The 72,089-nt window shown below is 30.4% G+C and overlaps 1 protein-coding gene and 1 long non-coding RNA gene across 3 annotated transcripts in view; one reads left to right on the top strand and one right to left on the bottom strand.

The window, feature by feature from the left end:
• Positions 1-23,638: 23,638 nt before the first annotated feature.
• LOC147811057 (uncharacterized) lies at positions 23,639-60,828 on the top strand. The gene is made up of 3 exons (XR_015433138.1): positions 23,639-24,108; positions 48,819-48,894; positions 60,680-60,828. It is a non-coding gene; the product is annotated as an uncharacterized LOC147811057 (long non-coding RNA).
• Positions 60,829-71,236: 10,408 nt separating this feature from the next.
• LOC107452912 (uncharacterized) overlaps positions 71,237-72,089 on the bottom strand; it is a 9,500-nt gene continuing 8,647 nt past the window's right edge. For both annotated transcript variants that reach the window (XM_016069543.3, XM_016069551.3), the window contains exon 3: positions 71,237-72,089. This exon is cut by the window's right edge and continues 107 nt beyond it. In XM_016069543.3, coding sequence (XP_015925029.1) covers positions 71,334-72,089 — 756 coding nt within the window. In that variant the 3' untranslated portion in view covers positions 71,237-71,333.

Below are 72,089 nucleotides of genomic sequence, written 5' to 3'. Positions count from 1 at the left end.
CAGTACTGTTTATCAATAATGTAAAAATGCAGAACAAATCAACAACAATAAGAAAAACTAAAAAAAAAAAAAACTATTCTTCTTTACCCCAACGTTTGCCTAATCTTAGTATTGGTTAGGAGGGGAGGAGAGGAGAGTGCAAACCAGTTTCAAGAACTTCTGCTGCTGTGCGCCTAAATGTTTTTTTCTCCTTTATAAGCAGGGATCGCACCTAACTTTGGAAAACTGGCTTGGGTTCCCATTATGGTTACCCTTACCGATTTATATTATGGATACCCTTTCGACCCGAATGAGATATATACGTCTCAAAGATTAAACTTTATTCTCTAATGGATCCCAATTTTGGATGGGTTTTTATGTTTTCAGGATTCTTTAGGTATTGGAGAAGAAAAATATGACTATAAGAATTCGGCAACACTATCATATTCAAAATGGCGGACAGGCCAGTCAATCTCGTTTTAATTTACGTATTTTCTAGTATTATCTGGTATTTTTGAGGTAAGTACAACTATATTTTGCTATATTTTGTATAAAATAGTTATCTCTGTTCTTATTAAGTAATAATTGTATATATTTAGTATCAGATTCAGAAATTTTATCACATTTTGTTTTATAATGGTTGCGGCTTCGAATCCCGCTCAGGGCATGGATGTTTCTCTCTGTGTGTGTTCTCAATTGTGTGAATGTGGCCCACTCTATAAATGGGTATGTGGCAGTGTGGCGTGGGTAATGTTGCTCGCCTCCGGGACTTAGGTTCACAGGTGCCCACTGGGTAACGTTAAATGAGTAACACCTCCTGCATCTTCCTAGGCGAAGAACGAAAGTTCAGTGCCTGCCACTAAAAAACATTTTGTTTCATGGGATATATTGTACCAATCTTACTTACCATTAGGAGAATATATCCCTAGTCGTTCTTACTTATGGTACTAAATATCCCATTAGTGAAAAAATTTTATAAGACAAAATTTTAGTTTTTGCTTTGATTATTTCATAGCTTCAACTTTCATTTTCTGGGCAATTCCATATGTGACGGAATGACATTTTGACTTGCATGATGACAATTAATTGAAGTTTCTATGCATCTAATTCCAAATAAACATGATTTTTTCTCATGCATATCATTATTATTGGTATAATGTGATTCATAAACTAAAAAAAAAGAATTTTGTATTTTTTTTATTTTTAATTTTATGAACTTTTTACTTGTGTGACGGAATGACATTTTGGCAACCAAGCTTTCGGCATGCCGCTTAGAACTGGTAGTTTCTGTGAATTTTGCAGCCATTATTTTCCTGAACTATTTTTTACTTTTAGTATAATGTGTGAGCAATGTAAATTGTGAATTTGGAAAATTAACCTCAGGTTGGCTAGCAGTTATTAACATCTATTTGCTGTGACGGAATGACCGTGACGGAATGACAAAAAGTTTAGTGGAAGAAAGTCTTCATTTAAAATTTTTTTTATTAATATGTAAATGATAAACAGAATGTAACAGATAAATAGAATTAATATTTACGTAAGAATCAGTTAAAATTTCAACAATTTGAAAATTGGGTTGTTTTAGAAGAGGTTTTATATCTAACTTGCCAATGTCACATCTTATCTTCGTTCTCAGGAAATTTATGCATAAATCAATTTTTGTCCCATGTTCTTTAAATACTTTAACATCTAAATCGTCTTTGTTTATCAAAGTAATTTGCGCTGCATATAAATGTGCCTTCTTTTTTTTCGCAGTATGGGACAATGATTAAAGAGCCGACCGCATACTCCTCAATCATATTTTCCATTTCCTCTTCAAAACAGTGGCTTTTCAAATCATACACTTGGTTTTGGTTAAAATTAGAAAGCATTCCAATTTTGATGATTCGCTTCTCAACTACATGAGCATCTAGTGCAGGTCTCTTGTTCCTGGCAATGCTAATGTAGCAAGTGTCTAGCTGAAGTCATTCTCTTTTGCCCTCTCTTAAATAGAATAGCTGGACAAAAACCAAACTTCAACGATTTGTTGCTTCGACTTTATGAAATCATAAAATTCTTTTACATATTATGTGCCGTTTTACAGCAGCCAACATCTTGTTTGGCCTTTTAGAGCAACATCACAATTACATGGTATTTATAGGTGCATGTGTTGTGAGGTATTACTGAAATACACTTAACAAAAATGAGAATAAGAACAAAAATGAGATAAGACACACTTTACATCAATATATGCTTCTTTATGAAAAGCCTCTTTTAAGGCCATAAGTATATATTGCATCTGCACTCTTCGTTACTCTGTCAGAGTTTGTATTATGAATGAATCCTTCATACTTGGGGGCTTGTAACTAACATAATCTTTATAGTAAAATTTTTTTAACCAAATTAAACAGCTCATCAACATTACTTTTCTCACTTAGTTTCTTTTGAGTTCGATGTTAAATACTTCTCATATAAAGAACTGAATTAATTTTTTTACCTCTATTGGTGATTTTGGAAGTGAGTGTACAATTTTTTTTATGGTGAGTGTACAATTTTTTTTATGGCTTTACTAAGACTCTGCAGGAATTTGTATAGGGAATTTAAATTATTTGTATGTGAAAAGATTGGTAGAATTTGATTTTTTCTTTGTTTACACAATCTCTGCACAACAGCGTTTGCACTTCTGAGTTTTTTAAGTCCAATTTGTCGCGAAAGCTTTCTTCTCTGCCTTTCTTTCTCTGTTTTTTTTCTTCATCATATCATGGGGATCTTGGTCTTTTTCAACATTTTATCTGTCTTTCAACAGCTGTTTTAGCCATTAGGTTAATTGAAAGAAAAATAATTCCCTAGTTTTTGACTAAGCTTCTCAAGGACTCGTTTTGTCATTCCATCGCCGAAGATGTGTCATTCCGTCACGCTAATTATTGGAAGTTAATAATCAAATGCATAGAATTTTACAATTTCTCATTGATTCTTATGCCACATCTGCTTTATATTCCAAAATATACACATTTTCATTCAAAAACGCAGTTGCTATTTAAAAAAATATACTAAAACATGTGACGGAATGACACAAAAAAAAGTTACTTTTATTTAATATATTAAACTTAAAATGACTTAAAGGCTATGTTTTAAATGTTTAAATTTTGTACTATATGCATATTTTTATCAAAATATAGCAAAAGAAAGATACATTTCTTTTATTTTATAAGTATTTTTCAAGAAAACAATTTGAGCACAAATGTGAAGAATTCACTTGTCAGCCATGTGATTACTTTAGAATGCTCCCAGATTCAAAAAACTTAAAATTATCAAAAATTAAACAGTAATATGTAGATTTTGCCTATTTTTGAACATATTTTTAAAATTAAAATATGCAATTCATAAAAAAAAAATTTCACTTAAAAGTTGACACTTTCGTGGAATTGCCCTTCTATAACTTCTGGTAAGACAACTTCTGGTGAGACTAAATATTTTGAAGCATTTATATTATTTTCATTATTTATTCCCATGTAATATATAGGTATTTTTGCAATGTTCCAGATTACTGCGTTGTTCCAGGAGATTTCCAGGAAAACGATAAAAGTGGAAAACATTAAACTCATAATATACTGTTTTAGATTTTTTGAATTAAATTTAAGGGTTTTTGATTAAACTTCGCTAATTTTATATTCATTTTCAACTCTTTAATTTTTTGTTTGTCGAGTTTAAGTTCAATCCATAGTTCCAGTTTATTTTTATAAGGACTGCTTGTTAAAACTACAGCTCTTCGGAATTTTGAAGAAACTTCTTTCCTCTGAGATTTCAGTATCTTGGATATTGATTCTATTTAAACCTTCAGTGCAGAAGAAGACACTGCAGCAGTTTGGTCAGTTTAATCCCAGTAGACGTGTGATTAATTGTATCACGAGGAGGCTCGCCGCTTGGATCCCACTGATTCATCTTCGTAATTGTAATTTCAGCTATGAAAATTCAGTTTCATTAAGAACTGGTGGATCAATAGGCACCACACTGGAACCCTTAAATACTTGACCAGAATTTTCAATTGTTACTGCCTTATTGTATTCCTCGTGCGATAGATTTAAACCTTGGTATTGAGTGTAAATCTGGCCAGGATAACTTCGAAACTACTATTCAAATGCTTGAATAGTTTAAAGGTCTTGAAAAATGACTTGTCGAGTGTTTGGGGTAGATGAGTTTATGTGTAGTGTCCTGGCAGCTGTAATATAATTAATCCAGCATTCCTGGCCAACTCTCCAAAGCATCGGGTACGGCACTGGGACCATGTCCAAGAGGTCGATGGTTGGATCCCCGTCGGCCGAAGACTCTCCGTGTAGTAAATGGTGACTGATGCACGTTAAATCTGTCGAGTCTCAAAGTCCATATTCCCATAACAAATCATACCTCTGTCGGTACTGATCCAGGAGTTTCCTTGTCTTATGGATTGGTTCAAAATTACAAGACTACGGAGTTTATTTGAAACACTTAATAATTTGCACACAACAGTAGATATGCTATGTCCTTAAATAGTATGTTAAATTACGTTGAAAACTTGTAAAACCAGCAACTTAAATAAAATCTTAACAACGCGTGTAAGCAGCGATTTAATTCTTCTGCCTGGATCACCATGTGAGAATATCTCCCTAATTTATCCGCTCGGGCATTTCACCCTCTATACTTCTTTAGAAATCAAAGGTGGTTTAATAGGTTAAGCAATAGGTTTATGAATTTTTATTTATTTATTTACATTTAATTTTATGCACAAAGTGATTCGCTTTTATTTAAAAACTGCTTTTTTATCTATTTACCACACATTCATTGATTTCCTCGTGCTAATCATTCACTCTTTCATATGTTTATTTACTTGGCATATCTGGCCCTATTCTCTAACCACTGGGCAGTAAGATCAGTGGTTATAGAGCGGTCCAAAGAGTGGTTGAAGACTCCGGTCCAGAAGGGTTTCGGATCAATCCTCGACTCCGCTAAGACCTATCGAGTATACGCAATGCACTTGCTCGTAAAATCCGTGTGAGTCGAAAGTCCTGTCGTCGGTCGCCGAGCAGGGATCTGCAGAAAATTAATTTCCCTTTCAGATCTATGTCTAAATTGGAGAAGTGGCATCACGAATGAGTGGTGTTGCCATCTATCCGCGGGGTTCCGAGATAAGACGTACTTTTACCTTTGCGGTACTCTTTTGTCAAACGAAAGGCGTACCTATCCGACTTAATTCTCAAACAACCAATGACCGGCGAGCTTAGCTTGTCCAAGTGTCATTAGAAACAACAACAACTTGCTATCAAGAATAATAAGATCAAAAAGTGATTTAAATAAGAAAATATAAGATGACGCATGTTTATTGAAATACACTAATTTAAAAATCTCTATACTATATGCTTTAGTAAATGAAACAATAATAAAAACAATTGTCACTCTTAAAGAAATTTTGCACCAAACGCTTTCCTTAGACCAATAGAACTCCTCCACTATCTCGCAAAAAATAATGTATTATGATAATTATTTATAAAGTTCAAACAAATATTCCCTCCAATTGAACCACTGATTATTTTAAACTACCTGACAAATTTAAAGTAGAAATAAAAAATTCTATTGCAAACGCAGCCTGATTAAACTCAGTTAAAGATTTTTCATGTACTTTTTAATTTTTCGCGTTTTCACCTGCTTATGCAAAGACGAAATGTCCGCCCTATAGGTTTAAAAAAAGGGGGAAAACTCTATAATCCTTTTACATCATTAGTAGCAAATTCTAAGTAAGGACTCCACCCAAATAAATCCAGAGAACATTTTTGTTTACGGGGTGGATCTTAATTTAGCCTATTAATTCTTTTCTGTAGCGCAGGTGACACAGTTTGAGAACGATATCGCTCACAGAACTTTGAATGCATCTTTCTCTTTTAGATGTTAATCTATATTTGAAGTTGTTATCCCTGTTACAGATTCTGATGCTACGAGATAGATCAGGACTTGAAGGACTTTTGGCTTTTTAATCGAGAAAGCATCAATGTACAGCTTTTTTCGCTTGACCGCAACTTAGAATTTTGAATATATTTTTTTTTTTTTTTTTGCGGGAGTTAAATAATCAGTATAGATATTATTTAAATATAAACAATCTTGAAAAAGAATTATAAAAATTTTATTTAAAATGTAAAAAAAAAAAGAAAAAAAAAATACTATGATTTATGACACGTTCCATAATTATTCGAAAAATTTTCAATATTCCATGAGGCATGCCAGATATGCTTATATATATATATATATATTTATTACATGAACACGCACAAAGAAAACAAGAAAAAAAATATTTTTAAAAAGTAGAAGAAAAATTTGAACGTTTTTAAAAATATTAAAAAAAATCTAAATCTGGGAAATTATGTGGCTTTTTCTAAAAGGTGTATAGAAACAAACTAGTTTTAAGTAGACATTGGCCCTATCGCTTTGAAAACCATGATCCAGTTGTATAAACTCACAGTTACTCTCATTTTTGAGATATTTAGTCTAATAATATAGTAACTTATTCAGGGAACTGCTCGGTGTAGTATGCTTTACCAGAATAACAATTTAGAAAGTGAGCAACATATTCAGATTTAGCAGAGCATCATGTGTACTAAGACCCAGCACATGCGCATGAAAAGCAAAGTGACAGACAAGAAGTATGTCACCTGTGAATTGGTTATTGGACAACTCTTTATGGATAAAAATTCATATAAAGGTAGTTGAATTAAAACCCCTTCATAAAATTATGTTATCTCTAATGCTCCTATATTCCTAAATACATGTTATATAGCTAAAAATTCACTTTCTTATGCTGCATCTTTGTAACTGATAGATGAAAGAAATGTTTTATATTGTAAGCTTAAAATGCCTGTTGAAATTAGGTAAAATAAAGACTTTTTCTCCAGAAATATTTTTCGATAATATCTAAGTTAGAATTTTTTGATTTATTTATTTAATAAATTTTTTTTTACAAAATTTAGAAGGGATAATGAAATTTTTAGCTGATAGTGTAGAAGTATAACATTTTATATCGTGTAAGCAGTATTTAATTAAAATGAAAATTAAATTTTGCCAGTGGATTTAAAAACAAGAAAATACATATATTTTTTCTCATGCCATATCAAAATATGGCTGCCTTTCATTTAGGAAAGACTTGGGAATTGGGCAGAGTGGTATATTCGAAGTTAATTACAAAAGAAATGCGTTCTACGTTTTTTTTCATTTTTCTTATCTTCTTTTTTCAGCTTATTTCAAAAATTTAATTTTTTTAAAGATTTATTTTATTTTGTTTTATTCATTTATTTTATTTTATTATTTTGTTTTATTTTATTTTATTATTTTATTTTATTTTATTATTTTTCCTTTATTTTATTATTTTTTCTTTATTTTATTATTTTCCCTTTATTTTATTTCTATATTATTTATTGAAGAAAGTGTCGGCATTCTGATAGGCGATAGAAAGAGATAAATAACAACTTGAAATTTTATCTAGGAAACGCTTGTATTGTTACTAGGCACTGAGCGCTAGTTAAAATTTAAGCCCCTTAAATAGTCTGAAAAAATCTGAAAATTTAGGTTAAAATAGTAACTTGTATAGTCTCACAACATAGAGATCCAGTTAAAATTCGAGCCCTTTAGCCACTCGAAAAGTAATTAAAAATTCGCTTCACTAAAAAGTGTATTTAGAGATAAATTCTGTTTTCAGCGGTCCGAAAACAATTGCATTTAATAAAGTAACTCACATAATGATTCAATTACAATTTAAATGCCTTAACTATTCGGAAAATGGTCGTAAGTTCGATTGATGATATAGGTCGGATATTCGTAGCGGTTTGGAAGTTGTTGAAACTTGCATTGTTTTCAGAACCAGTGCTTTTATAAGAGATTGTCTGTTTCAGGTAATCGAGAAGAGGTCGTCATTTCGATTGCAAAAGTTTGTCGTCAAAAAGCGAAAGAGAGTTAATAAAATTATATTTTTTCTCAATAAAACGCTGTGCCACTTACTCTGATTTAATATTTATTTTGGCTTCTAATTAATGTGATTAATATGCTTATTTCAGAATTCTTCAAGCTGTTGCTATTAAACGAAATAATTAAAATTACCAGTAGAACTTCGTGAAAGTATATTAGTTTTCTCAAAAGCAAAGAATAATTTCGTGGTGTGATGGAGAAGATATTTCTCTGCAATTTTAATCAGCAGAGCGCGATCTCTTTTCCTAGTAATCTCTGTTTCTAGATTCCAAAACATATGTTCAAGAAGCGGCAAAATTCCCCTCATTACCATACGTCACGTGTTACTAAGCATGTTCTCACATTGGCTCACTGGTTACATTTTCTGTCAGTACGTGCCATATGATAGGCGCTTCTGTGGAATGGAATCCTGTCCACAACAGCAGCATCTGTGTGCTCTCAAGAAGTCTCGTGACTTTCTATCTTTCACCTTCTTAATTAAAGGTAAGTCAAACTGTCGAGGCCGACAAGTTACCAGGTAATTAAATTCTTTATCCGATGGCGATCACACGAAAATAATACCCGCGATCATATGCACTTTAATCATGCCCGTGTGCGTGTCTAAAACAAAGAAAATAGGAACAAAGGGAGAAAGGGTGTTTAGAATTTTTATTAGAGTGATTTATTATAGCTTCATTTATTAGTTTAAATAATTTCTTCTTTGTCCCATACTAATTTTTCGATGTGCATTTCTCTGTTAATCCAGAGTAATAAAATAAGGGAAAACTATTTCCGAGATGAAAGCAAAGATACAACTTTATTATAGCGGCGGAAGAGAAATGACAAGATAGTCCATTTTTATGCAAACTATTTTTTCGTTTTTTGAAAGTCAGTTTGAAAATAACTGAAGAAAATAGGGAGTAAAAAATTAGGTAAAAACGAGAGGAACTATGTTTAGAATACTTATTAAAGTAATTTATTATAACTTTATTCTTTTGTTGAAATTATAATTTCTTTTTCGTCCCAAATGAATTGTTTAATGTGCATTTCTCTGTTGTTATTAAACAAGACTGTAGCGTTGAAGTAGGAAACTATGTTTCTGAGGGAAAAAAAAACAATGATACAACATTGCAGATATGTTCGGAAGACAGACCGTTTTTATGAAAACAATTTTTGTTTTGTTTTTGAAAGCAAAGTTTGAAAACAAAATATTATTTTCTCCGTAGTTTAAGAGTAATTAAACGAGACTGTTGCGTTGAAGTAGAAAACTATGTTTTCGGAGAAAAAACAATGATACAACTTTACAGATATGTTTGAGAGAGAGACCGTTTATATGAAAACTATTTTTTTTTTCTGTTTTTGAAAGCAAGTTTGAAAACAAAATGTTATTTTCTCCGTAGTTTAAGAGTAATTAAACGAGATTGTAGCGTTGAAGTAGAAAACTATGTTTTCGGAGAAAAAAACAATGATACAACTTTACAGATATGTTTGAGAGAGAGAGACCGTTTTAATGAAAACTATTTTTGTTTTCTGTTTTGGAAAGCAAGTTTGAAAACAAAATGTTATTTTCTCCGTAGTTTAAGAGTTATTAAACGAGACTGTTGCGTTGAAGTAGAAAACTATGTTTTCGGAGAAATAACAATGATACAACTTTACAGATATGTTTGAGAGAGTGACCATTTATATTTTTTTCTTCTGTTTTTGAAAGCAAGTTTGAAAATAAAATGTTATTTTCTCCGTAGTTTAAGAGTAATTAAACGAGACTGTAGCGTTGAAGTAGGAGACTATGTGTTTCGGAGAAAAAACAATGATACAACTTTACAGATATGTTTAAGAGAGAGACCATTTATATTTTTTTCTTCTGTTTTTGAAAGCAAGTTTGGAAACAAAATGTTATTTTCTCCGTAGTTTAAGAGTAATTAAACGAGACTGTAGCGTTGAAGTAGGAGACTGTGTGTTTCGGAGAAAAAACAATGATACAACTTTACAAATATGTTTAAGAGAGAGACCGTTTATATTTTTTTCTTCTGTTTTTGAAAGCAAGTTTGAAAACAAAATGTTATTTTCTCCGTAGTTGAAAAGTAATTAAACGAGACTGTAGCGTTGAAGTAGAAAACTGTGTGTTTCGGAATCAAAAAACAATGACACAACTTTATAGCTATGAATAAGAGAGAGAGAGAGACAGTTTATACGGGAACTACTTTTTTCTGTTTTTAAAAGCATGTTAGAAAATAAAATGTAATTATTTCAATAGTAATTAAATAAGACTATAGCGTTGAAGTAGGAAGTCGTGTTTAAAAATTATGAATAGTATCAATCAAAGATTCAACAGTTAAAACGATTAACGTAAGCGATGAATATCTCAAAAAATCGAAAAGATTTGGAACGGACTCCAAACCTTGTAACAGATCCAATGATATAAATTTTATTACAGTAATAAAGGAGTTATAAGCAATCATTTTTAACAAAATTATTTCTTCTATTTTTAAAATAAAAAACATTTGCAAGAATTTTACAATTTTAAAAGCACAGACGCCGGGCTTTATTGTTAATATTATAATTTATAAAATATTTAATTTACTATCTTTTAAATTTTTTTAAAGCGTTGAAACCGTGTATTTAAGATCAAAATTGATATGAAAACCTGGATAGCTTTTTCTTAAGATAGTTTTCCCTACCATTTTGCATGTTTTTTGTAACTCAGGAAAAAAATAGTCAAATGAGAGAATGCAATGACGGCCAGGGGGACAGGACCCTTAACCTTCTTAGCTGTTAAGCAGCATAATATGCTAGCTGTTTTATGATGCGTCACGTCGTTGAAATACACTCGTAGAAATTAACAATGTGTTTTTAAATGCAAGAATGTTAACCTTTTACATCCCTTTTTTTTAAATAAACGTTTTTAAGTTTTGAACAATTTTTTGAATTTTACGATAACGAACATAACGATGTTGAAATTATTTCTAAAAGAATATTTTCGGCAATCAAAATTTGATATCAAAATTATTTTTATATTTCATTTATACAAGAACAATAATTTTATGTTTTTGTAGTGTGTCTATCACTACAAAATTCCAACTCACTAGTATATAAGATGTGTTAACTCGATTCTACGATGGGGTACCTTTTCATAGATGAAGGTTGACATGGTCGATAACTACTATCCCCACATTGGTCACCTTCGAACGTGATAGGAACACGCCTACCTAGACAGAAACTCCCACTTCGATTTGAGCACGCCTACTTCGATGGATTGTTCACATTGAACAGTTGACTTATTACTTCTGACTACGACATTATCCACCTCCTCACGCTGTTGCTACTCAGTCTCGATCACACACAACGTCGGCCTTCATACACTCGACTGCTAACGGCAACACAGGAGTAATCACGACCCTGCACTTAATACAGCTCTCACGATCAGCAAAAGCAAGGTGATCTTAATACAGCTCTCCCGGCTTCTCATAAACAGCAATGAATCAACTAGTGGTATCCGTTCATCGAATTCTATCACAGATATAATTCTGGTGGGGGAGTACTGCAGTTTGTCTACCATTACAAAATTTCATGCCATTTTATTTTAATTTCAGGTACATATTTCTAATTTATACCACAAATTAAAAACAAATAAAATATTTATGGACAGCAAGAGTAAATTAAACAAGAGAAGATTGCTCTAAATTATTTTTTTTTATATTTAAAAAGGATTATTATTATTCTTTCAAGGCACTATAGCCTGTCAGAGGCCAAAGCCATTCCAAGTTGTCTTTGCCACGTGGATCTATTAGCCTCTAGGCTTTTCCAGTTTTCCTCATGGGCGGATCATGAATTTGTGGGGCCCTGGGCTGAAACTACTTAGGGGCCCTAATAGCCATTTTGTCAAAAAACTGTTTTCTATAGTGATGTAGATAAGTATATAGAAAAAAATAGGATGATAAAATAATTTTATTTATTTTTACTTGTGTATACAAACACAACTGTACAACATTATTGTGAAAGAAATTGACAGGTTGTGTGTAGTTATGTCATATAAATTATAAAGCATATACTTTCTGCATTTTTGTGCTGCAAATTCCTTTATTTGCTCATCACATTGTATGTCCTTCGTTAAATCACAATTTATGGAAAGAACTGATAAATGATTTAATCGATGGTTCGACATTTTTGTTCTATATTTGTTTTCTATATATGACATCCTGGAGAAAGAGCGCTCCGCTTCACAGCTAGTGATTGGCAAAGTTAAAAAAAAATCTTTAAGATAGTATAGCAATTTGGGAAAACATCAACAAGTTTCTTTTCATAAATTAGCATATAAATATTTCACTGCAAGAGGTGTAAGACTCTGGCTTAGACTGAAGTAAATAAGATTTTATCTGAATGCACTCAGTCATTAAATGCTCGTCTATGTCATCTGGATAATAATAAACAATGTTACGTACACTTTCCAGATCTATGTTTTCCATATTTTTGTCTTGCAAATCCATTAAAAATTTGAATTTCTTGCTAAACATCTCACAGACTTGGCTCCTTTTATTTAAATCCATAATCAGCTTATCCAACGCAACGCTTAGCGTGTCTCTTTTAAATTTTTCGGCGCCGTATACTGAGAATTTATCTGTAGGCTTATCTGAAAATTTTGGAGTAATGCGTCTCCTGTTTATGTCATTGCAGTCTATTCCCACACTAGCACTTAATTTTTTAGCTTTCTCTTCGTATTCCTTTAGCTTCTGATCTGATTGGGGCCTTATGTTGTTCACAAAGTCTTTTAATGACACTATTAACTTGTTGCCGTCACAAATATCTAAACCAGGGCTCTGTATTTTTTTATTAACTAAATTAAATCTCTCCAAAATTTCTTCCCAAAAAATAATCAAAATTGCAGTATCGAGTTTCGCCATTTTATTGAATAAATTTCATACCTCTTTCCGGAAATCAACTATCTCATCCTCATTTCTGCTGAAACTTTCGAAAATTTTCAGAATGTCATCATAATTATTTTTCAAAGCTTTGACAGCATCATAGTGACAAGACCATCTGGTCTGGCTTAAACTTTTTAACGAAAATGTGAGTTTTTTTCCACGATTTAACAATTCCCACCTATGGGTCGAAGTAGAAAAGAAAACGTATATTCTTATTATTACGTCGAGCGCTAAGCGGCGTGAGGGTTAGTACCCCGTAATAGACGTGAAAAAATACACTGACCAAAAACAAGCGACTGGGAATTCCCCATTCCGTTCGATAGACGCGGACATTCATAGGTTGATTGATCTCAGGATTGCCAACCTTATAATAGTTTTTTTTAAATATTAGACATTTTTGTTAATTCAAAATATCACCTATTGTTTTCAGTGGGGACTGGGGCCCTTTGAATCCACGGGGCCCTGGGCTGCAGCCCAAAAAGCCCTTAAGTAGATCCGCCCCTGGTTTTCCTTATTAACTATATGAAAGTCCTTTTCCACCGAGTCAAGCTATACTATTGGTGGTCTTCCTCGTTTTATGATTTCTACTGGATTAGTAAAAGTGAGCATTTTTGCTGGGTTTGTAATGCCAGATCGCAATCGATGTTCGAGCTATCGTTGTCTATTGCATTTTACGAGATTCAGAATATTAGGTTGTATGAATTTTTCGTAAATTTCAAAGTTAAACAAGGACATGCAGCTATTATTCTCATGGAGTGCACCAAATACTTTTCTTTAGATTCTCTGTTCAAAAGTAGTTTATTTATTTATTAAAAAAAAAAATGCTAGTTACTACTCATAGGTATCTACAATATAATAGATAATCAAAACCATCTTTAAATTTCATCAGCCTACTGTAGAATGAAGAAGATTTTTTTAAATGTATATTATACAATTTTGAGACAGTACGATACAAATTGACCAAATTTTTTTCTCGATGGTTTATTCCACCTCACTAGTATGTTTTGCAAAATTCTAAGATTTAAAAAAAAAAAAGTTTATGCTCTAAGAAAATAATATTTTTTAATCCAGGATTGTGAAACTTTTAATAATTACGTACATCTTTTTCCTTTTATCAATCTGATAAGTTTTTCGTAGAGCCAAAAATTCCAAGCAGTTCTTAACATTTTACAAATTTGATATTGTTTCTAAAAATTGACTAGATTTGTCATAAATTTTCTTTTGCTTCTTTTCGATCTTAGCCAAACATATCCGAGTTGGAAAAATCCAATATTTCTAATGAGCAAAAACACAAAATTAAATTTGTTCAATATACCATTTCTTAAAACTGTTATTTTTTTAACACTTGTAACTTATCTGAGCAATATTGAATATAATATATAACCATCATGATCACATCCATAATCAATTTAATCAAGGTTCTCTTCTTAATTTTTATAATGAATATCTAAAAGAAAGTATTTCATGTGTGAAAATTATAATATTTTACAATTAATTGTTCTAGACATTTTTTGCGTGTTAAAATACCATCCACGTAAGCAGGTGTTTCTTAAAATTTTTTAAAAGAAATTTTCATTTCCATAAATTTAAATATAATCTTGAAACTCATTTAAGTAAATATTTTCGAAAGCAAGTTTTATTTTTCTCTTACAATTTTTCCAGCACTGAACATTTCCTAAACCAAAACTTCTTCCTAATTAATGAAGCCTCGCGCCGTTGCCAAACTTGAATTTCAAATTAGAAACAATATTTTAATAAAAAAAAAAGAAATATTAATTTTTGCTAGAAAGAACGAATTGAAAAACTTAATCCGATTAAGAATAGGTTTCTAGATCATGCAATTACAAAACTAAAAATTTTAATTGCAAAACCGCAATTAATAAGAAACAGTTGGAAGATTTCAGAACGTTCCACTTCTAAGTTATAATGAAAAGGGAGTTATTATTCTTCTGTCAATATTTACATATTCAACATCTTCTGAGGAAATCTGAATTTTCCCATCCGCATTTTTGTTATAATGAAGTGTTTCGTACAGAAAAGATCATGCAACTAATTATAAATTTTAAAACAACAAATAAAGTTAATTAAACCAACATTTACCTTCTGCGGGAGAATGCGTGAAAATTGCAAGAAACGTCTTAACAAAAAGAAAGAGAGAGAGAAAAAAAAAAGAATTCACTTTTCTTCTTTTGATTAATATTTGGAGAAGCGCAGACGATATATTAACGAAAAGATTGCGTTGAAATTCTGCGTCTGTGAAAATTCACACGTGGCTGACAATTTTACGATGGATTTTTGGCAACGGTGGGGTAAAAAAACCCGAGGAGAATTGGAAAATGGCGAAAATCATTTGAATCCAATTAAACTTCTCTTCATTTTTCTCTTCTTTCGTGATGACAAGTTTCTTATTAATGAGATTTTATTGTATTTATCTAGTTGTTGATTTTTGTAAAGAATTTTAAATGACAAAAACGTCAATAGAATTTTAAAAAAAATCTTCTTTAATTTGTAAACAAAATTATATCATTAAAAACAGACAAAACAGCTACAATTTTAGAAACATTTATGCAGAACAATGTACGAATGGTTAAATGCAGTGCCAGTAATTGCAACTAAATGCAATGTAATTGAGTTATTGTCAATCAATTTAATTACAATTATTTCGATAAAAAGTTCTTAATCATTTATAAAAAATATAGTCATTGTAAAAGTATTATGGTGCTATATTATATTCCTTTAATGTATATATTTTAGAATTTTGCCGAAAGTGGAAGCAAAAAAGAATACACATTGGAGTCATAACTTGATATTTAAGTCAGGAGAAAACAAATACGCTATTGAAATTTAACAAACTACTATTGAGAAAGGTACATGCAAAAAAATATCAAAACCTGAAGAAAAGCTGATTGAAGATTATTAAAAACGTATTCAAATTTTAATCAGTTGTCAAATAGGTTTTGATGTCTTGTAAATATGTCTTCAACAAAACTGATTTGTCAGATTTCGATGACGTCTCTGCTTTTTCCCTGCTTAAATAATAATTTAAGACCCCCAACTTACATACTCTTTTTTTTGACTTCATTTTTCACCAAGATTCTACAAATGTATGTAAAAAGATCTTTACGGGATACCCTGTATTTCTAAAGTAAAATGAAAACAATTCATGTTTCTGATTATTTTAAATAAGTTTTTGTCAATTTTTTTTTTTCAAAAAAAAAAAAAAAAAAAAAAAAAAAAAAATAAGAAACATACAGACACAGGACAAAATAATGCGAACATTAACTCTATTTAAACAATCTTTTCTTAAGCAATAGTTGCTTCAGAAGATTTTACATGGAAATTTGAAAGATCATGCTTGGAGTTCTTAAAAATCGTGTTTTTTCTTTATCCGTGAAAAATTTGAAAGTGAGATGTAGAAGTTAATAACTTTTTTTCGAACTTTTATATTAGCAATTCTGAAATTATTATTTCAGATTGGGACAGTTATATAAGAATGCTTTTAGAATTATAGTCGGGTTTAAAAGGAAAAAATCTTTTAACTTCCTGCACTCATTTTGGTCGATGCGAATGGGTATGAATGACACCATTTCTAAAAGCCTCAAGTATAATCTTTCAAATTTTTGCTACCAAAAGAAGGATTGCTTACATAGATTATGTATAAAAATGTTCACATTATTTTTGCCCTTTAAGTGCATAATTTATATGACTCAAGATATTATTCTCTTCCGATTTTAAAATTGCATCATTTTGTTGAAAACTGTAATAAAATGTAAAATTCAGCATCAGATTTTATGTTTTGCTTTAATTCAATAAAGAATAATTAAAGCAAAGTATTGGATTTTATTCTATTAATGGGTGAACTAAATTGCGAAATACTTCTAATAATAAAGAAATAATAATCGAATACGAAGAAAAAAGAAAGAAAGATAAAGAAAAACTGATAGAACGAAAAGAAAAAGTTTCAGTAACTTTGAGTTAGCCATGTTGGCGATTACAGACATGAAAGTAGACGGATTACCGTGATTTTTTTCCTGCATATTTCAGCAGCAGCATTCCTCAGTCATTTTCTGAGGAAGTCAACTTTCTGAAATAATTCATTCTCACAAGATGGCGCAACCTGCTTCAAAATTTTTTACTGGAGTAGGAAGGAGTCCACATTAAAGTGATTTCTGTTTCTGGAGTAGAGCATGCACTTAAAAAATTATAACTTAAAAATAATTATTGATTGTAAGGTATTTAAGTATGCCTAGATCTCAATAAATAAGATTTAAATGTATAAATTTATTCTGAGTAGCAACGATGCCATCTTTTGTGCGCATTTAACAAAAATAAATATTAAATATAAGCTAAATAAATAAAGCTTAATGGCATGAAAAAAATCACGAATAAGCAAACATATTTTAGTTTTGGATCTGAAAATATCCGTAACACAAAATCAAGATGACTTTATTTCAATGGGATATTTTTTTCATCAGTTATTTAAAAACTTGATGTTCTTTTATTAAACTAACATCTTTGAACTAAAATGATGAAATTGTTTGTATTTATAATAAAATTGATATTAGTAATCTAAGCAATGATTGAAAAATAATAAAAAGAAAATTTTCGATTAGTTAGTAATATTAAAGAATGAAATAAAATAATTGAAAACCATTTTGTTCTAGATTCATTTGGTTGCTAAGTTTGGACTAGTGGATATTGGTAACGGCCTGGGATTCATTCTTAAGGATGATACAAAAACAATACTGGCGTATGCAAGCACAGCACTACTACAACTTAAATCGGGGGGCACTGATGGTAGTATTCACCCGACCTCCGCAACACGCTCTCCAACCACTTCCCTTCCATAATCAAACCTGTCTTGGCTATTATAAAATTGGTCCAAAAAAAAAAACAAACTGGTAAGCAAAATGCTTCTATAGCAGTTTATTTGGGCGAGTAGTGTTTGATTTACTTAATATATCACTACTTAATTTAAAATAAAAATTATATAGTTACATTTTGAACTAACATTAATAAGATATGTGTCACATATACACTTAATGTAATGAGACAATTTTATTTCTAATTTTATTTAAGCCTTCAATTTTTTCTTTAAACGTTATTCCTCTTTTTTTATTTTAGCAATCTTTTTAACTTTCTTGGTGACCTTTCTCATGGTCGTTGCGGTCATCGCACTTCCTGTGGGGAAAGTTAACCAACCCCTTTATTCACGCCTTTCTTTTTCCTCTTTTAATTTTAGGGGGGCTAACTAGCCAATCCCTTTACTTTAAATTTCAAACTCTCCGCCTCTTTAAATTTAATTGGTCGTAGTTTTTCTGGTCTACCCGAGTTAAGGAATTTTTAAGTCACTTTGGGGACATTCTCTCTCTCTCGAGCCTTCTGGCTGGTTCCTTTTTTTTCTCCGAGATGCGGACTTTGGTCCGTATCGAGGGATTTCTTTTTTACTTTTTTTTTTTAACCTTTATCTTAAATTAAATCCATAGCTGTAATCAATTTCTGAAAAATTTAAAATCAACCGTTTATACCTTTAAGTTTTCTTTAACATTAAAAGTCCTCTCAAATTTAAGTTTTCTTTTCATATTTATTTTAACGATTAAATTACTCGTTCTTTGATATTTTACTTCTATGTATGACGCCTTCATTGTTTTAATTCTCTTATCACCTTTTTCTAATAATCGCCATTCATGTGTAGTAATTGTAACGATCGATATTTGTTACTAAATAAAAATAATTTGTTAATAATTGAATGTGGTGCTGAAGTGCTTATTTCCCCGTCTTCCTTTGATGTCTGTTTGTTTAATATGTCCTCATGTATGGTGAGTACCCTTTTATTATTGTTTTGGGCATTGTATTCTTGGTAATATTGGAAACATCAATTTACCCCATTTATCTTAAATACTTATATCTGGATATAGCATGACCTTGTTTCTTTATCTTTAATTATTTTTTAGTTTTGCCCTTTTTCCAAATTTGGTGATACCAAATCATCCAATTTTGTTCAAACCTCACACTTTGTGACCCTTTGAACCTATTGGGTTATTGTTATCCCACATTAGCTTTGTACTACCACTTTCCTTAACGATCACAACCCCCCCCCCAATTTATTTTAATTACCTTTCATATATTTCGGCCTTAATTTAATTATTATATCAATCATTTACCTATTTTTATCATGACTATATCCAGAGTTTACATCCAATCATGTAACCCATTCATCCATTTCAATAATAATAACATAAATAACCTTATCCTTATACGCACCAATTCCTTTTTTTATTAAACTCTTACAAATGGTGCCGTATATTTTTTGTTGTGAGGTCCTAGGTTTTATTATGGTGTAATGAATTAAATGAAACAATACATTTGTTCTTATTTGAATTTTTCTCTATGTGTTTTGCTATTTGATTTGGTAGTGATAAAATTGATATATATATTTATAAGAATGTCATAAAATATTCTCAAATTGTTTATTGAACTATATCTAACTGTGTATCTAACTATTTAAATAGGCATATTAATATAATTTTACAATGGGGAATTATTTTGTATTTATGTTTAACCTAAAAAAAAAAAAAAAAATTGGCTTCTATCAACTATAATGTATATTAATATTGCTAATCTTATTAAAAGAGGCACTTTGCTTTTATTTTATTTACGCAATTTAATAAATTTTGTGTTTTGTTCCATTATTCTACTTGAAAAATATTTAATTTTGAACTAAATTAATCAATGTTCCTATATTGATGGACTGAGTCCCAATTTTTATAAATTTTGGTGTATGCTGGCCATACAAAACTGAAAAGTCGACTTCAGTAAGTTTTCAAAATTGCTACTTTACCCATCATTTGGATTTTTTTTAAAATAATTCAAAAATTTTTTTTTGTCTTCAAACTACTCTATTTATTTTCCTATCTAAACGTTAATTTGCTTTATATTTATGAATAAAAAAATAAAAAAAAAAAAAAAGAAATAATTATAAATAAATATACTTACCATAATTGTATTTATACGTGATCTTATGTATATTAAGAATTAAATAATTTCCTGATTAGGTTATTTTGGTTCTACTATCTACTGGCTAAACTATTCTTTTGGTCAATTTTCTTTCTTACAAACAAAAACAAAAAAAAAAAAACAAAAAAAAAAAAATATTTTTTCGTCTTTCCCAATTTTTATTATTTAATGTTATCAACTTTTGTGAATTTATGTTTTGATATAAGATTTGGCAGGCTTATTTGATTGGTTTTGTTTCCTTTTTCCTAATGGTGTATCTGATAATTTGGTGTTTATTTGAATTATTACAAAAAAAAAAAAATATTTGGGATAGTGAATTTCCTGAATCGTGTCTGGTAATACAGATGCTTCAAAAATTTATTTGGGATAACTTTATTAATATAATTGGGATAAAATTTGTCCTGATTGCTCTGGGTAATACCTGAGCTCAACGATTTTTCGGGAATGATATTTTTTTAAGAGGTTCTTCCTGATGTTTAGCGTTGGTTAATACGATAGTATAAATGAAGTACATTGCGTCATTGCAAAAGCCCAGGTTCAAACCCTGGTCCACTGTTAATTAAGGTTTTATTCATTAAGGAATTTTCTTCTTACTTTTTACTTTTTTTTGCTGGTTAATTAAGCCAGAAATTCTTTTTTGAATTCTCCCTGGTCAAAATAGAACCAGAAGTTAATTTTTTTATTTTCCTGATCAAAAATGAATCAGAAGGTTATTCCTGGTCAAAGAAACCAGATGATAAATTATGATTTCCTGGTTAAAGAAACCAGATGATATATAAAAAAAAAAAAAAATAATGATTCAAGTGAATTATTAAATAAATTAAATTGTGTTGATGCTCTATGGGAAAAATCATCTGCGTAACCTGTTGAATAATTTAAATATATATACTAAAGTAAATGATTTTAATAATTTACCTTCATTATTTTAAAATAATAATGAAGTATCTTCTGAGGTAAAACAACTATTTTTTTGCTTTGTTTAAGAACATTCCTTCATTTGTTAAGTGTATTTAAAAAAAAAAATTTTTTTGAATTATATGAATATTTTCTTTCGTAAAACAATTTTGTTTGTTACCATCTTTTTTTTAAAATTGTTGTTATAATAGTACGTTACTTACAAAATCTTTTATAATTAACGATGCTTTAATTATTTAATGACTATTTGTATAAACGAATAAATATACAAAAGGTCATTTGTTTAACTATAAAAAAAGAAAATAATTATACAAGATTCTTTGTATACATTTTCCTAACCAATTAATATACAAATGGTGTAAACTAAATATTTAATATTAATTTAAATAAATGTCACTACCAATCATTTTTTTTAACTGTGTTTATCATGAATCTTGCGAACTCTTTGTAAATGTGATCACTATGAATAATATTTAATGTACGTAACCATACACTCTGTCTTTATTTTTAATTTTTTTAGTATACTTTCAAATCAATTTCTAATTTTTTTTTAATCTTATGTTGTATTGAATTTAAGTGACTGGACATTTTATATTTTTCTTCATTCGTTCGATTATGCTCAATAATATAGCTTTAACATAAATTGCAATAATTTTGTGTTTATAGTGTATATCTTAAGTGCTATTTATCAAATAGATATTTCTTCAAATATCTCAAATTTGTAATTGTACTGATATTTTATTGTATCGCATTCCTGATCATGATACAAAGGTTTTTCTTATTAAGCACATTTGTGTGAAAATAGACATTTTCCTATTTTATTCCTCATCATTCCATGCTCTGAGAATTTCAAGAAGAAGAATCTCCCCTCTAATGAATAACTTTTGAACCCTCATTTTCAACTACCGTTTTTGTCTCATGGATATATGTTCTAGGACGTGGTCTCTTATCTAAGGTCATGGGGTGAAGGAGAAAGCGCTGTCCAGTTGAAATCGCACACAGCATGAATTTTACTACTTACTTTCTCTGGAGTGCTTAGACAGATTTTTATGGCCTCTTCCACGACAGGATGTTGTAAAACCCCTGGTCGATTCCTGTTTCATCAATTTCGTTAATTGGGGAAAACACCTGCAGAAGGGAACCCTTCCCCACAATGTCCAAGGTTGAAGGGAGAGTCCTGTGGGAGAAAAGGATCAAATGACCAGATAAGATTGTCCTTCTGTGGGGCAACCTCAAGGACTACCATCAGAACCCTGCTTGTTGACTTCAATAAAACTGTGTCAAGAAAATCCCCCCCCCCCACTTCCTCAAAAAAGTGAAAGATATTTCTCTCATCTTCCATTTTCAAGCTGAGTCATTTTTTTTTGGAAAAAATAGACGTATCAATCACACAATAAACTTTGACTCTTTAATGTACAATACTTGTTATTCTCAACTTGCAATTTAATTAATTGCGATAAATTTTTTATCAGTAAATGAGATGGTTCTTAGATAAGATGTTCTTTATATTATTATTTGTTAAACCTTATATTCATGAATATGAGAATAATTCTTAACTTATTTTACTCATTTTAAGCACTTAGTTTTGTGTCAGCAATTTGAAAGTCACATTGCTTATTTATGAACAATTTTTTTTCTCCAATCCTTTTATCACAATGTCTAATTAATTTTTATTTTTATTAGAGTGTATGGTTAACTTAATTCTGTTTAGCGTATTTTTGGTTCACATATTTTATGATCAATGAATTCAATGTATGATCATCTCAAACGTAGTGCGTTCTAAACGACGTTTCCAATCAAAATTTCATAATTATGTTGATATTACATAATTGTTCATTTATTGCAAAATGCAATCGAATTTTACTTTTGATTCCAATTTAATGTTATTATTCCTTTTATGTCATATTAATTGACAATGATTAATAATTGTATTTACTTTCTTTTTGTTTTATTTAGTCTTATTCGTTTTTTTCTCGCTTTAGTTGCATTACAATATGTTTGAGATCCATGTTTTAATTTTTTTAAACTTTTACTGATGTTTCCAATTTGTTGCCCTTAACAATATTTGCTCACCATATAATCATTTGTTATTAGTGTTGATTTAAATTGTTTATTTTTTGTGCTTATACGAACTATTACTGCTGTTTCTGTGTTTTTCTTTCCAGTGTTCATGAAAGAGTTATGTGAGCATGAGATTTTCTGCCTGTAACAATTGTTGTTAGCTATGTACAGAAATTCAGAGCTGTGTACAGAAATGGGTGACTCCTTTTCCAATTTTATATCTTTTTCTACTTTTACCATTTAATGCCAAGTTTTGAATTTTTATTTTATGGTCTTAATTTTAAGACAAGTTTTTTAAAAAAAAAAATAATTTTTTTTCGTTACTTTGAATTTTAGGCAATTTTTGTCTTCATACTTTTCGGAACATTTTTTTGTATTGAGGAAAATTCTTATATTTTGATTTTTACTTATTTTTTTGTTTGAATTAAAATTTTCTTACGGCTTCGAAAATTTTATAAAAATTTCCGGTCTGTCCGGGTATTGTCACATATACACTTAATGTAATGAGACAATTTTATTTCCAATTTTATTTAAGCCTTCAATTTTTTCTTTAAACGTTATTCCTCTTTTTTTATTTTAGCAATCTTTTTAACTTTCTTGGTGACCTTTCTCATGGTCGTTGCGGTCATCGCACTTCCTGTGGGGAAAGTTAACCAACCCCTTTATTCACGCCTTTCTTTTTCCTCTTTTAATTTTAGGGGGGCTAACTAGCCAATCCCTTTACTTTAAATTTCAAACTCTCCGCCTCTTTAAATTTAATTGGTCGTAGTTTTTCTGGTCTACCCGAGTTAAGGAATTTTTAAGTCACTTTGGGGACATTCTCTCTCTCTCGAGCCTTCTGGCTGGTTCCTTTTTTTTCTCCGAGATGCGGACTTTGGTCCGTATCGAGGGATTTCTTTTTTACTTTTTTTTTTTTAACCTTTATCTTAAATTAAATCCATAGCTGTAATCAATTTCTGAAAAATTTAAAATCAACAGTTTATACCTTTAAGTTTTCTTTAACATTAAAAGTCCTCTCAAATTTAAGTTTTCTTTTCATATTTATTTTAACGATTAAATTACTCGTTCTTTTATATTTTACTTCTATGTATGACGCCTTCATTGTTTTAATTCTCTTATCACCCATTTCTAATAATCGCCATTCATGTGTAGTAATTGTAACGATCGATATTTGTTACTAAATAAAAATAATTTGTTAATAATTGAATGTGGTGCTGAAGTGCTTATTTCCCCGTCTTCCTTTGATGTCTGTTTGTTTAATATGTCCTCATGTATGGTGAGTACCCTTTTATTATTGTTTTGGGCATTGTATTCTTGGTAATATTGGAAACATCAATTTACCCCATTTATCTTAAATACTTATATCTGGATATAGCATGACCTTGTTTCTTTATCTTTAATTATTTTTTAGTTTCGCCCTTTTTCCAAATTTGGTGATACCAAATCATCCAATTTTGTTCAAACCTCACACTTTGTGACCCTTTGAACCTATTGGGTTATTGTTATCCCACATTAGCTTTGTACTACCACTTTCCTTAACGATCACAACCCCCCCCCCCCCCAATTTATTTTAATTACCTTTCATATATTTCGGCCTTAATTTAATTATTATATCAATCATTTACCTATTTTAATCCAGTGATATATCCAATTATTAGTACATATACCAAATATTTCAATCTATTAACTACAATTACACAAATAACTTAACTTTATCTTATACGCACCAAATAATAATAATTATTATTTAACTCTTACAATATGTTAGAGTTAAAATGAAAGCAAAAACAAGATTGTTAAATTATAAAAAATAAGCCTTGTCGAAACTTAAGCTACTACTTTTAATTTTTTTCCATTTTGATTCTGGTTCCGTACGAATACATTTATGACTCACCCGTCTCAAAAAGGTTAACATGACGATAAATTCTGTTTATAATGGCGAGGAAACATTGGATGTCGTGGAGTCCACAACCCCAGTACATATTTTGGGTGCTCTGGCTAGTCAGAAAGGGGTCGACATTTTAATTAGAAGATTCTATGATTACAAACATGACAGGGAGTTAATAAAAACGAATAAGAGCTGTGTAAGTGAAGTGACATTTTAGTGAATTTGAGTAAATTAAGTTTGAAGTTAATACGTTGCTGCTCTTAGTTATTCTTTAAAATATTTCTGGTTTTGGTATAATTATGAAGATATAATACACGCTTTGGTCTTTAATACTGAGGATCCTTGCTTGAATTCTAATGTAGTATATCAAAACAAAAGTGACTTTTTACTGTGGAGTACACTATACAATTCTTAGAAACAATATATATTTTTTGTGGAAATTTAGAGGCCTTAAAATTGATTTAAGTAGTTTTAAGGCTCTAATAATAAATTATTTTGATGAAGAGATAAGTTAGAGGTCAGTTTTTCCCTGAGAGGTATTAAAAATAATTTTAAAAAAAACTTTCGTATTTTATTGATTGTAGGAAAAATGAAAACAAATTTACACGAAGTACACATAATGCAATGTTTACTTAGATCTGGAAAACTTTAAGCACTTTTTAAAATACAATTTTAAGGGTTTTGCAAATATTTAAGTCTTTTAAAGTATTTAATTTTATTAAAGTATTAATTAAATTAAATTATTTTTATTAAAATATTATTAATTAAATTAAAGTATTTGATTTGGGAACTTATTTAAAAAAAAGTTTGTTTTATCTTTCTTGTTTTAAAGTACATTTATGTAGGCATTTAAATTAGTAAAAAAAAACTTCTGTAATATGTTGTGTAAAGAAGTACACTGTGTAATTTTTTCATAGAATTAGAAAATGGACGGAATTTTTTTAAAAAAAATATTATTGCTTTTAGTAATTTCTTTCTAAGTTAATCATGATAGGAAATTATTTTAATAGAGGATTACACCAAAATGCTTAGTTTTTCTTTTCTGCTTCGTATAGGCATTAAAAATATTTTTTTTTTTTTAAAAAAATTGCCGCATTTCATAGGTTGTGTAAAGAAAAAAAAATGCCCATGAATATTTAACGAGCAGAATTTCTTGCCATTTACATTTTATTTCCGCTCTCTCTCTTCAAAGGATTCAGGAAAAAAAAGGAAAATTTCCATAAATTGGTTGTTTATTTTAGAAGATAAGTAGAAAGGGATGGATGGAAATGAAAATAAGTCGGTAGGTTTGAAAAAGAAGAAATGAAAATATGCATTTCTTGGAGAAGAAATACCAAATGCCATCTAACTTTTGAATGGACTGGAACAAGCAATCAAATAACATTATTTGGACGCAAAATGTGGTACTGATTTCAAAAAAGATTTTCAGACAATTTTTAATGTTTGATTCTAAAAATTGTACTATCAATTCGACAAATGACTGAAGTTTAAGTACTGACTACAGATTTTAGCATCGATTATTAGTTTCAGTATATGGAAAAATAACTTAATATTTCACCAGAGTGATATAAATTCTACATCGTGCTGTAAGTGACTGTGCGCAACAATGTCAAAAACAGCAGCGTGTGAATTGACAGCAATGTGCTGTTATATTCTCAGTGTTGTCAGAAAAAACACATTGAAGCAGCAATTTGCGGTAATTTACGCAGCACTTCTGGAAACTTACATCAGTCGGATGCAATTTTTAAAACAGCAACTTTGTTGTGAATTTTACAGCAGGACGTGTAATATTCAAAACGGAAAATTGAAACTTTCCAAGCAACTTATGATGTAAAATACAATTTATTTGCAGTGTAAATTATAAATAAAGTGCCAATCTAATAATATCACCCAGTGGCAAAAGACTCAAGAATTTGAATTTTTATTGTCATTGGATTAGCTGAGACACTGAAGTCCTTTATATATATATATTTTTGGTCACTTTTATGACCAGAAAATATATATTTTGGCATTTTTTTAATCATAAAAAACAGTTTAATAGTTACTAAAAAAATTGTTAGTTTATCGGAATTATGTTTATGTTTGAAATATAAAATCCAAAAAGAATTGTTTTAAGTCTTATTATTAATGACTGATTTTGTAAATTTTAGAAATTTTAAAGATAAATAGCTGTTTTTTCAGTACTAAATAACTGCAAATTAGTGCAAATCTAATATATGTAATTCTCTTACGTGGCTCCCAATTTTTGGCTGTATTTCTTTTCCGCCGGTGGCAACGTTTGCTTTGTTTTGTTTACGTTACTATTTCTCTTACACGGCGAATCGACCCATGATTGCCGCTAAAAATGTCACATGCCAAATCTAGCTGAGGTGGATCAGCATATAGCGCTTTTAAAAATGGAAACTGAAATAACCAGAGAGCATCAGCTGCGGCAATCTCATACTATTAAGCTAGGCAGAAGTGAGTAGTCTTTGTCGATAGATCTCGATTTTAGTATTTGTCGAAAGCGCTTTTTTTTCACGAATTTATATATTATGAATTTATTTGACGATTTTTGATTTATATCACGAATTATACTATAGCACATTTCTAATAGGTTTAACGAATTACATGTCATTTATTTGAATTCAAATTTATTTTAATGACTTAGTATTTGCTGAAAAGATGTAATTAAAAAAAAAATTTTTTTTTTTTATGTGGATTTGAATGATTGTTTTGAATTGTTAGAATTTTGTGCATTTGCAATGTACCTAAGTTAGTAACGAGCGAAGCGAACCATATAAGATTGCGTAGCAATTTTCGGGGGTTGGCGAGCATTAGCGAGCAGGGGGAGCAGCCCACTAGTTTGAAAAATTATTGTTTGGAAGTGAATCATGTTTGGAAGATTTTACCTTTAACGCTGAAAAAGACACCAGTATTTAATGCTGTATTTCATAACCATAAATTATTAAAATGTTAAATATGATATTTTTCATTTCTTTTGACGCAAATGCATACAAATGAAAGTAGAAAGTGTGAAAAGCATGCTTAATAAAAGTTCTGCTACAAAGGGTTAACCGTTGGAAGTTTTTGAAAAGTTTTCATTAATAGGTCATTTATTTGATAAGAAAAGGAAAAAATAATAAGTTATTAGGTTTCGAAAAGAGGTGTGTATTTCTTGGAGAAGAATGAGTAAGTAGACGAATTTTAAAAATTAAATTAACAAAACTTAAAACCAAATTATTCTCATATTTTTCAACAGTTATTGCTTAAGAAGATTATTGCCACACGATTTTCTTGGGGCTATACGCTGAATTTTCTCAATGATTTCTTGATCACAACTTTCGACAATTAATATACGTAGCAGAGGTGGCAGAACTTATCCAGAGCAAAACCAACTATTTGATTTAGTTGTTTGTGTTTTGAGCTCATTACACTATAGAAGTTCGTCCGAATCTCGATTAAATTATACATATCACATTTAATACGGAGGAGATAAAATTTCAGTAGTATAACATCGAATAGGTGAAATTTGTAAAAATGTTTTTAATTAGTCATTTTTACTTCGCACGGAACGGTTGAGGTACGTTCTTGCTTAGTGGAGAGATCGCGATGGATTATAATTAATGATATGATGGGTGCAATCCAGATACAGTGAGAATAGTCTTCTGACGCAAACTATCACTCAAAGCTTTTCTCCTCTCGTTAAGTTGTCAATGTCTTCCAGTTCTTTTAACTGGAGTGAGCGAATGCGGCTAACTCCTTGAATGGATTTGTGGTTATGAACAATCTATCTGTTTGATCAATGTCTTTAAGTGTTAGCTTGGTTTGTCAAAAAAAAAAAAAAAGCTTTTGAGTTTTCGTTTCAGCAACTAGCAATTTTGAGACAAAAAACTTGCGAATTTAACAACAAGAGGAAATGATTGAAACTATTTCTGAATCACCTGGGGCACCCATGCTAAAGAGATTATTGGTTTTGACGAGTGTTATGATTGGGCGTTTATGAATCCCTAAAGGATGTTTTTCTCTTTCTGTGACGTCACATGTAATAATATTTTTTGCGAATAATATACTATTTTCATAACTTCTGTGAAGTTACAATATGAATGTTAGATCAATTTTAGCCTATCATTAGCCAGTAAGGGGTATTGCTTATTCTGAAAATTGTACAAAATGTCGATATGGCGGAAAGTCTCGGTTTCGTGAAAATGAAGCACGTTTGGGGTCTAATTTTTTCATAATATTTGCATCACTCTTGTTCAATATTAAATGCAGCCGCTTCCTACTCCTGCTAAATTGGATCTGAGAGTTACTTTACCATGCAGAAACAATTCTGGGAAAAAAATCTCGACTCGTTGTGTTTTGAATTTATTAATCTCTCTCCTAGACATGAAGTTTAAGACAAATAATTATATTAAAAAAAAAAAAAAACAGTTTAGAGACTGAACTTGTCTCCCGGTTTCTTCGATTTCATACTTTTATAGCTCATTTAATGAACAATTAAAAAGCTGTTTGGCTTTAAAGTCATCAACGATGAAGCAATTTTTCTCCAGCTCTTTCCCCAAACAATTCACCAATCTATAACCCATCGCCATTGGGTTACGTAGCGATACCTAATTTGGTTTTTCTTTCAGAGTTATCATAACATCAAACGAAAAATGCACCGAAAAGATCAACGTAAAAAACGAAATTTTTACAACTATCAATCCATCAAATCCTTTCAAATTTGAAAATAAAATATACTTCTGTTTAAAGAATTCTTTAAATTAAAGCTCTTAAAATTAACTCTATTCTTCCTTCAAATAAATTTTTTTAACTGCTTTATAATATCAAAGCATTAAGCTCTGCTGTCGAAAGTAAGACACGTCAGGACATGTTCCTATTCTGATACAGCCGGATCATCCCCCAGTGACAACGATACCAATATTTATTTCCCTGCAGCAAACTGCGATGAAAGAGGGTTGGGGGTCCTGTGGAATCTCAACTTCAGCGATGAGTTGACCCCCCTTTCCCTGGCGTTCAGAGCCTCCAAGATTCGAAAGAGGCGAGACCCAGATGGTGGGAACGGCACCTTGTTTTAGTTCCGACAGCAGAAAGAGGTGTCGCCAGCTGCACTCTTCTTCGTCGGATGTTGCCATGGGAGAGAAGACAAACTTTGTTGTAACATTGCACCGAGTTTACATTTCGGGTTGTAGCGGTAGATTGTTTGGGGTTATTTGTGGTAGAAAAAGATAATTGTTTAAATTAGAAGCATCTATTTAGCAGTGAAATATAAAAATAAATTTTTAACCTTAAATATTGAAACAATGGCTGTGTAAAATATTTGTTTTAAACTATAATTTAAATTATAGGATTTAGAGGTAAATATTGTATTCAAATGAGCTTAAAAATATTTCATTGAATGAAATATATTTGGAGTTTTAAAAGTTAGCCTTTACCATCAAGATAATTTTAAAAGACGAGCATTTTTCTCCTTTTCCATTTTATTAATAAATCGTGTGTTAACAATGCAGTATGCTTTTAAAGACCATATCACAGCTAGAATGCTGTTTTGGTGCTCTTGTAAAATTTGGAATTTTTTTTACTCAATTTGAGAGAATTATAAATTTTTTAAGTGTGTCAGAAAGAATATCTTTTGTAAGAACAGTTCACAATAACTTGTTTTCAAAATTTGGCCTAAGAATTGTTTGTACTTGTAGAGAATGTGGGAACAGGACATAGAAAAAAAATTATGCAACCAAAAAACGAATGTTTTTGGACTACTCATAATAAGGATACCCATTCTTCCTTTCTTTAAATTGCGTGTCAAGTTGCTTTAGGTATTTGATCCGAATTCGAACATACTTTTCCTCAAATTATAGTTTTCTTTGTAATAGGATGGATTTAGACTCATAAGATGGATTTAAAAACATTATTATTTGGTGCAATCACGGATTGTGCCAAATCTAGTTGAGGCTTATACTAGTATGATTGTAAATAAAGAGGGGAGTTATTGAATTACTGAAAGTTGAATAAATAATAAAACATTTCTTTATTCTAATTATCGGTTGTACCTGTTTTCTAAATGTCTATATCATCTTGGTAAGGAACAGAGCGATAAGGTATAAAATAATTCTCATAAAATGGATACGTTTTTTGAAAAAATATTGAGTCTTTTTAAAAGAGAGCTTGCCTTTACTTCAGAAGATTCCATGATGGTACCTTCTTTTACCCATCTAATCGAGTGGATTTTGTAGATCGAATTTTGTATCAAATATTCAGAGGTCACTTATACTTGACCTTGCAAATAATATGATGATTTCAAATACATCTAATATATATAATTCTCTTTCGTGGCTCCCAAATTTTGGCTGTATTTCTTTTCCGCCGGTGGCAACGTTTGCTTTGTTTTGTTTACGTTACTATTTCTCTTACACGGCGACAAAAAAAATCCTCATTACAACTCCCCGAATGGCAACGCTAGAAAATCGACCAATGATTGCCGATGAAAATGTCACATGCCAAATCTAGCTGAGGTGGCTCAACATATGGCGCTTTTAAAAACGGAAACTGAAATAACCAGAGGGCATCAGCTGTGGCAATCTCATACTATTAAGCTAGGCAGAAGTGAGTAGTCTTTGTCGATAGATCTCTAATTTAGTATTTTGTCGAAAGCGCTTTTTTTCACGAATTTATATAATACGAATTTATTTGACGATTTTTGATTTATATCACGAATTATACTATAGCACACTTCTAATAGGTTTAACGAATTACATGTCATTTATTTGAATTCAAATTTATTTTAATGACTTAGTATTTACTAAAAAGATGTAATTTTTTTTTAAAAAAAAGTTGCTATATGGATTTGAATGATTGTTTTGAATTCTTAGAATTTTGTGCATTTGCAATGTACCTAAGTTAGTAGCGAGCGAAGCGATCTTGGTTTGCGAAGCAAACCATATAAGATTGCGTAGCAATTTTCGGGGGTTGGCGTGCGTTAGCGAGCAGGGGGGGCAGCCCACTAGTAAACATTATTATATTAATTTTCTAACACTTCACTTAACAAACATAAATACAAACAAATTGGCACAAACTTGAATCATACGTTCATAATGAAATCAGCTGGCAAAATACAGTTTTAATGCTACATTTCATACCAGTAACATTAGCTATTACTTTCCATTTCCTCTAAGGAACTTTTTTTAACGTTAAAAAAAATCCTTAGTACATGTACAGTTTTCCCAAACAACTCATTTCAATTATTAATTCTTATTATGCAAAACTACAAAGAAAATTAATTTTTGAATTAAGAGTGAGCTTTTTTTGCTTCGGAAGATTCTATGACAGTATTATTGTTTTAATTTGAAATCCCATCTATTTGAATGAGTTCTTTTTTTAAAACCAAATTTCATACCAAATATTCCGAGGCGAGTCGATATCACTTATATCCGACCTTGCCAACAAAGTGTTATTTTGAAATATATGAACATTTTGTTCGTTTTTTAGCACTGCTATTAACAAAAACATATTGGCGTAAACTTAAAATATAACTTCATAAATAAATCAGCGAATTAAACACATTTTTAATGCTACATTTCATTTCAGTAACATTAATTATTACTTTCTATTTTCTCTGAAGAATTTTTTTTAACGTTAAAAAAAATTCCTTAGTACATGTACAGTTTTCCCAAACAACTCATTTCAATTATTAAATCTAATTATGTAAAACTACAAAGAAAAAAAAAACTTTAAATTAAAAGAGAGCTTGCTTTTGCTTCGGAAGATTCGATGAGGGTACATTGTTTTCATCTAAAATCCCATCTAATCGAGGTAAAATAATGAAATCTTTTATTCATTAAGTTTTCTGCATTCTGTATTTACGGCATTTAATTATCACCAGCTGTAATATGCAGTCCCGTAGTAATGTTTTAATTATTCATTTTCAAAGAAATTCATTATTTTTCCAAATTACAAGAATGAATTAGTTAAAACATACATAGCAAAAAAAAAGAAGAAAAAATTGCAAAAAACATAATTGAAAAACATTTGTTTTTTAAGTGTTTGTGCCTGACACAAGTATAAAGATCTTTGGAAGAAATTAAATTTAGGATGGAGTTTTTGATCAAGAGAGCTAAGAATTTTTAATTTTTAATATAAAATATTTAATTCTCTTAGCTTTACTTAGGAAATTAGAATGGGCTTAAAATTCTGTTTTATCTAAATGTTTAAGGCTACCTTTCAGCAATGGGTATCTTCTTCCTATATGGAGAATGATAGGAACACCATTGATTAGTTATAAGTAATTAATAATAACTTACATTTAATTTGTTAAAAAATTAATCATAAATGGACAATTATTAATTAATTTGAATCAATTTTGGTTTCATTTTATTGATTGAAATATATTCTATTGAAACTATAGTTTAATTGACTCTATTGTCTATCCTATCAGAATTTTCTAACTTTTTAATTAATCCAAATTTTTACTTCAAATCCAAATCTTTTAGCAATCAAATTTTTTTTTTTCAAATCCAAATTTTTAAGCAATCTAAATTTTTTTAAATCCAATTTTTTAAGCAATAGATATCGTTTTCGAATTTTTGAGCAAGGAGTATTTTTTTCAAAGCTATAACAATAGCTTTGAAAATCTTTTAAAATTCTCAAGTTATTTTGTTAAAATATCTGAAATTAGCTTTGAAAAAGTTAATAATGAAGATAATGTGTTTTCATAATAAAATGTTTATAATAAGTTTTTTAAATATTAAAGGTAATTGTGATTTTAAAACTTAAATTTTTATGACTTCTGTAATGCTTTTCTTTACTGTGATACTTTGGAATGCATAAAACATCTTGGAATATTATATTTACAGTATTTTGGCGTACAATTTGATTTGTTATTTAATATTAAGTTATTTTACGGTTGGATAGACAGTTGCCATAATTGGACTTGATTTAGCAAGTTTGAAGTATTTAAGTTAAAAAACTTCAGAAAATTAATTTAGTTAGTTAACTTAGTTCATAAACTGAACAAGGGTCTAAATAGTGCAAGGTGAGAGGGAAATAATAATGTATTGAATGGAATTGAGAGAGAAGTGTTTAGTGTGAGTCTTAAAACATCCTTATTGTTTGCAAAAATTCATCAGACTTTTCAAAATAAAATGATCACAAAGGCTATGATCGTTAAAATTGTTTTAAATCACATTTTATTTAATTATACACAGATTTCATCAATTATTATTTTAGGGAAAAAAATCCGTTGAATGCACAGAATAAAAATAAAAAAAATTTTCATTACGTTACACCACAATATAGTGCAAATTTTCTGTAACCTTAATAGAGTGCAAGTTCAACTAATTTATTGGGTAAATTATGTTGAACATCTTTGATATCACAATATTATGGTTTAATTTGTATAAAAACTAATTTTGAACTCTTATTAAGGTTGAAGCATCTTAAAGCCAAAGCCTTTGACCTTTTTTGAAGCCGAAGTTATGGTTAAGTTAATTTTCTGAGATATTCGGCCTAAATCGTTTCGGTAAACTTTTAAACTTTTAAAATTTAAAAATGTTATTTAATAAATTTCCCCTTTTTGCATATTTAGGATAAATTAATAGGGATAAATTGATGTGGAATTTCAAAATTTTTTAATTCTTTCTACTTTTTAATTAAAGTAATATTAGAGTAAGTAATAATAATTGAAATCATTAATTGATATGAGTAAAAAACTTTTTTGGTTTGGTTTGGTTTAAGTTATACCAATTATAGTTCGTTTTTAAAGGACACTTATCTATGTAATGCCATTTGAAATTAAAATTTCGATAAGTAACGTAATTGTCGGCGACAAGTAATGTCAGTTAGCGGATAAGAGTTTAAGAACATTTTTTATATTAAAATTACTCAATGCAAAACGCCTGATTGATCGTATTAAGGAATCGTGCTCTTTATTTCTATGAAAGAATAAACAAATAATTAATTTACTTTACTGTTTCTAATTTGTTTGATTTGTGAAAAATATATGCAGATTAGTGCAACTCAAAAACCCACCACTTTGCTTTGTTTTTTAAATGAACAAATTTGCAATTATTGAAGTTTTAACTTATTTATTTCACAGTTAACTTTAAAAAAGCTGTTTTTTTTAAAAAAATGCTTAAAAAATTTACTTTTGCTAAAATTATTTTGCAGCAATTCACAAGATATTATTATAGTGTAATTTGCTATTAGGAAAATGCCTTATTTTGTTCAACAGCAAATACAAAAAATTGAAATTTGTAGAAATATTACAAAACCGTGCTATATTTAGAATCATCATTTGATTTGAGCTGTAAAAAATATGCAATTTTCGAGCGTATTGAGATAAAAAAAATTCGCAACAAGAGGGTTAACGTAGTTTTTTTTTTTACAGAAACCATAAATGCTAATTTTTCCTATATTTCGACATAAGAAGATAAGAATGATATTGCTCCAGGGAAACTTCTTTATAATTTCATAATTACCCGAATTTAAATCTGTCTGAAAGAAGCATATTGCTTGAAAGCTAAACGAGAAACAATTTAACTATTATTATTTACTTAAGAAGCTTATTCCATTAACTTCTTGATATCGGTATCAAAGATAGGGATATACGTTGGAAGTTTTGTTCACTATCATACTATAAATGCATAAAATAATATAGCTGAAAAAATTTATTATCAGCAGATTATTTAATATTTTTAGCAAACACGGGTGTAAAAATGACCGCTATCAAAGTATGATTTAAGCATACCCTAAAATGTATCTAGAACAAAGTTTGGAATCGATAATTAAAAAATACATTTTCAAACAATCTCGAGTAGAACGGAAACGTTAGCTTGCTTGAAATAACTGCACTTGTAACTATTTTAACTTTGATCTATGATGCTAGGGAATATTCCATTTTTATAATCGATTTTTGAAATTACAATTTTGAACGGAATTTAAAAAATGTTCTTAAAAAATGTTTTTAAAGCTAGCAGTAAAAAAATTGTACTGCATTGATTTTTTTAGAAAGTTAGGAGTAATTTATTCTTCAAATTAAGAACTTATGGCATCATCTTACGTAAAACTTATTTTAATATCGCTTGAATTAATTTAAATATACTGTGTTAGTAAATAAACAGTCACATGAGACTAAGACGAAAAGATAAAAACTTTACTGAATTCGAAAATTTGATGATGACAATAAGAGTTGACTTATTTTAAGCGAGTGTTAAATCATTGATTTTTATAGAGTCTTGAGAAGGAGTGCTTACTTTTGAGCACTCAGAACATGTCGACATATATTTTCATACTCACATTTTTTGAAGGCAATGAAGATTTTATCATCAATTATTCTGTGTTACAATTGAGTTTGGATCATTTTTTATGCAAATTTAATGCTCGAAGAAGTAAACATCTGTATTTTAATATTTTAACAGGGTTCATACAATCCTCAAAAATGTAACAGAACCGTAGCATCAATATTGTAATGATGAGGTTATTTTCTTTTACTTTAAAATTAAAATTTTGAGATTAAATATTTGGAGCAAATGAAATTGAATATTGTAGCAAATGTAAACGTAAAAAATGCCTTTTCTTAGTTTTGCTGTCACCATTTCAGTATCTTAAAGACCTTACGAACTTTGTTTAAAAGGAGAGTATCGTATAAGATATATTTAGTGATCATGAAAGTTATGAAACAAGTTTGTAAATTAAGGAAAAAGCAAAGAAATAAGAGTAAGGATATTTGGTAAGTAGGATGCTATTTGCAAATCATCTTTAATCAAAGTAAACCGTGTAGCTTAAATGCTTAGCAAAATTAAGCTATTTTTTAAACAACGAATCATACAATATACAGCATATTATTACGCCATATTTTTCTTAAACATGCACATTTCAATGTTTTTAAAATGCCACTTAACATTCACCAGTTTCTTCTGTTATAAGAAAAGGGAAATATTGTAAATCATAAAAAAATCCTACTGAACTCTCATTAGAATTACAATACTCTCTAAATTTTTTTCTGATACTTTTTGTTTTGTTTTATTTCTTTCTTTAAACTTTCTTGTCTAGATTATCTTGGTCAGACTATCAAAGCTGCAGAAACGATTATCCCTAAAATGTTGTAGATAATTATAATAAATTATATAAATTTGAAATACTCAGTCCTTATATAAATGAAGTAAACGTAAACACAAATAATGCCTGAAAAGAAGTTTATGTGTTCAAAATCTAATAAGCTTGAAAAATCATAAATAATTTCTAAATAGAATCTAATTTTCTTTTCCAGGGAGATTGATTAAAAAGAAAAAAAATCTTTGCTTTTTGGTCAGAAATCATCTCAAAAACATATCAATTGCCTATAAACTTAGAGATATTTTCTTATTGGCTATTAATAAATAAACCTCTCCGAGCAATTACAAATTCGTTCTTTTTTGTTCTCTGTGCTTAGCAACGGAGTAGAATTAGGTATTGCTCTCTTGAAATAGCTCATGTTTTTTTAAATTACTCATTTTAGAAATATGCTCGAACATTGCTTGCCTGTTTTTTGAGACTATTGCCAAACAGCTTCCTAGCCCCCTAATTCATGATCTAATCTTTTCGAAATTTTGCCTACCCCCATATTTCGAGGGTCAGAAATTAAATATATGTTCATTAAGAGAAAGTGCGTGTTTGTGTCTGATTTCGCATTTTAATTAATACTACTACTGTTATACTCTATACTTATTAATACACTAGTATGTAGTACGTGAAAATCTGATCATTAGAACGAAAGTTATTCAGGAAGATATCATTTTTATTTTGCGCATCTGATTTTTAAATTGAAAGCTTGTAAATTCAAGAAATATTAATTTATATTCTTGTTAGAAGTTTTACTTAGTACAAGAAAAGTTTTCTCCATATAATATTCGACTCAGCTATAAAATTTTGAAATCAGAATTTTGAAGAGTAAGATATATTGAATCTTTCTTGATAATAATAGTTCAAAAACTCAATGAACAATTACAGATTCTGCCTTACAACTATTGGTAACATTTCATTACGTGGGAAAAATCAAGAAAAATTTTTTCGTGATGTTATTTGACTAAGTAATGGCTTTTTGAAATCAGAATTTCAACGACTAACGTATAAACCGGTTCTTTTTTTAAAAATAATAGCTCGGGAATTTGAGGAATAATTACGCATTTTGTTTTAATTCTACTAGTAAATTTCCATTGTGAGCGAAAAATTTAGTTTCTTTCTCACGATTTTATTTGGCTAAGATAGAACATTTTGAAATCAGAATTTCGACGAGTTATGGACAGGTGGGCTCTTTCTTTAAAATAAAAGCTCTTAAACTCAATAAATAGCTACTACTATTAGTAAGTTACTATTCTGTGTGAATTTTTTTGTCGATAATATTGAACTAAGTAATGACATTTTGAAATCAGTTTTTCAACAAGTAATGTACAAATTAGCTCTTTCTTAAATGTTCGTAAACTCAGGAAATAATTCCACACTCCATTCTGGAAGTTTCTACAGCGTACGAAAAATTAGTTACACAAACACTTAAATACCCAAACGCTGTTTGCATATTTAATAGTGTTTGGTAGGGACAATTTTCAAGTGTCCATCAGTCATGGGGACGTTGGAAAGTTCTGAACGTAACGGATGTTAGGGAAATCCCCTCCAGGTAAAAGTCCGCTGTAATTTGAAAAATGGCGCCTTGTCACGTGATTTAGAATACAAACCTCACTTAGTCCAAATGGTAGAAATTGTCCTTCCGTGAACCGCGTCCTTTTATCTGAAAAGTCGAGAGTTTGTATATTAAAACGAAAGTTTTGAGTTAGATGAGGCATTGGTGCGCTAACTTCAATGATGGTAGGAAGGAACATTGAAAACAAATTCCTCTAAATAAATATGAGCCATAAACGTTGAATTAAGATATAAAGAAATTAAAATGCGTTTTAAGCTCATGATACAGATTTGATTTCCATTTTTGTAACTGAATACTTTTATTTTAGACTAGATTATAATTACATTATCAGATTTTCATAAAATAAAAAAAAATCATTTCGATCTATTCAAAACTATTTGAATTTCGTTCTGATCTCAATTACAGCATAGACTTAGCTTGCATTTTTAAATCCAAAATACAGATTTAATTTCCATTATGGTATCTGAATACCTTTTTAGGCTAAATTATGATTATATCATCAGATTTTGAAAGAAAAAGAAGAATTCATTTTTTTACTCTCCAAAAGTATTTGAATTATGCTTCGATCTCAACTACAGCATAAATTATATGAAATTAAAAAATATTTACCTATATACACACTGATCTGCCTTCTTAGTATTAGTATTAAAAAGTATTTTAGAATTCGAAACATGTTTGCTTCGATATTTTATCTATTTTTATCGGTCATATCTCAAATACATGCAAGTTCTACTTGTTAAAAGTTTTGCAGAAAGTGTTTTGTATGTATGCCAATGGAAATTACAACACTTTAACTGATCAAAGTATTACATTTTATTTAAATGAAAAATTAAGAAAAAAATAACATTTCGGAACGTTTTTATTGAATGTATTGTGATGTTAAATTAAAATTATTTAAAGATCAAGTGAATAGTCATTATCTCATTATTGATGAACTCTCTATTGTATACAAAAATAATAATAATATACAAAAATATTGTCAAAAAAATAATAAATTGTAGATAAGTTTTGTGCCTTTAAAGGAAGATTATTTTAACAAGTATACCTCTTATAATTTGAAAAAAAAGGGAATTTTCTGTTAAAAATATTATGTTTTAATTCTTAATCTGTATAATGCGCAACAAAAAAGACATCAACTTGAATAACTTTCTTTCTAATAAGGGTGTTTTCACGTACTAAATTTCAAATTTATTGATTTGGGGGGGTTACCTCAAATATGCAAATTGTTCCGTGATAACTATTAATTACGTTGCGAAATCTGACACAAAAACTTACTTTCCCTGAATAAAAATGTTTTTTTTCTTAATCTTCAAAATAGGGGGGTTGCCGCAATCTGGGAAATGTGGTCCCCATAGTTTGATCAGGAGAGCAATTCAAAGTTTGGACCCCTTAATGTTAATTTCACTTTTTGCGTTTTTAGTCATATTTTAAAAACTAATTTAGCAATTCAAAAAACAAAATTGCACTGTGGAAATAATATTTTGCAGACGTTTATCTCTTTCAGCCTAAGATTCTTATCAAAATAATTATCAAGAAAGATCCAAAGGAAGTACATTATACTTGATGATAAAAATTTCATTGCCTTCAAAAATATGAAGAAAAAGAAATAAACGCCCATTCTTAAGACTCCGATGACGCGAAGGAAGAAAAAAAAGTGATATAAAACAGAAATGTGAAGTTGCCAACGAGAAAACATAAATAAAAGCGGAAAATAAAACCGCAGTACCCCAAGAGTTAAATATAAAATAAATTATATAAAAACAAAACGTAACTAGAAAAACTGCAATAGCCGGAAAAGACAAATCATGGCAAAATGCATTTCCACGTGTTATGGAAAGATGGTGTGAAACTAATATCGTTAACAAGGAAAACTAATATAGTTTTCCCAGGTATCAAGATGAGCTGATGAGACAGAGGCGGTTAGAATTTTGGCATTATCAAAAAGTTTTAAAAGAAAAACTATACAAGTTTTTTTTACCACTTTCTTTACAAAAAAAGGCAGTATCGATTCTGATCGAAGAGATATAGGAATCTAGGATTTAGGAATTGAACTAACATATTGATTAAGGAATAAGCTTGAATTAGTTACGAAATTAACTCATTGTTCAAAAGATAGGCTTACATTGTGTGCAGAATGAACACATCACTCAAAAGAAAATCGCGAGTGAATTTAAAACTTAAGTTATAAATAAACACATTGCTCAATAGATTTGCCTGAATTCTTTACTAAATTACGGCATTATTTAAGATCTCTAGAACAAGGCACTGGTTGAAAGCAAAATAAAAGTTACATTTTTAACTAAACATTTCATGAACTTAAAAACGAAAAGCATTTATTTACAATTTTCGCAACAAAAACAGCCGACAACATTGTTTATTTGAAAATGCAACTGTATGCGTTTCAGTAACAAGCTACAACGGGAAACCAAGTTTAGAAAAGAAAACTTTTCAAACATTTTTTTTTTACCACTTTCTCTTGGGAACAAAGAAGTATATCGATCTTGTACGAACTCAAAGTCTCATTATTACCGTAGACTCAGCTTGTAACAGCAGTTGTCAATATCCAAAATTTAAATTGCTGGAACAACACCAGATGTGGAAATACGTTCTTTATTGATCTTATCCTAACCTAGGAGAGGTTGACTTTTTCCTTCTCCTTTTTTTGTGTTAAAAGGGAATTTTTCTTTAAACTATTCTTTTTTCAGTTGTCTTGCAATTTTGAATTGGTTCGTTTATTTTTAAAATGTTGGATATTTTCATAAATTTTGTGTCAACTGAGTATTCAAAGAAGTTAAAATAGTTAAAATATTTATTTTATAACGGAACTGTCTGGAGGGTATTGTTTTCGATATATATTTAATTTTACTTTTTTGTTATTTCAATTCCAACTATTAGCTCACACTCTCCCTATATCTTGCTCAAATTTTCAATCGTTAATCTATTTAGTAGACAGAGCTATTAAACGACGAAAGAATTTAATAAATATATCGATAATAACATTAATTTTAAGCAATAGTTTTTGGAGAAAGGTAGTTAGTAACTATGTAAAGCTTTTTGGGATCAGGCACTGAATTCAACAAATTTTAGAGAAGCCATTGCGTATGCAAACATGGGAATATTTCGGGAACATTTTTTTGTACATCTAATATATATAGTTCTCTTACGTGGCTCCCAAATTTTGACTGTTTTTCTTTTCCACCGGTGGCAACGTTTGCTCTGTTTTGTTTACGTTTTGAAAACACCAAATGATTCTGCCGTTTAATGATGTGTTTCTGATTAAGAATTAAGGATGGATTTAAGAAGAGCTGTGAAGTATTATTGCAGTAACATTTACTTTATTTTCTTCATTTATAGAGAGAACAGTCGGCAGAGAATTCTGTTAGGTTAAAAAACATTTTGCTAAAAAAAGAACGAATTCTAAAAGAAATAAAAATAAACAACTTAAAAAATAAAAATGCTGTTGCCAGCCATAGAATTTTTTGAAAGTTAACTTAGTAACATAAATCAAAATGTCATAGAAGCGCAACTAGATCAAAATTATAATACCCGAGCGCTTGACGTAACAAATCCTTCAATTCTATAAGTGTTGTATCGCCAAATGCCCAAATTTTTGCATTTTACAACTTCATATTAAACTTCTGTTGTGTGTCTGAATACTGACATTTAGAACAAAATTAAGGTTTAGAATTGCCTCGGAGAAATTTGAATTGTTAACAATGACTTAAAAAAAAGTTTTATTTTAACTGACAAATACTATATTATAATTTTAACTTTTTCTATGACTATACTCATTTTCTTACTCTTTTCTTTGTTTTTTATACATTTTATATTTTTGTGGTAAAATAAAAAACTTATAGTTGTTCTGTTTCTGAACACTGATGAAAACACAAAATGATGGGCTTCATCAACAATCAAAAATACATACATTTATTTTACAAATTCCATATTATTAGGGTGGCGCCCATCAGAGAATTAAAAATACAAAATTATCTTCATCGAAGCCGATGCTTTACATCCGGCTTTCAGTGTCAGACTACTATTTCATATTGTTTAACAACACATGGCTTTAGCCCTCTGGTGGGAAGGACTCTAAAATAAAACTTACAACAGTTACTTTTCTCAACAACTGAAATTTAGAATAGTGTGATTAAGAAAAATGTGTCAACTGTTTGCAATTTCAAATTAATATTGAAATGTACAGGTTTAGAATATTCTACAGTGAAAAGTTTTCGGAACTTCAGTATTCAAAAAAGTATACAAAAGCTAGACGTTAAGAACGTATCCAATGAGCGAGCAAAGCGAGCATTGGATTGCGAAGCAATCCGAAATGAAATGCGAAAGCAGTTCTGGGGGTTGGTGAGAGCCAGCAAGAAGGGGGCGAAGCCTCCTGGTACAATAATAATTTTTGATACATTTTTGTTGAATAATGTATCTTTTGAAGGAGCTACCTGCTTTGTAAGATAAGAAATAAACACATTTAAGTTCTCTTAACAGTGTTTTTCTAAGCCTTTTCTTACAAGGAAAATAAAAATAGAAGTAAAAAAAACACAGTTTAAATTTTTCACTGTTTTCTTCTTTGTTTGCAAATCACTATTGGTTTCAACTTTCTTTTGGAATTTCTGTTGCATTGCGCAACTTTGAAATTGTAGTTTTAAGCTGTTTTTTACATGATTTTCGATTTCTCGTTTTATTACAGTTTAATTGCCTTACACTAGAGGAAAAGTTATGATTTTATACTTCATGTACCATCTTACAGTAAAGAGTTATCTGGGCTTTTGAATGGACAATAGCTTGAATAGTTTAAAACAAAGTGAACTTTTTTAAAAATAAAAAAATTGGCAAGATTTCTCCACCTCGATGACAATCACTAAAATCAATGAATAGTTCTTAATTTTTGCAAAATTTATGATCCTATAATACAGCGTTGAAGTATCTTTTTACATTAAAACGTTTATATTAAACAATTTTAATTTTCACAAAACTGCATTTTTTTCATATTGTCATTTTGCCAAATTTTCAGAATTACCATACAGTGCTCTGGTCTTAAATTTGAGTTAAAGTAGTGAATAACTGCTTCAAGCTCCCGGAAGTCAGTAAAATAGCATATTATTCCCAAAAAAGCATTATTTCAAGTGACGACGCAACCTTCGAAAAACAGCCTAAAATTGTAGTAAAAAATGCTTGTAACAACGAAAAAAAGCAAATCATTCTTCTTTGCAAACGAAGTTTGATTGCGGAGAAAACGGTTTTACGGATTTCTTTTTTCACCTTGCTTGCAAGCGTCGTTCAATTAATAAATTATGAAAGGAGAATTTTAAATTTCACATTCAGAATTATCAAAGAGTGCGCTGGTTTTAAATTTGAGTTAAAGTAGTGAATAACTGCTTCAAGCTACCAGTAGCCATTAAAATAGCATATTATTCCCAAAAAAGCATTATTTCAAGTGACGACGCAACCTTCGAAAAACAGCCTAAAATAGTATTAAAAAATGCTCGTAACAACGAAAAAAAGCAAATCATTCTTCTCTGCAAACGAAGTTTGATTGCGGAGAAAACGGTTTTACGGATTTCTTTTTTCACCTTGCTTGCAAGCGTCGTTCAATTAATTAATTATGAAAGGAGAATTTTAAATTTCACATTCAGAATTATTAAAGAGTGCACTGGTTTTAAATTTGAGTTAAAGTAGTGAATAACTGCTTCAAGCTCCCAGTAGCCATTAAAATAGCATATTATTCCCAAAAAAGCATTATTTCAAGTGACGACGCAACCTTCGAAAAAAAGCCTAAAATTGTAGTAAAAAATGCTCGTAACAACGAAAAATAGCAAATCATTCTTCTTTGCAAACGCAGTTTGATTGCGGGGAAAACGGTTTTACGGATTTCTTTTTTCACCTTGCTTGCAAGCGTCGTTCAATTAATTAATTATGAAAGGAGAATTTTAAATTTCACATTCAGAATTATCAAAGAGTGCGCTGGTTTTAAATTTGAGTTAAAGTAGTGAATAACTGCTTCAAGCTCCCAGTAGCCATTAAAATAGCATATTATTCCCAAAAAAGCATTATTTCAAGTGACGACGCAACCTTCAAAAAGCAGCCTAAAATTGTAGTAAAATATGCTCGTAACAACGAAAAAAAGCAAATCATTCTTCTCTGCAAACGAAGTTTGATTGCGGAGAAAACGATTTTACGGATTTCTTTTTTCACCTTGCTTGCAAGCGTCGTTCAATTAATTAATTATGAAAGGAGAATTTTAAATTTCACATTCAGAATTATTAAAAAGAGCGCTGGTTTTAAATTTGAGTTAAAATATTGAATAACTGCTTCAAGCTCCCAGTAGCCATTAAAATAGCATATTATTCCCAAAAAAGCATTATTTCAAGTGACGACGCAACCTTCGAAAAGCAGCCTAAAATTGTAGTAAAATATGCTCGTAACAACGAAAAAAAGCAAATCATTATTCTTTGCGAACGAAGTTTGATTGCGGAGAAAACGGTTTTACGGATTTCTTTTTTCACCTTGCTTGCAAGCGTCGTTCAATTAATTAATTATGAAAGGAGAATTTTAAATTTCACATTCAGAATTATCAAAGAGTGCGCTGGTTTTAAATTTGAGTTAAAGTAGTGAATAACTGCTTCAAGTTCCCAGTAGCCATTAAAATAGCATATTATTCCCAAAATTCAAGTGACGACGCAACCTTCGAAAAACAGCCTAAAGTTGTAGTAAAAAATGCTCGTAACAACGAAAAAAAGCAAATCATTCTTCTCTGCAAACGAAGTATGATTGCGGGGAAAACGGTTTTACGGATTTCTTTTTTCACCTTGCTTGCAAGCGTCGTTCAATTAATTAATTATGAAAGGAGAATTTTAAATTTCACATTCAGAATTATTAAAAAGAGCGCTGGTTTTAAATTTGAGTTAAAGTATTGAATAACTGCTTCAAGCTCCCAGTAGCCATTAAAATAGCATATTATTCCCAAAAAAGCATTATTTCAAGTGACGACGCAACCTTCGAAAAGCAGCCTAAAATTGTAGTAAAAAATGCTCGTAACAACGAAAAAAGGCAAATCATTATTCTTTGCGAACGAAGTTTGATTGCGGAGAAAACGGTTTTACGGATTTCTTTTTTCACCTTGCTTGCAAGCGTCGTTCAATTAATTAATTATGAAAGGAGAATTTTAAATTTCATATTCAGAATTATCAAAGAGTGCGCTAGTTTGAAATTTGAATTAAAGTAATGCCCAGTAGCTATGAAAATAGAATATTATTAGGAAAAAGGCATTATTTAATGTGACGACAGAGCTTTCAAAAAACAGCCTTAAATTGTTGCCGAAAATGCCCGTATAAGGATTGAATATTCGCCAAAGGAGATAAAATTATTTAAATAACAATATTTTGAAATTAATGTTACGGAATAATAACTAAAAGAGATAAAAAAAATAGTTAATTAATTAAACTTTGATTGCAACGCTATGGATTGATTATTTTCTAAAAGAGATAAAATTAGTTAACTAATGATACTTTGAATGTAATGCCATGAATTGATTAACCCTGGAAACCCTGGGGATTTTTTTTCCTGTTGCATGAGATTTTTTAACGTTTCTTAAATACTTTAATATCGATGGTTTTAAATCAGCAATCGGTTTCTTTCTTCAAGCTAAAGTATTATTTTAAAATTCTGCTTTTTGTCAAAATATACACATTTTAAATCATTATACATAACAGGGGGTCGAATAAATGTCACGATAAATGTCACGTTGTTCGTTAGAATTCGTTAGGAACATTCATTAGGATTATGATTGCATAGAAGCCTTAGCTCGAAAATGTCATCATACGCTGCTAAGGGAACTTCTCCATTATGAATTGTTTATTTGTGTGCTTCTGAACAGGTCATAATAGGAAGCGCCCCTAGTGGCATGTAATGACATTTTCGGGCGTGGTTCCTACACAATTTTAATTCTGATGATGTGCCCTAGTAACTCCCGTAATAGTTTATCGCAGTATTTATGTGACCCCTGTTATTTATGTTTTTAAACTTGTGTATTTTGACAAAATATAAATGAATAAATAAATAAAAGTATCATTTAAATGGATTCATCATCATTTAATATCATCATCATAAAAATATCATTTAAATGGATTTTTGTGTTTAATTAAATGGACTAATTTCAATTAAACGCAAAACTAATTTCATGTTTGGAAACCCCATACCCGAATTAGGTAAGATTTGTGTACATACAATAAAAATTTATTCACCAGTGCTATTCACCAATAGTAATAATATTAGTTAATCAACGACGGTTTGAATACAATGCGATCTTTAGTACATTATATTTTAATAAAAGTATTTATTCATTCACGAATTGTTGCAAATTTAAAATCTATTAAAATATACATTCCATTAACATCTTATAATCAATTATAGTTTGCTAAAATAATTACTGACTAACAATCAATGATTTTATTCAACATCACTGTTTTTTATTTAAGAAATTACTTATGTCAGATGCATATTTTCATCAAATTGATTTAAATATTGGAAAAGGCATTCGGAAATGAAATGCCCTTCCAAACTTATTGAATATATATCGATATAAAAGCCTTCAGAATATATATCTCCCACAGCGCAATAGAGTATATTCTGAATTCTACAATATATATCTATATCGAACTCAGCTGTCATGACGGACGGTCCACCATTACTCACGTCACGTGTCACTAACACAGGACCTGACGTCACGTGCACCCTTCTCTAAATGCTGTTTCTCTCAGTGGTTCTCTTGAGTAATAGCGTCAGGTTAAAACTAGGATGCAATAGCCATTCACAATCTCTGTCGCATTCGACAATCTCTTGAAGATGTTTCGATTATAATTAAGAATTAATATGTCATCCCAACTTTATACAACAAACTTTTTAGATTGTCGTTTTTACTCTTTTTATGTCTTAAAAAATATGATCATGCTATATGGAGTAATTATCATTAATGAAACTTAACATTCTCCAGCCAATTATTAGCGTTTATTAATTATAATTCAAAATGTTCATAAGATTATAACTATTACAACTATATTAAATGCTTATAAGACTATAAGATTATAACCATATTAAATCTTTATAAGACTATTAATTAAAATTCAAAATTTTTATTGAACTCCGACCCATATACGGAGATAAAAGTTAAATTATTACATTAAAAAATTTCTCTAAAAACTAAAATTACAGTTAAATTTTGCCAAATGCCAATGGTGGGGATCAGTTAAAAGTGGATTTGACAATTAAAAACATGTTTTAAAGTCAATGAAATCTAATAGCGCCGATGTGAATGTCGAGAATTAAATGATTATAATAATAAGGAAACAAGAGATAAAAAAATCTCTAAACTAAAATCAATGAAAGCTAAAAGTCCTAAGTGTAAATGTCTAAAAGTAAAAGTTTGACTAGAAGTCGATGAAGTCTAAAATCAAAAGTAGATAAAATTTCAAAATGTAAGACTAAAAGTTGATTAGTATAAATTAACGATGACATGTTCTATTGTTGGTTCATGACTGGGGTCAGTTGAGCTGGGGCTAAAATTCAAAATGTTTATAAGAGATTTGATAAGGATTTGTTATGCTTTTTGTGAGTATACATGAATCAGAATAAAATTACAATGAAAATTACAATTTTCTTTTCATGTTATAAGGGGATATTCCCGTAGACTCCTGATAGAGTAATTATTAATCAGAATAAAATTACAATGAAATAGCCAGTTACAACTCTGTATTATTGGAAATAGTCTTCTGAATACGTTTGAACTATGTCTAATAATTAACGAGTCATCATAAATTTCTGAAACAAACTTAGAATATTTTCTTTTCATGTGATAAGGGGATAATCCCGTAGACTCCTGATAGAGTAATTATTAATAATGAATCCCATAATTTTTCTAAGAATAATTAGTGTTTATTAATATTAACTAAAGTTTTTTATAAAAGTTTTACTGTTCTAATTGTTCTATTGTCTGTATAAGATGAAAATTAGGATAAAATAGCGATTCGTAATCTCTGTCGCACTGGTTAATCTCTTAAAGATGTTTGGATTATAATTAAAAATTAATAGGCTATTGTTATTATTATAAATAAACATTTTACATCATTATCGTTTTATGTTATAGGGAGATAACCACATAGATTCTAAATGGTAAAACTATCAATTAATGAATTAAAAAAATATACTTCAGGTTGATAAGTGCGATAGAATAGCCCTAAGGTTGAAAAAAACACACACAGTTTTAACAGTTAAATCAAGCAGTTTTAACACCGATACTTGGAAATAAATATTTTACGGTGGTCTCTCGAAAGACATATATACCGGAGAAAATTACGTGATAGAGGTAAATTTTGACTATGAGTTGACCGCGTGCAATTATATCACGCCAAGTGATGCTAAATGCATTTTATCTTTATTTTATTAGGAAGAACTACAAAAAGGAAGTTTTGCTTACTAGATGCTGATAAAGTGATGGGAGACATTGGGCTTCTTAAGAAAAGGTATTTATCTACATCCGTTTATCATGGTAAACTCAATTTGTATACTTACAGTAAAATTAGATTTTGGACCTGACGTCCAATAATAAAGTATTACTCCTTTGAAAAGTGCCAAGCATCCTCCTCTGAGTAATTGGTAAAAATTTGCACTACCTCACCTGTCTGGGTTTAGTAGGAAGAAGGATGAAAGGAAGATACTCAAATATTGCTATAGAAAAAATTGAAGTATTGTTTTTAAATTATTCGAATAGGATCAAGCTGGAAATGGTATTACAAACTCTCTATGTTTTAAGGATCAAATATCATAATCAGTCGAAAATAAGATATGTTTATTCAGTGAAAGTACGCTTTTGTGTTGTTAGTTTTTAACTTAAAATATTAACTTAAGAGCATATTTGAGGTCACCCTCCTGATCGTGAAAATTTCAAAATTAGATTAAAAGTTATTCAGGATGTTTCACAAATTTTTTTGGACACTGTAAATATTTATTTGTGCAAACCATGCAGTGTTAGAGTTACTTTTAAAACTAGTAGGCTTCGCCCCTCTGTTTGCTGATTCTCCCCAACCACAGAAGATATCTATGCAATCCTATATGATTTACTTTGTGAACCATGCTCGCTACTAAGTTAAACCTATTTGAAATATGTTCTAGTGTAGAATCGTAAGACTTTAAATAAAATATTAAAAACTTTTGAACTAATCCCTCGAAAAAAAAAATTTGAAACTTTTTGTCAATAATAAAATATTGAAATAAATTTTTTCACATGGAATTTATAAATGACATGCAGTAAAAAAATATTTTTGTCAACATCCAGTGTACTCCCAAGACAAATTTTTTTCTTTTGACCAGAAGTGATTGGCATAAAATCTACGTATTTGTGTCATTGAACTGATGTCCCTTTTTGCAACATCAACAGTTAAATCATGTATCACACCACTTCGCCTATGCGTTCCATGTCTTGTATGATTGTCACCTGCGTTTTCTTCTCTTCAAGCACGCTCTTTTCAATCATATTTAAAAACGTTACAACACGATTTATACTCATTGTTCAATGAATAAAAACAATGAAAGATATTATTTTTAAGGCATCAGTATAATTAAAAAATGAATACAGAACTTTTTGTTTGTTGATCTGTATTCGCTTTTAACCTTTGAAAACCTCCCAACTTATAGCTCAGCTTGTTTCAGCTTTTCGTTGTTCAAGCGAGAAAGGAATTTTTATTCTGAAATTTGTTATGCTTTCATGCTTATGATAGTTCTCACGCTTGATATTTCAAATCTTTGCTGCCAATTCAAAAAGGAAATGAGGATTTTCTTTATCGCTGTGTGTTTGAAATGTATGGGAAATGTTTTCAAAATATGACAAATTATTGATGAGAAAAATCGGGATTAAAAAAATCAAAATCTGTTCGATTAATGGAAAGTATTGACAAGAGTTTAAATCATTTTCATCGCATTCATTTAAATCACATCATTTAAAACACTTCCAAGCATCATTAAGCAATCAAACTTGTTTTGATGTTTTTAACTCCTTCACATCTGCTTTGACTGTTGTAGAATGCGGCATTAAAAACATCAATATCATTTGTTTGACTGATATAGCCTAAAGGTGATCCTAGTTAATGGCTTTCATTTACTCTTTGTTAATTCTCCTAGTCAACAAACTTCACTGCTTTGAATCTGATCGATTACTTTTTATTTAAATTTTTATGTTTTGACTTGCAGCTTACTGACGTCACTCAGTTCAAATAATCTTATTTGTTGTTTGCTTGTTTCTTATGACACTTCGGCAAGCCAAGCACACCAGCCATTGACTTTTTTTGTGAATTAAGTAAGGAAAGTGCGTCTTTGGTTTGACAAGAGGGCATCACAGGAATGTAAGTACATCTTGGTGCAGAAGCCCACCGAAAGATGGCAGTACCACTCATTTGTGAGGCCATTTCTTCAATTTAGACGTAGATCTGAAGGAGAATAATTTTTTCTACGGATCCCTGTACCCGTGGTGCTGCTTAGTGAATAACCACAGGAATTTCGATTACGCAGATTTTGCGAGATCGCATGTACTCAGTGGGTCAAGTAGCGAGTCCTGGTCATTTCGGACTGGAGTCCGGGTCCCTAACCACTGGGATAGCACCGCCCTTGCAATATTATAGTTCTAGATATTGAAAAACCACTAAAACCCGACCTCGAATAATTTTTGTTCATTTATAAATTGAATCCTTGTCAAATATTAAACTGAATTTGATAACAGAATTGGAATTTAAGAGTATTTAATGATTCGAACTTTCCAACCACTTTGTGATTAATCATTCCTTAATAAATGACTCAAACTAAAAACAACCCTAAAACAACAAAACACAAATCCATCTTCTCTCAAAATACAAACAAAACCGATCTTGGCACGGAAGCAATTAACGTCGCCAAAGACACCCAATGCTGGAGTAAAAGAAACAATTAGTTTTAAAGAGAGAGTCCATCATATAGCTCTCGGGGCTTAATTCAACTCCAATTTACTTTAGAAAGGAGAGGGGTGGCACCGCGGTAACAGGGGCGCCCGCAGTAGAATTGGCCATAGAAGAGAAAACTTCCAGCGGCCTGGGGCGCCTATACAACCGAACTCTCACAATTGAGAACTTCTCTTAAGTTTCTTAAAGAGTTGGGTGTGGGGTGGCGTGGGGGTGGAAGATTGGAAGAAATCGATTCAACTTCCTCGATCTCATGAGAATTGTTAGGACACCGTTGCAGCTGCCGGTCCTATATCGTCCGCAAGCTCTGGTCCGCATTGATCGGTCAAGTCTTCTCCATCCCAGTGGAATTCATTTGTCACTGGGACCGCGGAAGTTTGGGATGACGGGATGTGGGGTGCGTGGGCGTGCAGGGGTCCAAGAGCTCAGCTGCTCTTCCGTGGAGGTGTGCAATTACAGATTTGGGTTTTAGGGTAGAATGTGGAAAAGGAGAGATATTTTTCCGACGTTGTATCTAAGATGGTAGAGTGCTTCTTTTCTTTTTTGTTCATTTTTTATAGTATCTCTTTTTTGTTGTTGTAGACTATACATTTAAGTCCCTTGGAATAAAAATAATTTGTTATGAGTTAGGTGATTTAGAAAACTACTTTGTTTTATCACGAAAGAAAAGTAAGAAATTTAAAAGAAAATTACAACTTTATTTTTTAATTGAATACGGAAATTTTTTAATTATGAAGTATGAAAATGAGAATTGTAGAAATAGTTTAGACAACTACACTTGTTTGGTTTAAGAACATTGCTTTATTTTAACCCAATTTTCATTTACGTTTATGCATAATTAAAGAACTAAGTAGATCAAGGTTCTAATTAACTTTTGACTAAATTAGCTTTTAAGTTCATTAGCAAATAAAAATAAATAAAAATTATGCCTTGCTCTTGTTTTTTTGTGTGCAGGTGCCTAATTGAAAGAATCTATAAGTCTCAACTCGGTTTAAGGTACTTTAAAAAGTTGCAATTCGGAGAAATTGAAATATTTGATGATAAAAATATTTTAAATCTAATCTTTTGATTAACAGTAAAAATTTATTGCTACGATAATTACTACCCGAGTAAAAGGCATTTAGGAAAAAAAAACAGCTTTAGTGAAAATACACTTTTTACTTTATAAACGCATTTTCTGACGTTTCGATTTTTGGCAAGTTTTTGGTTGCGATTTACATTGTATCTTGAAGATAATTTGGGAATTTACTCTTTTTTATTAAAAATATAAATTATTGAAAAAAATATTTTAAAATAGTTTATGTGTTTTACATAAATTATAAATACTACAAGAATTATAATTTGCAACCTTGTTGAACATCTCGCAATAATTTTGGTTTATAATCAATTATTAACTATATTTTATTGTCTTGTGTCTAGTTTTGGTTCAGCAGTTACACTTACGTTTCTTTTTAATATTTAAGAAAAGTATTTTATTTATAAAATGATAAAGCAGCTTTTTTATAGAAAAAATCAGTGTTTCTTTTAACAAAATAATTAGTTTGAGAACACGATGAAACACGCAAGTAGTAAAAAGACTTAAAAGCAGTAATTTTTTAAAAAAAGAAGTTAGTTTCAATCTAGAATTTGTCTTGTTTTAACATTTTTAACTCCTTCTTTGTGATCGACTTCGATAATCATTTGTGCGATTTTGATAACATATCTTTTTCCTTATGTATTAGAAATTTTCATACTTATTGCGCTTTTTTTTAAATGATTTAATTTTTATACTTATTGTGCTTTATTTTTAAATGATTTAATTTTTGATTACTCCTTAATGGCAGGGATTATGGAACATCTATTAGTTACTTGGACACTATTTAACCCCTTAACGATCAGTTAATATTCAGGAAAACGGTCATAAAAGTGCCTATTTTTTGGCTTTTGTATTTGTATTTCGTATTTGATTAGTGCTGCAACTAATTTAAAATAAACTAACTACCTACAATTACCTTAAAAATATCCAGGTACTGTCATCAGGTGTGTAAAAGGAGAAATAAAATGTTTTTCAGGCAAAAGAAATGAATTAGTTTTATTCTTATTGGCACGTTACTACCGAACACTCCAGCCCGTCAATATCACGGGAGCGAGAAATAGCGGGCGAAATCTCACCCCATCATTTTCACGGGAGCGAGAAGGAAGGGGTTAAGTGATTTGTTATCTTAGCTAAAAACTTTTCTAATAAAAAATTATACCTTTCATACACAAAACAAATAATAAAAATTAAATCATTAAAGTAACTCAAGAAAATTTATTTTAATCCATAAACTGTATTTTTTTTCTTTGTTAAGGTTTAAGTGTTTTCCTTGAAATTGTTTGAATTTTAAGTACGTATTTTAAATTTCAAATAATTGAATGACATACTTAAAAGTCAAACTAATTTACATTGAAAAGAAAACAGCATAAAGAAAAAATATTTAAGTATTTCTTCTTTGAGTGTTAAAAAATTGAATTTTAGGTATGCATTGGAATATTGAAAAGTATTGAAATGTATGCTTGAAAAGTAGAAAAATTGCAATTAAGGTTAAAAATGCGATTGCAATTAAGGAAGAAATACTTAAAATTAACAGAATTAAAAGAATTAAAGCATCATTAAAATTTTTATTTTGAAATAATAGTTTTTGGAATAAATATTATTAAAAGAAAACTAATTAGACATCCAGCAAAACCTTTTTTTTTAATCGAGATTTACATTTTTTCGAGATTTAAATCATTACAGCGACTTTTGGCATAAATATTATTAAAAGAAAACTAATTAGACTTCTAGCATAATGTTTTTTTATTATCGTGATTTAGATTGAAACAGTGGCTTTTGGTATAAATATTAAACGCAAAACTTTTTTTTGAAATTTTGGTTACTGTTACTCATAAATTAGACATAAAAATTGGAGAGTAAAAATAGTATTAAACGAAAACTAATTAGACTTTTAGCATAACTCATATAACTTCTAGTCCTAGTATTTAATTAAAGATTTTTAATTTTCTTAAAATTTCGATTCGATGAATATATTGAAAATTTCTAACGTATACTTAATGCTAGGTGCTAAGAAATCTTATTTCCCAACAAATTGTTCTCATTTTCCCCCATATTCAACATTTTTTCCCAAAATTTTTCATTATTGTCATTTCTAATATTTTGAGTTGTCATTCAATATTGTTCATTCCATATTTTATCAAGTTTTATTTTGAAGCAATTTTTTTCTCATTCTTTTCAAACTATACTCCACATTTATCAAACATTATATTCTCATCAACATTGTTCATTATCATTTAACATTGCTTATTTAATGTTTTTATCAAGATTTACATTGGAACAGCGGCTTTTGGCATAAATATTATAAAGTGCAAGCTAATTTATTGAAATTTTGGCTATTATAAATTAGGGATAAAATTTTGAAAGAAAAAAAATCTTTTCCTTCTTTTTTTGACAAATATATTTTGAATTATCTAATATATATAATTCTCTCACGTGGCTCCCAAATTTTGGCTGTATTTCTTTTCCGCTGGTGGCAACGTTTGCTTTGTTTTGCTTACGTTACTATTTCTCTTACACGGCGAATCGACCAATGATTGCCGCTAAAAATGTCACATGCCAAGTCTAGCTGAGATGGCTCAACATATAGCACTTTTAAGAACGGAAACTGAAATAACCAGAGAGCACCAGCTGCGGCAATCTCATACTATTAAGCTAGGCAGAAGTGAGTAGTCTTTGTCGATAGATCTCTATTTTAGTATTTTGTCGAAAGCGCTTTTTTTACGAATTTATATACTACGAATTTATTTGACGATTTTTGAATTATATTACGAATTATACTATAGCACATTTCTAATGGGTTTAACGAATTACATGTCATTTATTTGAATTCAAATTTATTTTAATGACTTAGTATTTACTAAAAAGATGTAATTTTTTTTAAAAAAAGTTTTTATATGGATTTGAATGATTGTTTTGAATTTTTAGAATTTTGTGCATTTGCAATGAACATAAGTTAGCAGCGAGCGAAGCGAGCTTGGTTTGCGAAGCAAACCATATAAGATTGCGTAGCAATTTTCGAGGGTTGGCGAGCATTAGCGAGCAGGGGGCGCAGCCCACTAGTTATTAAATATTGCTTTTTCAACGTTATTAAGATTTACATTGAAACAGCGGCTTTTGGCATAAATATTATTAAACACAAACTAATTTTTTGAAATTTTAATTATTGTTACTCTCAAATTAACCATAAGAGAAAATTGTGTGAGAAAAAAAAAATCTTTCTTTTTCTCGATGAATATATTGGAAATGAATCTCTGGGCTGGGTTTGCACGCTAGGTGCTAAGAAATCTTATTTTCAAACATTAATTCCTTTCATTGTTTCTCCATAACCTTACAGTCGGATGAAAAATTTTTAATCCCTTCACCTCACGAAAAGAGAGAGCGAAATTTAATCGAAATCGATGGATGAAAATTTTCTCCCTTCAGGAGCTTCAGCAGTAGAACCTCTCAACTCTACTTCACTCGAAACAACAATGTCGGATCAGATCAGGTGTTGACGTTCACAGGACAGAGGCAATTCGAAGAAAAAGAACTCCCTCATTAATCAGTCCTAAGAGAGAGAAAGCTTGCAAGAAAAGTGCTATTGCAAACTATGCGAGGAAGGTTATAAAACAAATAATAAAGAACTAAAACTGGAAAATCTTTTTCTCCGAGAAAAATTCGATGGGAATAAAAACAATCGGTTATTTCGTGATTAATTTTTCCACTTTGAGTGTGGGTAATTTTGTTCTAGGGGAAGAGATATGGGTATGTAAGGGCGCATGTATGCAGGTGCTCTGATTCTCGGCAAAAATTCGACACTCAGTGCTTGGTATAAAACCGTGTCTTTCATATATTGAAAATCCATATATTAGCGTGTACTAGTACAGGTTGTGAGTATAGGTTTTGGATCTTTTTCGTTCTAAATGTACATTCGAGTAAAGTAAACTTTCGATATTCGGTATAAAATATCGGAATTTCAGGAACTCATATAGTTTTTGATTTATGGTTAAACAAAGGACGAGGAAAAAAAAAGTTTTAAATTGTATTCACGAGCGTTTAATTTCGAAAGAGTATCTTTGGAGATATGCATAAATATATTTTGTTGAATTGTTTTAAATTTCAAACGTAAGTTCTTCAAGAATTTATTACATGCAGTTCAATATATGTGATAAGTATTGGCAGATAGGTTACAAAAAAAAGTTTTTTTTTATAGTTTAATTTCGAAATAAATATGTCCTTAAAAAGAACTAATAAATCTACATCTAATTAAAAATATTTAAAAAAACAATCCGATTTTTTTTATCTTTAAAGAAGATAATTAGAAATAGTTTCAGGTTAAGTTCTTTTTCATAGACTTAATTTGTTTGTTTTTTCTTTTGTGAAATTGCATCTTTTTTTTCTTTCTCAACGCATGTTTTAGGGACTTGTTCTATTATTTAAAACATATTGCTTTTAATTCTCTTTAAAATGGTAAAAAAAGTATATCTGTATTTAAATTATAACGCGAGATTAGAACTTCAACATTAGGTAAAAGTTTTGAAAACCTTTTTTCCATGAACATTTTTTTCACATAACGAAAAATTTAAAATTATGTATTTAATGAACTAAAACTAAATACTCTATGCAGTTCTGTAGCATTCGTAATTAGTTTTGATATACAGAGCGTCCAAAAGATCTTAGAAAAATTCACATCTTGCAAAGAAAATAAACATGTGTTTATCATCACTGATAAAAAAAATTTCAGATATCTCGCATGATGTTTACCTTTTCTAATATACGAGTAGTTTGTAATAACTGATATAAAATCTGAAAACCGTTTTTTTAACTCGGTTTTCAGATTTGAGATATTGACAAAACGGTGTTTGAGACATTGACTAAAGTTAGTTTTAATAGAGCACCTTGTTTGATTTTCTTTTACCATCAGGTTTTTTTTCTTCCATTTTATGCAACGTCATATACACCGAAGAGCCATTACATTATGACCACCCTCCATCTATAACAATGGGCTCGCCCAAGTTTTCATGGTTTCTCGCCCAGGAACAATGTTTTCATGGGCACATTAGGACCCATAATCCTCATAGAACAATCTCTCACGTCTGTAAGCTACTTGAACTATAGTTGCAGACCAGGTTCACCCATTCATGGCAACAGTTTTTCCTGCGGGGGATGGTGTTTACCAACAGGATAATGCACCATGTCATAGGGGTCGACTGCTGCTGCTGTTGCTGTTGTTAATTTACGTCGCACTAGAGCTGCACAATGGGCTATTGGCGACGGTCTGGGAAACATCCCGGAGGATGATCCGAAGACATGCCATCACAATTTTGATCCTCTGCGGAGGGGATGACCCCCGCTTCGGTAGCCTGACGACCTGCACGCGAAGTCGAGCACTTTACTAGAACACTTTAACGAGGACCAATACCGCACACCCTCGGTCCCTACGCAGGCTGATCCAAGTGGTCACCCACCCGCACACTGACCGCAGCCAGTGATGGTTGACTTCGGTAATCTGCTGGGAACCGTGTCTTAACGATCAGTCCACTGCGGGACGTCATAGGGGTCGAATCGTCATGGATTGGTTCGAGGAACATTCCAGTGGCTTTCAAGTCATGTCTTGGACCCCAAATTCACCTGACCATAATCCAATAGAGCATTTGTGGTCCTACTTGGAAAATCAAATTCGTGCTGCCACGCTACTCCCTCGCAATGTGAGGGAATTGCAGGACAAGTTGGTGAGCGCTTGGTACCAGATACCTCAGAATACCTATCAGCACCTTGTGGAATCAATGCCACGGCGGGTGCTAGCAGTTTTGAGGGCTAAAGGTGGTCCTACTTGTTATTAGCAGGGTGGTCATAATGTAATGGCTCTTCAGTGTAATACTTTCATTGAATGTAAAAATAATCAAGGTTAGCTTCAAACATAAATTAATTACAATTCCTACAAAGTATCCAAGAGTTTTTTTCAGTTTCAAAAAAAAAAAAAAAAATTCCACCTGATCTTGTTGCGTACTCAATAACGAACATTCCTATGAAATTTATAGTTTATGAAGTAAAACAAGAAAAATCTGTTTCATCCTTCAGCAACGAATCAGACCCTGACTATGAATGACCCTGACTTACACGAGACCATTTGCTGACGAAAGTTTAAGCTGTTCGGCTCACGCATAAGGAATTTGTTTGCAACGGGTACAACCACTACACGTTTTTTTACAGACACACACTTTACAATAAGAAACACTATTTGATACGGTGCGAAAGCTCAAAGTCTATGACAAGCTGCAGGGTGGAACACAACTTTAAAGTACTTAGGCTCATCAAAAACACTAATAACCACTCACTGAAAGCATTATTACACAATTAAAACAAATTTTGTATCAGTGCCATTGGATATACTACCCTCCAGATACAAACAAATGAAACAAAGTCTATTTTCCTTAAGGGGAGAACCCCACCCTGAATATTTCAAAAATTCGAAAAAAATTTTATTGCATTTTTCGAATCTTTGTACCCTTCCTAATGTCTGTCTAAAACAGTGATTATCAAACTTATTTCTTTTACCACCCCCTTTGAAAATCAATTATTCTTCAGCGCCCCCCATTTTTTATACACCCCTAAAACTTAAAAACCACAATTACATTACTTTAATTAATTTAGTTATACAGTAGAGAACCGATTATCCGGAACGATCGGGACCATCGCGATTCCGGTACTATTTTTTTACTAATTATTGTACTAATTTATTAGAACGAAACTATTTTTGTTGAATATCTTTCTTATTAATATAAGATAAAATTCTCATCATAAGATAATTAAAGTTTTATATTTCAACTAGTAAATAATACTACTAACAATAATAACTTATTTAACTACGGAAAATAAATTAATATCATTTCGTATTATAGATAAATATGGGTAATTTTTCATAGAATTTTAGTTTATAATTTAGAACTGGTTCAAATAAAAACCGTCGCCTAAGCCAGCGTTTTTATTATTTGTAATATTTAATATTTATAATATATAGAAATAGCAAACGATGTTTACAATAAGTGAACTGTTTAGGCTTACTATACTATTTGACACTGGACGGTAATGGGTTAATTGTAAAAAAAATATCTAACACAACTTTTTGAACAATAATTATATACGTATTTCCATCTTATATAAAAGTGATGATTCTTACATCAGTAATTTATTATAAAATGCTAGGAAAATGCTGTAAAATGCCCTTATGTTAAAAGCAAGAAAGAAAGTAAAGAAAACTTCAATTTATGTTTGTTTACGTAAGTATAATATTTTAAAACTCTGCATGGTAGTTTTTTTCCTAATGTTTAAATAATTTCTGGTGCAATGTAATTAAGGTAAAATTGCTATAATTTTTTAACTATCATCGATCATGTTCTTTAATCTATCCGAAGAAACTTGTTACAACTTGATTGCGTACGGTGTGCGGGCTATCCAACGAAATCTATGTTAAGTATTTTAAGTTTTTATAACATCATACAGGGTAGAAATATAAACTAATTATTCGTTATTGTGTAGTAGGTGGGTTTTAATTTTAGTGAAATTTAAAATACTATATAAAGTAAATGAAATTAAAAATAATACAGCGCCCCCTAACCCACATCAACGCCCCCCATTTTTTCAGGGCCCCTTAACGCCCCCCTCTAGGTTTCAAACGCCCCCAAGGGGGCGCTATCGCCCACTTTGAGAAAGACTGGTCTAAAACGATTTCTCGGTACCTAACTTCGTTTGGAAGTTATACCGGAAAACAGAGAGTCGTCGCTAAGCTGGTAGGAAGGCCGGTTCGCCCGGATTAGGAGGGGCAACATTCTTTCTGAGTCTCATCCATTCTGTTGACTGTATATAGAAACTTATTGTAGGCATTTCATTTATCGATCATTATATATATGAAATAATTTACTAAATTGAACATAAGTCAAAACTTTAAACGCGTTTTTCTCAAAACGCTGCTTTTTGACCTGGCCTAACGTTTTTCTCATGATTTATACAACGAAATAAGCTGTTTTTTTATTTTAAATTACGTAAAAATATATTCTTTAGAAAGTAGAATAGAATTTTTTTGATATTTTAATATTTCGATTTTATATCAGTATTTTAATGAATATTTTTTTAATGAAAAACTTAACTTTTTTTTAAGTTGCCGCCATTTTGGTAATTTTGCGAATATCAAAAAACCGCTATGCTACTTTTTAGATAATGTCTTTATGTTTCAGAAAATCTCAACAAAATCGTTTTCCTATGTTTCAGGACTTCTAAATCCATGAGGCCAGTGACGTGCTACTTTTTGATGACCAGCCACACACGGAACTGCCACCAATTTAATTTTCATTATTTTGTAAAAGAAAAAAATTTAAAATAGACTTACATTGTAGCTAAATAAAATTAAAAAACAAGGAGTCTCTGCATTGTCTCTATTACTTAAAAAAAATTCAAAATAAACGTTAATATGTTACCATCTCAAGGTGGGGTCCCCCCTTAAAAGCCGAGACAAACATGGCTGTAAATAATATATCTGTGGCGATTGAAAAGTTAGCACCCTTTTCTCATGAGAATTCAAACTGAGTGCACAAAGTACTAATACCTTAACTACAAGTAAAACAGTTTAGATAGAAAGCATAAAATAGATAAAGAAAAATTGCCCTATTATAAACCTAATGCCACCAGAAGTGAAAATGTTTGTCGCGTAAAATTGATTGACAGTAACTAAGTCATGCCACCAAAAAAAGGAAAATGTCTTTCGAGTACCGTTGGCTGAACTAAGTTCTGTCACTACTTAGCTCATATGAAGTTTTATGAAAGCTTAAAACAACGAATCAGATGCTTTTCGCTACCTGAGCAAAAAGTTTTCAGAGTTGCGTTGTGTAAAAGGGAAATCTCATTTTTTCCCCTAGTAAATGCTTTATTCATGAGTACTCTATATGGCAGTAACTTGTTCTAGTGAAATATAAATTGTTGAAGGATTGTATCTAAAATCCGGTGGATGGTAGAAATAAATGACTTGCATAATTTAAAATCAGTATATTTCGATTGTCTTAAAATATACATCTGGAAGACAAAATATATCCAGAAGACAAAATTTTCTTAATTGTTTTCTTTAACCCTTTGACTGCTACTGACGCATCCTCAAGAAAACCATCGGTGTGGCCCATGGGTGCATATGATCACCCTGCTCGAACCATCGATAGAGACTATGGTAGCAAATATTGACTATGACTATAGACTACGGACTATACTATAGACTATGGTCGCAAATGCGAGTTCGGTGTAGGCTTTGACTGCTTACATCTGTCTCAAGTAAATGCTCTCTTGTATATGTCCAATGGAGCCTCCTTGGCCGAGAGGTATCTCCCGCCAAACACTTTATAGTGAAAAGGTAGAGAGTTCGAATCCCACCAAAACCCTGTATGTAATTTCACGTTGTCTTTTTATGAATTGTGCTCTATTCTTCTAACTGATAAAGGCTTATATGCCGTAGGTATGTAATTGAACACTCAAGTCTACACATGTATATACCAATAAATAAAACATATGTTCAACACTCGCAAAAATCTCATTATTTGTCGCTTAACACGAACAAAAAAAAAAGAATTATCGCTAAGTAAAATTTTTATGTTTTGTCATGTTATTTAAGCCAGATTTAATTGGACATTTATAAGTAACGTCACACGCGCGTGTGTGTATGTGCAAGCAAATAATAAATCTAAGTTAAGTAAAAGATGAAGACAACGAGAAGGAATTACAACAAATTCCAGGCGCTATACAGCGCTGTTGTAACTTTACATTAATTAATATTCTAACTTATGTGGAGGAACCTAGCTCAACTTGAACACGTTATTTACTTTATTGACTAACAGATGGCGCTGACGTCATAGGTCACATGTTTGATTATCCGTGATCTTCAGAGAATATAACAATCAAACGATGGCGCTTTAAAACTTTACTATTTGTGATTAAAATGAATGTATGGAGATGCTCGGATCAGATTTGGATTGGATAAAGTAGTAAAAGTATTTACATAGTGTGCTACATCATTATATACGCCGTCGACAAAATCAGTTCGGAGCGAAAAAATATTTAATCTTGAGCGATCGCATTAACTTAGAACAGTTAGTAGTTAAAGAGTTTAAATAAAATCTAACTTTTGTTCAAATAGTTACTATTTTGCATTGCATACTTTATTTCATAAAAATTAAATTGTGCCTTATTAAAGCTGGAATAATGGACGCGTGCTTCTGAAAATGATTTCTTTAACTTGGTTCCGGTTTTTATTATCGTTATTTTAAAAGTTGCGGAACGTTTCTCTCCAGAAAGAGTTAAGTTCTTTGGCTACCATAAAACACGTCCTCGCCAAGATCCTTTCTCCTCTGACACACAAGAGCAAACAGGCCATCGATTTAAAATTCTAGACAAGAATGTTCTGTGGTTCTAGGGAAAGGGAAGATAGAGTAAAAGCAACGCGAAAGGTGGTGACATCGCACCACTCTAGGTGTTACTAGGGAGAATTAATTACAACCCCTTTGTTACAGAGGGGGCGGAAGGGTGCTGCGGTTGATATATTTATTAATTGCGAAGAACTTTTCCCTTGCTTGTTCTTTTGAGCTTTTGTCTCGCGCAGTCCGTGAATTTGATTAAGTGGTGGGATTGTACTGGTGACTGTGAGTTTGGGATCTGACTTTTAGGAAAGGCAAATAAAATATAATATTGGTAAATAAATCTAAGTAAATAAATTTCAAATATAAATAAATTTCAAATATAATAGATTTCAAATATAATAAATTTCAAATATAAATATAAGTAAATAAATTTCAAATATTTATGTTACAATAATTGGTTCAAATTTCAACTTTTTTTCTTATCAATTTATAATTTAGCTCATTTTATGATAACCACTGTTAGAATAGATTGTTAGAATTTTAGTTTAAAAAAATGGTGTCAAAATGTGCAATTTTAGCGGAGAGCCGGCTGTCATGAGTTTGATGTTTGCTAGTGACTAAACAAGCGGCGTTTACACGCAGCAGGGTGTACGTTTTATCTGCCATGGCTGAAAGTCAACTTGTTAGTTGTGGAGTTAAGGTTTGGAGAGAGATGTACCAGCTCAGGTGCTGCCCAAGTAACCTTTAAGAGATAAAGCCCTGGAAAACAAGGAAAAATTCGTGACCTTCGATGGGTGATATGTGAGCAGTATAAACCTCAAAGTACTGTTTAAGCTTTTACGTTTTTTTAATCAATTGATACTTTTCGCTGAGAGGTTCCATAGATCACAAAACACAAAATGCGGGAAAAATAAAGCAGATATCAAATTTTTTCTTCAGCCATGGGAATCGCCAACTTTCAGCCAGTTTTAATGATACGTCAAGTTTTGATAGTAATTTTGAATTTTTCCTCATATACACATCGTTCCAGTTGCACTAAACATGCTTCTTTATTATTGGAAAGTATAAAAATATATATCAGGTTATGTGATTAAGGATTTTGCTGTATTTGAAACAAATGGTTTAAAAAATATGTTTATACAATGCGTCCTAACAAGGTCACATTTTTTACTTTCAAATAAAAAAGGTTTATTTAATACAAAAATATTTAATGTAGCAACTATATACGAAACAACACATTTGTTGTACTCTATGTAAATAGGAGTCTCAAGGTTACGTGATTTTCCTAGTCTCCACTCTTTCCCTCTCTCAGTTACCAATTTTAATCTTCCAATTTTAAATAATCAAATCCAACATAAAAAAAAATTTTTTTGAGCACTTTAAGCATTTTTAAATTTTTATTACTAGAATATTATGAGACTGATTACTTTCCCGATCCAATTTTGGCTTGGAATTACATAAATATATGTTAATGCAAGGAAAGTTTTTTGATTTGATTTCGTTATTCAAAATATCGTCATCACTAGCTAATAAGTTATACTGAAGCTATCAATATTTCATGCTAGTGCTGGAAGAAAAGACCCGATATTTGGATCAAAAGTTATTAAGTTTGATCGATTTATTATTTCGGAAACAGCACAATTGAGAGAACATGAACGTTTTTGAAAGATTCAATTTTCAAGCTTAAATGAAAGGTTGAGGGGAGATATTAATAATGGATATTAATTTAATCTGTCAGGTCTCTAAATAAACCGGCTTCAGTGTAACTTTTTTTTAAACAGTTTCTGAATGTTCCAAAACATTCCAAACCAGATTTCTATTTTTAAGCTTTCGAACGCGTGATTTATCAATTTTTTATGTACACTATCAGAAACAAGTCATTTTTGACCATTCAGAAGGTATCGAGTTGCATTTTATTGTTTTTTGACAAACATTTTTTCACAAAATAACGTGATTTTGACGAAACGCGTAATGACATCTTTGACAAAGTTTCTTCTTTGCTCGTATGTCATCTAAGCGCACTGAAGAATTTTCCAGTACTTTTTTAAAACTTTTTCTTTTTTTCGTTCTATTTGCTCTATATAACAGTATTGCACAAGAGTTAGTGGTAAGATGCCCGAGAATGATTGGCCAGCAAATTTCTGGATTTAGTACCTATAATGTTTGTACCTTAATTTAATGTTCGTACTTGTTCATTCAAATTTTTTTGTGATGTATTTTCTAAAGAATTGCGAAATTCATATGCGGCTAAATTTATATTCTCAGGCAAGTAAAAATAGTAATCTCCCCAATTTGGCTCATGGTTTGCTCAAGGAATTTTCCAGGAATCAGTTTTATTAAAAAGGAAGAAAATTCAAGACTTAAGATTTTCTAATACAACGCATAAAATCTTGTTAGCTTTTAATAGGTTTCACTGTGAAGTTTCGAATCTTTATTTAATGGAACTGTTCGTTAAACCAAACATAAAATTGCTAAGAAGATTTCCCATAACCAGTAGAAATATAAATAACCATTAACTATTAAAACTAATTCTGTATAATCTAATAAAAATAATGGGTATTAAGGAATCATTACGTTAAACGTAAGATTATTAATGCAATGACTCATATCTTTCATTTCCCTTCTTTCGCAATCCAATTTACATTTCATCTGTTAAAAACAGTGTGCCAAAGCTGTGAGGATTTTTCCAATCGAAAGCCTTTGGCGATAACAACCAATTTCCCTTTTCCAGTTGTTTGAATATTTCAAAATTCATACAGATAAGCAAGGCAGAAATACATACATCTCAAGTAAAGAGAATTCGGCACGCACACTAAACTGAACATACTTATCAATCATAGAGAGAACCAATATTTCACCAGTTAGAGCTACCTTAGATGAACACACGTCCACCTGGTACGTTCTCTCCAACGCTTTGCTGCAAGTTTTATCTAGAACTTTAATGAGATTTCACCATCGAACAGGCTCTTGCAAAATTTCTATGTACGGTCCTACCTTGCCTGCCTTCCCACAATTCCCTTCTTTATGCAATCCATTGTAGTGAATAGATGATATCTGTATCAAGTAGTTGTGTGCATTCTATTGGCGAGAGTTTGTGATGGACGATGGCGATTGTTTGTTGGCGCCCTTTTCAAAGATCCTTGGCGAAGAAAGACGAGATTTGTGAGCAATTCATCAAATCTGTCTTTACAATGGGTAATATCTTTTAGGAATGGAGTTTGTTATTTATCGCGCTGTGGAATGAAATATATCGAAGTGTCATTTTAAAGGACAGGATACAATTGTCAAATTTTTTCCGAAAGATAGTTTTGAACAGAAAAGTAAAATTTATGTCAGGAATTTTTCTAGAGGAATTTTGAATGTTTATTATAAAAAAAAATCACAGCAAGTACAAAGATTTAGAGGATCAGTTGAGATTTTTTTAGTTTTGTTTTTCCAAACTAGACAGTATTCAAACGTCAAACAGTATTGCAGGGAATTCCGCCTTTTTTTTTTATAAAAAAAACAGAAGAGAATTCTATATAATTGAATCCAACAATATTAAAATATTTAAGTTAGCTATGCAACGAATTTTGTCTTTACTTTTGTAACAAAAGATAATTTTTTTCTCTGAATCAAACAGTATTCAAATAATAAAGTTTGTTTTTTAGTCTCAAAAGGGTAACACTGATATTTATTTAATTATTTAGGTGTATTTAGGTTCTGCCAACTTATTTTTTGCAGATGTTAACTTGTTTCAAATTCAAACTACAGCAGTTTTAAAAATATTTGCTTTATTAAGAAATAATTGCTATAATAAACGTAATATACAACGTAAATAAAGCACGTACGATGGCAAAAAACAGACTTTTTATAACTGCGGTTCAATTCTTCAGTGTAGAAACACAGAATGACAGCAGAAAATAAACAAACAATTTGTAATAGAAAAGTGGTCCAACTAATAGAAAAGGTACTAACTTGGACAAGATAAAACATAAGGGAAAATAATAAATTGTTGTTTATGGAGAAATAGGGTGACAATTCCAGGGTGCTAGATATAGAAACTAAATTACCATAGATTTATAAACATTGGTGGACAAACTAGAAAGATCATTTTAAGACTAGAGAGATCAAAGCTAGAAATGTTGCTAAGATCAGATTTGAGATATTAAAAAGATCATTAAATAAGAGCAGAAGTGAATGATTTTCAAAGAAAAAAATTCAAACCTGATTGAAATTTAAGTAGTAAGGTGGAAAGCTTGCCTAACAAATAAATTTGTTTTATTTAAAAGTTTAAGGGTACGGTTAACTTGTTTACACAATAAAAGAAATTTGACAGATACTCAAGCTATTATTAGCAGGAACACTATGGACATATGGACCTAAATATTGTAAAATTTAATTTACAGAAGAGAAAATGACATTAAATCAAAATTTATTCAAACTCTTAATTTAAATATGATTATATTGGGCTAAACAATACTCATGCTATGATGTATCTACATTTACTATTTGATAAAAACAAAAATAATTTTTTTTTGTAATTTAATTGGAAAACGTTATGATTTGATCTGTCTAAACGGATAGTCAAATTGCTGCCTCAAAAGTGGTCTATTTACGAAGTTCATTGTATTCCTTTTTAAAAGTTGACTGATTATCAAATAAAAAACTCTAAAACCAAAATTAAGTTTACATATTTTTCAAACATTTATGCCGGAATTTTGCGTTTATTCTACACATATTGTATTGAATGCAGAGTTTCAAGACCCCGTTGCTTTTGTTTCAGTTTTGACAAAAATGCGTGAAACTAAACGATATTACATAATGAAGATAGAAAAAACAGAGTTATAAACTAAGTTTAATGAAAGAAAAAAGAAGTATTAAGTATCATGACAATATTGAATCCATGTTTATTTAAAAGCAGGCAGAAGTTAAACTTATATAACTCAAGTCTGGCGAAAATAAAAGAGCCCGGAGGAGTATAAGAAAACATTATGGTGCCTTCAGGATCCAGGATCCCTTACTTAATGAATATAAGACTCCTATGAACCCAAAAAATTAGCATATATACATCGTCAGAAATTTTTGGTCCATTCTGAATTGTTATATAGTTCGAATTGCTAATCATTTAACTGCAATCTTTAATGCTACCTTAATACGTATGCAATCTTGTGCAACCTTAACACGCTGAATGCCATGCTAATTTTACATGGCTTGCCAGTCAAGCCAAAATGATTTTCTCAGTATGCGTTGCATATTTTGATGAAATATTAATTACAACAAAACAGCTAATTTTTGTAATCATTCGTGTTACCAAAATTTGCGATAATTATGTGCTTTTAATAATCTTGGCATCGCCGGTCATCCCTGTGGCACTAGGAGCAAACTCAGTGCCGGTCACCGTTGACCCCGAGTGGCATTCAACGTGTTAATACGCAGGGCTAAAGAGAATAGAAGGGATAGTTCACTCCGCTCTTAGAGCTGAAGCTACGATTTCCCTCCTCATGACGTCACTGTGTCCACAGATCTCGGAGATCGCAAGCAAAGATATTATGATAACTTTGCATCTTTCTCTTTGTAAAAATAAGTTAGACTTTTTTTGGTTATTAGCTTTCAAACTTTACGTAATTAATACATTATTTCCGTTCATAAACATAGTTCAAAAAAACTTTCTTGGCCATTATATTAAAAAAAATACCATTTTAAACTTATAAAAATGTTTTACTAGTTGGCGAAAATGACACTATAAATACTTTATTTTAAAAAGTTCAGTTTTAACTTTAATTATTAAGAAAAATGAAAGCATATATCGACACTTTTTTTTATCTACATATTCTTTTATAACAATAAGTTGAGTTAAATTTAGAATACCTGATTTTAAAATATGCCGTTAATAGCAATTTGTTCATACTTAATCATTAGGAAACATCAACCTTAAACGCTAATTACTGAAACAAAATAATAATTTAGGTTCATAATGACATTAGAAATTTTGCAATTGTTCATAGACCCCATAGACTGCTGAACTCAAACTGTCTTTTATTTTAACTTTTTATACTATTTCATGATGTATGGGATATGGGCCTTCTGCGCAGCCCAGGTGCCCAATTTTTTATAAATAAAGAAAGAATTGCTTATAGATATTTAAATTTACGATGATATAATTTATAGATATTTAAATTTAAGAGAATATAATTTTTAAAGAAATCATAAATATTTAGAATAACTATATTAAAAATATGTTATGAAATTAGGAGAATTTCAACTATATACTATATATTTTATTTATACTTTTTATTTACATTTTAATTTTCCTTGACTTTATCCATTTTTTAATTTTTTTCACCTGCCTTTCTTTTTGAAGTAACGAGGCGGATAATGAATTTTTATAAAAGTTCTTAATGACAGAATAAACGTACTGCTGTTTTATATTAACTGTGTCATTTCGGAATCCATTTTTTACATAGTTGTTCATTTACTTTAGGGAACACGCGGAAAATTATATTTTTCCCCTTTGTTTTTCTATCAGAATTTTTTCAAGTTGCAATCGCGCAAACTGGCATTTCGATAATAGTTTTAAATTCTTGTAAATTCATTGCAAAAGCTGAGGGAAAGTCATTATAGAAAATAACAAATGTCTTAGAATATCTCGCAAAAAGAAATGCTCCAATATTAGTTAGAGCTAGTAAGGCCGAACGCTGCGTTCTTTAAGTAAAAGTGCGAGCTTTGCGCCAAAGTGACGTCACTTGAGAAAATCGGAGGATCGGCGCGGCGAGAGCTACTTCAAAGGAGTGAACCAGCCCTTCTATTCTCTTGAGCCCTGGTTAATACGAGGCCAAGTTGCACTATTAGTGCAAATTGGTCCTTTAACTTGATTACATGATACTACGGTCCAACCTAAAAGAAAATATAGTTCATCTCAACTCTTCATTACATTACGACAGTGCAGAAAATTCTTTGTGATATGCTGTAGTATATAAATTTGGGTAGAGTTCAAAATTATACAAAAAAAGGAAACACCTAGATAACTTTTGATCTAATGATTGAATTATCGCGTACTATATTATAATCTTTATGGTTCGAAGAACTAATCTTAATTATGATAATTCATTTGTGAAGATTTTAAGACAGAAAAACGTACTTTTTTTTGATAGATTTGTATTTTTGAATTTCAAAATAAGGGAGAGTGGCCATAATCTCAAAAACATGCTCTATATAATTCGGCTGAAAAAGCGGTTTAAAGTTTGGACTCCTTAATGTTAATTTCACTTTCAGCATATTTCCCCCTATCTCGATCTCTAAGCAAATCAACACATAATTGCAAATTCATTTTTCAAAGATATCTTGAATAAAAATTATCATTTATTTTAATAATGAACTAACAATATTGAATTGTGAGGTATATTAATTTTTACATTATTTTAATCTAGGTAGTTAAATAACAAAAGCCAAACGGAATTAATCAAACTCTTGAGACTAAGAATTTAAAAACAAGACTAAGATGGTGGAATGCATAAAAATAAAACAGTGTGTAAACACTAAACTATCAGACCAGTAGGGAGAATTTTCGACGATGTCAACCTTCAACTATAAAATAGTATCCCAGCATAGAATCGAGTTAACATGTCATATATTAGAGAATTATAATTGAATAACTGTAGTGGTAGATAAGCTACAGTACTCTTCTACCAGATCTTAATCTGTTATACGATGATGAGCGGATACCACAAGTTTAATCATTGCTGTTTTGTAAGAAACCGGGAGAGCAGTATTATGATCACCGGGCGTTGAGTGCTGATTGTGAGAGTTATATTAAATTCAGGGTCGTGGTTGTTTCTGAGTTGCCATTAGCAGTCGAGTGTTTAGAGGCAGACATTGTGGGTGATCGAGACTGAGTAGCAACAGCACGAAGAGGTGGACAATATTGGGAGTCACAAATTGCAAGTCAACTATTCATTGTGAACCATCTATCAAAGTAGGCATATTCAAATTGAAGTAGGCATGTCTTTCGAGGTAGGATAGTTTAACTCACGTCTGGGTCACCAATGTGGGAAGAGGATTATCGACAATGCCAATTTTCATTTATAAAAAAGATTCTCCAATATAGAATCTTATTAACATGTCTTATATGCTTGTGAATTGGAATTGAATAATTGTTGTGGTAGACACGCTGCAGACCATGTTTCTTAGATAGTTGCTTTCCCTCATATTTTAAAGTAAAAAATTCAAATATGTCAAAAAAAGATATATCTATTCAGAAATAGTACGTTTCTGGGTCTGATTTCGTAAGTTACAATATCTGCACAAATTGATAAGAATATTTAAGTAAACAATTAAGACTGCATTTTTGTTCCGGATAGTTTCGGAAAAAGATCAAAAGTTATTTTTATATCATCTTTTTTATTTTGAGTTTGCAGAAACCAGTACTAAATAAAATAATTACAGAAATATCTTTCAATGGAAATAAAAACTTTAATTTGAAATTCAGAACATTGCAAAAATTTCAAAATGCAAAAAATCGTAACTAGGGAAACTGCTTATATAGAATATTATACGCTTGATAATGGCTTCTTATCCTCAGATTTTCTTGAAATAACAAATAATCTTAATTTTAAATCCTTTCGTGCTTTAAATTTATTATAAATGATAAAAGGAGCAAGCATAACAGTTATTATGATACCAATAAAGCCAGCAGTTTTTCGAATTGTATAGATTGAACTGTGATGTCCGTTTAGATCAGATTCGATTTCATATTGAATATACTGGATATCAATTGTTTCAGTTTCTTTAGGTATATTTGTATTATAATCGATTTCATATTGAAGATTGTGAATGTCATATGTTTCCGTTTCTTTAGGTATATCCGTATTAGCTTCGATTTCATTTAGAATATCCTGGATATTAAATGTTCCTATTTCTTCAGGTATATCCGTATTAGATTTTATTTCATTTAGGAGATCCTGGATATTAAATATTCCCATTTCTTTAGGTATATCAGTATTAGATTCCATTTCATTTAGGAGATCCTGGATATTAAATGTTCCCATTTCTTCAGGTATATCCGCATTAGATTCGATTTCATTAAGTAACTTCTGAATATCAATTGTAAGAGTATTTGCAGGTGCGACCTCGTTAGATTTGATTTCATTTAGAAAATTCAGAACATCAATCGCACCATTTTCTACGGGTATATTCGTATTTGTTTTGACTTCCAGAAAGAAATTTTGAAGGTCAGGAAATTTTTTTGGTATACTTGATTCTTCTTGGTACTTTGATATTATTAATTCTAATTTAGCTCGTTCCTT

The sequence above is a fragment of the Parasteatoda tepidariorum genome, chromosome 4, assembly GCF_982258835.1.
Source record: "Parasteatoda tepidariorum strain Cologne lab strain chromosome 4, Ptep-v5.0, whole genome shotgun sequence".
In the NCBI taxonomy this organism is placed as follows: domain Eukaryota; kingdom Metazoa; phylum Arthropoda; class Arachnida; order Araneae; family Theridiidae; genus Parasteatoda; species Parasteatoda tepidariorum.
Note: the sequence above shows the minus strand (reverse complement) of the source record. Positions and strands in the feature narration are given on the sequence as shown.